Below are 60,948 nucleotides of genomic sequence, written 5' to 3'. Positions count from 1 at the left end.
TTTCGTCAATGTTTCTTTGTCCGAAGCGCTTTCCCAGGTGACCCGTTAAGTGGTAGGTGGGCCACAGTGGTCACGTGGCCTTGTAACGCAATCACAACCTGCTAACCAGGCTGTGAGAAAACTCTCCACCGTGTATGTCAGTTATTACGGCTCCAGATAAGCTGTACTAGAAATACAACCGCATCAACCCTCATCCCAACTAGGTTCGCGGAAATAATCGATAACTCTCTTCTATGTGAGAGAGAAGGAATATACTAATTAATTCCTTAAGATGTGGCATTGGATAAACGGGCAGATATCCAAACTACCGGATGCGTGAACACCATAATGAAGAGAACTACGTGGCAAAGGACATGTGCCATCTAACTGCGGCATACTGGCCAACGAGAGAGCGGATGAAGCGGCCCGCAAAGGCCTACAGCGTTAACTTTAAAGGCATTTTCACAAAATCAGATGCGTCCCAACTCGCCAGACGATATACCCACGATGAAAAGAATGGCCTCTGGAACTTGCCAAATCATCATTGATTCCTCCTCCATTCCATCGACCCACATCTCAAATGAAAACTGCCAATCGAGCTTCCGCGTCACCCAGAAACTGTTTACCATCGCCTTCGTCTTAATGTTGCATTTACGAACAGTCTAAGAGACCGTTTCAAGCAAGCGGACTGTCCGTGTTATGACAACTGCGGCTGAATTGAGACTGTACCTCTTATTCTCTTCAAATGTCCAGCGTACGCCAAAAAACTTTGCATGCATGCATGCAGTTCGTCACCTAATTGCCACTCACAGTCGACTCTATATTAGGTCCTTTAGGCTGGTACAGGCAGCAGCGATGCGCAATGATATTTTTATTTGCCTATTTAGACGCTACTCGTGTTATAGACGAACTCTAAATTGCCCGAACACTTGATCACCCCACTGCACATGCATAGAACTTGACTTTGGTCTCATCCAAAAAAGCCATCATGCAGTCAAGTGCTGCGTTTCAACCTTCTTCAATGACCGCACTCTTTTCTAGCACACTTCCATTTTTCCTCTCCGATTCCCTCTCCTACACAGAGTAGCATTCCAGCGAATGTTCACGCAAGCTAAAATCTCTTGTTTTTTATTAAACAGCGCTCTGTACCCTTCAACTACAGGAAAGGCCGTGTATGCCATCACGAGTATCGTTTGTGTCATACAGAGATGATCTCGCAGAGAAGTAAATGTGGCCTACAACATGTTATCCAAAATAATTCACATGCGTAATCCTGCTTCCTTTCCGCAGACCTCAGTGTTTTTCTCTGCTGCCTACCTATGTAAGGGGGTCTGCATAATTCAGTTTCAGTCGTACGTCAACACCCATGGCTGCGTCTGTTATAGAACTCTTGCCTTGTGTGCGCTATTTTAGAATGTACCAAAACAATTTCGGACAATGCCTTCCCAATGAGGCGTGTCGCAATAACGGTGAAATAAAGACAAAGCGTATTGAAGAAGCGTAGCTTGTTGGGCCAGTTGGTGCATGGTATGTAGAAACCCAGCGAAAAGGACGCATTCACAAGGAGGAGAAGTACACAGGACAACGTTGTCCTGTGTACTTCTCCTCCTTGTGAATGCGTCCTTTTCGCTGGGTTTCTACATAAAGACAAAGCGGTCACACGCGTAAAGATTTTTCACGGCCGGCAGGAAGACGACTTCCCAATGAAACCTTTTCCTCTGAAAGTTTTGGCCATTGTGATGATTGATTGCTTCTGGAAGGAACAGCCTGCTTTCCGATTTCGAACAAGGTACTCGCGTGCTGAACGCCCCTCTACGCTCTTTGACGTTATCATGCTTGCCTGGCACTCCTATGGGAACAAGCCGCTCTCACGTCCAAACCGAATATAACCTAGTGGGCGTTTCACCTTGTTACACTACCGCTCGCTTGAATTTTTTCATTCCAACTATATAATTCGAGTGTAATCACTTGCCAGCAGACGCTGCACTCACCGACGATCTCCAGCATTTTAAGAAAAAGTGCCTGCTTTTCTTGGTCATGACATGTGTGCCCGTCGGTTAGTAATGCCACATGAACTCAGTGTAGCTAATTTGAAGTTTGAATTTTTATTTTGGTTTGTGTTTTTGTTCTCTTTTCTCGTTTATTTTTCTGTGTCTAGCTTTCTATAGAGGCACACAATTGTTGAAATTTGTAATAGTCAGTGCAGTGAGGAATATGTAGTGCTGTGACCCTTGAATGTATTACCCATTTCTTGTCATCTGTGTTATTGTACGTTTTGTTCCACTCCCGTCAATAATGACTGCATGGCCACGAGGGTATTTGAAATAAATTCTCTGAATATAATCATCGATAGGAGCGGACTTTTTTGGACTCGGGTTTCCTGTCCCCTCTCAACAGATCCAGGAAGCTAGAGGGTGCATAGAAAAGGCCTCCAACGACGAGTTCCGCACGCAGGGTGACCCGTGTATCAGTGTGCTGTTTTTGTTTCCTGTGTTCCTTGAAAGAGAGGCTCATGAGAGTGTTCCTCATTGAATGCAAGGAAAATACAAATAACCAGTCAGTGCTAGAATTTTATTTTAAAGGCAGGCAACATCCTGCGTGAATCGAACTCTAATGAATTGCAGAAACCTTATGAAACGACGGGCTGAACAAAGACGTCGGCACCAGGAACCAACAGACAAGTTTACGCTTAAAAAAACATTTACAGGTGTCGTATTTAAGTTTTTGAGTCTTGGCTGTAGTGTGAAGCAAAACTTGAGAAGGACGTCGTGCTAATACTGGTCCCATGCACCTTGGCGCGCTGCGATGTTCGTCGCCGGGGGAGTCAATGCAGCCAAGATGACCTGCTGTGGCAGGTGGTTTGTCCTGCAGACAGCGCTGACGTAGCCAGCGGAAAGGAATGAACAAAGAGGAGCTAGCCCTCTGCATTGTTGTAAGAAACGACAAACAAGTAAATAGATGGCAGCTGTGTGCCTGTGTTTCTTATTATATTCTGTATTTTTGTGCGGTCAAAAATTGGGCTTCTAATCAGTTTATCCGAAGCCCTAAAATGAACAGCCGAAAATCTGGTGTGGTCTATAGACAGTCTATAGCCTTCTTATATAGTCTATTGCTTACCTATAGATTTTTTTTCTTGTGTTGAGAGTCTATAGACTGTCTATAGACAAAAGTCCACTAAAAGTGTATGGCCATTAATCTAAAGATTGCCTATAGACTGTTTATAGCATTTGCACTGCTTATAGACTGTTCCCTAGGATTCGTCTATAGAGAGTCTATAGACTAGAGACAGAGATCTATAGACAGTCTATGGACTCCAAATTTTTTTTAAAGCGCTAGATGCGGCATACAGAGCCACTGCCCTGCTGAGACAGCAGAAGCATGTCATGGTTGTTTCAGATCGTGACAGGCACTACCCCGTATAGCATCGTTGTTGCAAAAACATATGTAAGTCGACCAGCATATGCCATTGACGAAGCCGACAGAGTCACTTTGTGAGGCCCAGCATTTGGGCTGCCAGCGGACGCATCTTCGCCTTTTGCGGCTTGCCGATGGGCGTCCTGGGGACGTTGGTATCGTAGATGAAGTACCGGGGAGTCTTGAACCGAGTCAGCTGCGGAGATGAACAAGAGCAAAAAGTAGTAGTGAGCTCTCTGCACGGTGCCTTTCGTGTGGACACAATTTTCGGTGAACGCGACGATAGCTCGCTATCTTGGGATAGCGTTGCGCACACGAACAAACATACACAGGAAGAGGCAGAAGACAGAAAGAGCACTCTTTCTGTCTTCTCCCTCTTCCTGTGTATGTTTGTTCGTGTGCGAAACGCCATCCCAAGAAAGCTATGCACCAACTCGCCCAGCAAGAAGTTCTTCTACAATAGTTCGCTAATTTATTATAAATTATTTCAAAGCGCGAGTGTCCTTAAAAAAAGCCACATGTTGTATATGATTAGCCAACTGTGGGGGAAATATACCGTGATGCATGATATATTTTATACGCAAGCATGAACTCACAAGCAGTGTTGTTACCATCAGGCTAATGTGCTGAGGCAAAGTATAAATTTAAATGCACCCTAGGCTTGAGAAAGCAAAACAAAACTCCTACTTCCCGCGAACTCATATAGTCCTATACTTATGAATACGCGTCCAAAAGCTTCGCAATGAAGTGTAAATACCCAGAAAGGCTTGGGAATGACTAAGGGAATGTTAGTCGCATTGTTGTGGGGGATCAAAGAATGAAAGAGTGCCTTTCAGAATCAACAAAGAGGATGTCGAAATCATGCATTATCTAAACGTTTGCAGCTGCTTAACCATTTAAGGCGATTTCTACAAAAGGCAGCTCTTTCTGGCAGCGTCTTGCCATTACCAGTGTTTTCTTTGTTTTGAAGTGAATTTATCACCGCTCATGTGGCACATAAGATGGGTTTGTTATGCTACATAGCGAACGAGTACACGATATTTAGCCAAATGGCGATATCGGTAGCAAGTGGGGCCACACTTTTATGCAGTGATTTTTACACCAGTGTTAACATCATTTTTTTTTGTTTCAGATTTCATTCAAAATGTACGTGTTAAAGGGGAATTCATTCCAGTATCTTTAGGGTTTTACTTAACAAAGCCTGGTATTTCGACGCTACTGTTCCCATCAATTCTGTTTGTTTGTAAGGAATAGCAAACATCCGTGCAGAAAAGACAGAAAACAAACCGCTGGTATCTTGGGCTAGAAAACTAAAAACATCATTCTTGAGGCCTGATTATACAGTTAGGGCAAAAAAGTATGTTTTCGCCACCGTCTGGAAGCGTGCTCAAACCAAACTTCCTTTCGGAGCCCACGACTGCCAACATAGTGCGACGTTGCTAAGAGCACAGAAACCCGTACCATGGCTCAGTGCCCACAATAAAGATCGAAGAAACAACGCAAGGCTTCGTCAACCCTTATGATTCATCGAAGGGGCGAACGCGGCGCGCTCTGTTCAGCTGGGAAGCACTTATTTACTCAGCCTTACAGTCTCCGGAAAAGCAAGCATGGCGCACTGAACGTACGTTGCGTTCGTCGCTCCCTACCTAAAAAAACAAAGTGTACTCATAAGAACGGAAGACATGCCAGGCTTTCACGTCTAAGCCTTATTTGAAGAGAATGAAATATTCGCCGACGATTATAATATTTCCTGATACGATATCCTAGCTGAGCGCTTTAGGTGTTTTGATTATGGGCACATTTCTTTGAAGCTACATCAATGGCACGGGCTTACTGATCGCGCAAACGTCCTTCATTACAGTGCACGGCAGCCTCACGCCAGCTCCACACCTCGCCCCACCCCTCCCTAGATAACAAACACGCAACACTCTGGCGCAGACTACAGACACACACTCTCCCCTCACCCCTTAACCTAGCCCACTATCATCCATCCTTTCCCACTCCCGCATATGCCCTATGCCCAGAACCCTTTGCTTCTTCCCTCCACATTCTTTCCCTCTGCCCGGCGGACCCTCCCCCGCGGGACATAGAGAACCTCAATACCTGGGAGGACTGGGAGACCCTGCTGCGCTCGGAGGACCCGGCCGTGCAGACCATCGCCACCGGCCGTGCTGCCAGTGTTATGGACCGCAGGAACATAAACACTTGAGTGCAGTAGGGTCGTGCGGGGACCCTGGGGCGTGCCCCGAATTGCTGTTGAAATAAAGTTTTCTCTCTCTCTCTCTCTTTTTCTTCAGTTCGTGCCAAAGCAGGCTCTCGCACACACATAGTGTCCACATTGCAAGCGCTCTGTCACCCTCTCCCAAGGCTCCTGCTACCTTTGGTCAGGCGAGGAATGAGGTTTCCAGAGGTTTCGAGTTTCTTCTGTCCTACCCGGCTCCTCCACGCGCGCCCGAAGTGGAGAGGGCATCATGCAACACAGAAAAGACTACGCTCTCTCCATCGACTCGCCGCGGTGGCTCAGTGGTTAGTGCGCTCGGCTACTGAGCCGGAGTACCCGGGTTCGAACCCGACTGCGCCGGCAGCGTTTCGATGGAAGCGAAACGCGAAAGGCGCCCGTGTGCTGTGAGATGTCAGCGTACCTCAAAGGTTCCCAGGTGGCCGAAATTATTCCGGAGCGCTCCAGTGATTCCGGAGCTTTCGTTCATCATTATCGTCATCATCAGCAGCAGCCTGACTGCGCCCACTGCAGGGCAAAGGCCTCTCCCATGCCTCCCCAATCAACCCTGTCTTCTGCCTGTTGCGGCCATCGTATCCCCGCAAACTTCTCAATCTCACCCGCATACCTAACTTTCTGCCGCCCCTGCTACGGTTGCCCTCTCTTGGAATCCACTCCGTTAGCCTTAGTCACGAGCGGTTATCTTGCCTTTACATTACGTGCCCTGCTCAAGCCCATTTCTTCCTTTTGATTTCCGCTGGGATGTCATTAAGCCACATTTGTTCTTTCACCCACTGCGCCCGCTTCCGATATCTTAACGTTAGAACTATCATTTTTCTTTCCATAGCTCGCTGCGTTGTCCTTAACTTAAGCTGAACTCTCTTCGTTAGCCTCCACGTTTCTGCCCCATAGGGGAGTGCCGGTAGGATACGGCTGTGGTGTACTTTAGTTTTCTCTTGAGAGATATTGGTAAACTGCCATTCATGATCTCAGAGAACCTGCCATATGTGCTCCGCCCCATTCTTATTCTTTTATTTATTTAGCTCTCTTGATCCGAATCAGCGGTAACTACCCGCCCTGAGTAAACATATTGCTTTACTACTTCCAGCCCCTGGCCACCGATTGCGAACTGCGGTTCTCTTGCTAGATGTTGAACATAAGTTTTCTGCATGGTATTCTTTAGACCTACCCTTCTGCTCTCCCTGTCTAACTCCTTAATCATGCTTTGTAGTTCATGTTTTGAGTCACTTAGCTAATCAGTGTCGTCAACGAATTGCAGATTACTTAGGTATTCTTCATTAAGTCTTATCTCCAGCTGTTCCTGATTCAGGCCTTGGAATACTTCCTGTAAACAGGCGGTGAATAGCATTGGCGATATCGTGTCTCCCTGCCTGAAACCCTTCCTTTTTGGAAATTTATTTCTGACTTTATGGAGGACTATGGCAGCTGTGCAGTCGTTATACATATCTTCCAATATTTGCACATAACATTCTTCTACCCCCTAATTCCGTAATGCCTGCATGACAGCTGAGGTTTCCACTGAGTCAAATGACTTCGCGCAATCAATGTAGGCTATATATAGGGGTCGGTTACATTCTGCTAGTTTCGCTATCACCTGATTGATAGTGTGAATTTGGTCTGTTGCCGAGAATGCTTTACTAAAGCCTGCCTAATCATTTGATTGATTGATGTCTATGCTTGTCCCGAATCTATTAGGTTTGGTTGGTTTATGGTGTTTAACGTCCCAAAGTGACTTAGGCTGTGAGAGACGCCGTAGTGAAGGGCTCTGGAAATTTCGACCACCTGGGGTTCTTTAACATGCATTGTCATCGCAAAGTCACAGGCCTCTACAATTTCGCCTCCATCGAAATTCGATGGAGGCGGGTCAGCAGCCGAGCACCGTAACCACTGAGCCACCGCGGCGGCGGCTGACTCTATTAGCGATTGCCTTACTAAATACCTTGTAGGCTACAGAAGTAAGCTGATCGGACTGTGATTTTTAAAGTCCTTGACGTCTCCCTTCGTATAAATTAAGCTAATGATAGTGTTGTTCCAATCTTCTGGCACGTTTTTTCTTTCTCTTTCATTCCCTCCATTAAACTTCCCTTAAGGAGCCTTTCGGGTGTCCATCGAGATATGTGAGACAGTTACTCTGCCATTCCCGTTCCTAAAGAAAAACAATTTTTGTCCATCGCTGCACGGGTTTCCTCCTTGCTTCTGGGTCTTCGGCGGACAGCGCTACCATGATACATGTTGCTCGGAGTGTAAGATGCTTTAGAGTTACTGTGTAAGTACCTAGAGTTCCCGGTTTGTTTTCCCTGAGCCGCTCGCACCTGTGTTGTCTAAGCGCGATTGCATGGTTGAATTCTATGCACTGCGAAGCAACCAACTCGTTTGCCTAGTTTAGCACTAGACCATTGCTGACAGTCCATCCGTATACTTTCTGTTCTCGTGGTTTGCAGCATTTTGTTTTGTCCGAATGCACATGTTCATTTCAAACGATGTTTTCTTAGCAGTAACACGCAATTTTATCATAAGTGTTCGCCGGTTGTTACAGAGAAAATATTAGTGATATGTGGCATTTACAAGAGATGGTGCCACCCAGCTACCCCATGGCTAATATTCACTCCGTAACTTAATGAGGTCATGAATGGCAGTTTACCAATATCCCTGAAGAGCAAAGTACACAGCAGCTGTACCCTGCCGATACTCACCTACGGGGCAGAAACTTGGAGACTAACAAAGAGGGTTCAGCTTAACTTAAGGACAACGCAGCGAGCTATGGAAAGAAAAATGGTAAGCGTCGGGTGGAGTGGGTGATAGAACAAACGCGGGTTAATAATAACCTAGTCGAAATCAAGAGGAAGAAGTGGGATTGGGAAGGGCAAGTAATGTGAAGGCAAGAGAACCGCTCGTCCTTAAGGGTAACGGGGTGGATTTCAAGAGAAGGCAAGCGTAGCAGGGGGCGGCAGAAAGTTAGTTGGGCGGATGAGATTAAGAAATTTGCGGGAATACGGTGGCCTCAACTTGGGAAGGACAGGGTTAAACGGAGAGACATGGAAGAGGCCTTTGCCCTGCAGTAGGCGTAGTCAGGCTGATGATGATGATGATGAACTTAATGAGATAGACCTTGATACAGCCGACGCATTAGCAAGCTGTGTCATTCAATGCAACGATAATCGCCTAGAATAAAGGAAGTTCGTCAGCCATAATAAAGAGGGTTAAGCCTGCACTTACTCTAACGTGTGCTAACTTCAAAGAGGCCATTACCAATATCTTTTAAACACTGAAAATGCCCTTCTGAAACGTGTATTTGTGACTATTTTAGATCTGAGGAAGATGTATCTCGGAATGCTTTTATATCTGCATGCATGAATTTTAAACATATGTGTGTACGTAAGATGCTCTGTAACCATTTCTTGTACAATTTGCTTTTGCCCTTCCTGCTTGGACCAAAAAGGTCTGCAGTATCATGCAAATAAAAATAAATAACCACTGCGGTAACTGCACCACGCCCGCGTCCTGTATACAAGAGTTGTGTTCTCTCATAATTTGGATGCTTGAGGGAGCGATATGGCGGACCTGCGCACAACTCTTAGATACTGTACTAGCTAAACTATACAATAGATAGTAGTGATACTCTATGCGCCCGCACGCCCGCTTAAGTCTACGGCGAGAGACGACGCTCAAGCCACGAACTGGCCTTAAGAGCTGCGCTCTAAAACACAGAGAACAATCATTCTTAATAGCACCATTTACGGTTTGTGATATCACTCTCCTCACTAATCGTGCTAAGCGCTGGACTAGAAGCGGCCAAGGTAGAAGTCCGTCGGTGTTGAGAGTGTCTTTCATTCCCGCTTCTGGGTTCTAATCTGTGGAGTGGGTGTAGTGGGTGTTCAGCTAAAAGTGTGACGCAGACATTATTCGAAAACTTGCAAGAAACGCCGCGAACCCCTAATATTACTGTGTATGATTTAGCATTACCGGAGATTGCGCTGGTCTACAGGAAAACAAATCCTTTAATATGCAGTGTAGGCTGCGATGTTGCACTTGAGTCCCACTAAACTTTTAAGAAATCATCGCTGACATCCCACGCATGCATAGCTTTTACCGAAAAAGCTCGTCCAAAAGTATGCGGTGATATGCCATACCTTTCCCTCGCAATGCTGTCTCAGCTCCTCGTCTGTGACACTTAGTCCATCCTTGAGCACGACCCAAGCACACAGCTCCTCGCCCATCCGATCGTCGGGAACCCCGATAACCTTTATGGAAGAAAGAAAAACAATGAATGTTATCAACCATGTCAGCTGTTAACTAAAAATGCAGAAATGCTTCGGATGTCTTAAAGTAAGCAATAAATTGCCAGTGGCTTAGCTGTGGTTAAGCCTGGACATACAAGCGAAAAGGTTCAGTTAAGCTTGGTTTGACGTCATGGCTGCCGCAGTTCGCGCACAATGCACTGGGAGAACCACGATAACGGTGGAGGCGTTGGGCCGTCCACACACTGCCTGTACGGAGGCGGAGGAGGAGACGCGCGTGTAGTGAATACGGTGCTGTCTTAGAAGGTTGGTTTAGAGACATGTACTGCGGTGTCCATTCCTTTCGGGTGTACACAAAGATATGAGAGACAGGCATTTCCTTTCCTTAAAACCAATTTTCATTCTTTTTTTCCTCGCACGATAACAGATTGGAACAACTTACCTCTGCCTCTTCTAACCAGCATTGATTCAATTGAAACCTTGAATTGCTCTTGAATATTTTTCTTGTCTGCTTTTTGGTTGCCCAAACTGATCGTGTTTTTGCCTTGCTACAAGTTTGACATTTCATTTTTGCATATTTCATTCATTGACTTACTTCTGTTTGTTTATGTTTGACTGTCCCAAATGAGGAGCTCGGTTTGCATTTCTTTTAGTCCTTGTTTTGCTCATGTTCTATTGCCCAAAGAACAAGTGTTTTGAAATTATTATTTGCTGTCTTCGTTCTGTACACTTATGTCATTTGTATGCCCCTCCTGCTTGGACCGTAAAGGCCTGCAGTATTGAATAAATAAATAACTAAATAAATAACTAAATAAATAAATAAATAAATAAATAAATAAATAAATAAATAAATAAATAAAATTTTCCTTAAGGCCCTTATGGCGCGGTTCGGGTTTCCACCGAGATATGAGAGAGACAGGCGTCTCCTTTTCTTAAAACCAATTTTCTTTTCATTTTCCTGCCCCTACAGGGCTGTTCGGATGTCCACCGAGATATGTGTTTCCTGGCGCATTGTTTGTCCTTTATTTATTTTTTATTTCTGATAATTTATTTCTTTCATTTCTTTGTTATTCTCCTTTCTGTGCTTATTTTTATTCTTTTTTTATTACGAAGTCAGCGGCCACCGACGCTACGCGTGACGTCGCACGGTTTCGCGCATGCGCAGAAGTGGCAAATCTCCCCTCCGCCTCACGCGAAGCGCAGTTTTGACGAGCCTAGTGAAGCTTTTCGCTTTAAAAGTCCTAAGGGGAATACTAGAGGCAATTGCACTGTGTGTTCAACACTGAGACCATAGTAGTTAAAGTCGTGTGGTTTAGCTGTTTGCTGCGCTAATAAAGTGTATACTTTAGAGCACCATGCTTCAGAGCATGATGAAAATTTACCTATAGTGTAAAGCTCGAGGCTACGCACAGAAGGGGTGTAGAAAACAGCCCATTAGTGTGTCAACACCTCGCCGCGATTACCAGCAGAGTTCAGCGGAAAGGAAACAAAGGAAGGAATGCGGCACGGGACGACTGAGACATCTGGCGGTCAAGGGCGCGGCTAACGCAACGGGGGGCTTCCACGAAGGGAGACGGGAAGGGGGCGGTCCCGCGATTCGGCTGCAGGGACGCGCCATATGTAAGCTACCCCATAGGAGCCGCCGTGCCGCCTGGCAAAGGCCGTTGTACGATCGCTTTTGAGCGGATCCGCCAGGCAGGCGGACTGGCGGACCGAACGACCAGACAATAGGCATTCGCCCCGTTCGGCAGGCGAAAGGAAAGTTGGTGAACTTCAACTTTGGGGCGGACGAGCGAACCGCCCGGCGACCGAATTGCAGCGATTGGCTGTTTTTTACGTGACGTAGGCATCCGCTCCTGCCGGGCAAGATGGCCGTCCGTCGACTGAACTGGGGAGCGAGGCATAGGTCGTGGCTGTAGTGGTGGCACCTATGCCGCGAGGCATACTATATTGGCCACATGTTGATATTACGAGTGTTCTGAGCGACTGCGAACTTCTCCGCGTGCAGCAGCGGCGAGCAGCGACAGTTTCCCGAGTTGAAATCGACGCTGATGTAGTTGACAGAGCGCCTCTTCAAACCGACGCAAGACCTACGCGTTGGCGGTGTCACGAAGTGTTTATATGGAGCTGTTTGTGGTTGCTGCAAGCGTTCCTAATTCCTGCAAGGATCATCACGCTCAGCGGCGAACAACAGCTGCTCACGGTGAACTTTTGTGCGTGCATGAGCTGCGTAGCACAGTGACTAGTGTCCGCGTAGTGAAAGTGATTGCGATCGAAGCGAGTGTTTTTACGTCAAGGCAGTGAAATGTGCGCCTTCGAGAGCTCACTACGCACGCCGTGCTTTCCGAATGCTGAAATGAACGTGGCGTTGTGCAGCTAGTCGCATTCGTTTCGATGGTTGCAGTGATCGCGACCGAAGCGTGCACATGACGTTGTTGCTGGCTACGCATTCGTTACCATTTTGTTCGCGATTCGTGTTGGCACTGTGCTTGAGAATTGCCGTGTGTGCGACGTGACGCGACGCGAGCTTGGCTGCACGGCAGTAGGACTGTTTTGCGGCGACAACAGCGATGTCGCCATCCTTCTGCGCTTTGGTGCTCCATTCAGTACGTTTTGTGATGATGGGTGCTCGGTTTACGACTCGCCGGAGAAACTGTGTAACCTGTGTGAAAACATCGGTGCAGTGCAAATGTATCTTCGGGAGCGTCATTTATTTTTATTTCCTGCCGGCTGTGCGCACATTTGCCTGCAATAAACATATCGGCGTGATGAATGGGTGACTGAACGCTTCCGCTAGCCATTTCGGTTTAGGTTGTAACAACATGGTATTTTGCGATTACAAACAAGAATCATTGCCGCTTTTGAATCACAACTGATTGACAGTGTACAAATCTCTAATATGTGCCAACTCATAAGTCTGTTTTTCATGAGCATTTCAATTGATGTAGTGCAGAAAAAAAATAAAAAGTGTGGCAGGAGCTTATGCAATCAAAACTGACCACAGAGCAAGTTGAGCATAACGAGTCTTGATGAAAAAGAAGAAAAAATATTGAGAAAACCTTTGCCATTGCTTTTTTTCTCTTTTTGCTTAGCAGTGTTAAGTCAATATTGACAAATGCTTGGCAGTATTCAGTTTAAGTGGGATGTTGGTTTCCACTGCAATCAGAAAAATACAGTGGTCTTGAAGCACCTCATAGGCAATGACAGTGTCTGTTGTTGATTTTGCTCATGGTCCTTTTCGATACGGGGATCAGTGGTACGAAACTGGATGTGTTCGCAATGCTATTGTTGCAGAGCTGCTCGCGAAATCGGCCTTATTGGTGTTAAGCGGTTGTTCAGCGGCGCTTCCTGGGTCAGCCGCAGCACTTTGTTTAACAAGCCATTCTCGAAGCTTTGAGAAGATCTCGTCAATGCACTTGCATATGTCTGTCTGCTACCACCTTCATTTGCCTGTGACTGCTTGCTACAGACATGACTACTTGCAGACTGCAAAATAAGCCCTGTGGAGCTGGTAAAGCTACGCTAGGAACAAAGACGATGGTAACAACATCACTGCACAGGGTAGCAATTCTTGCTCTGTTGTCGTCCCTTAGCACAGTTTCGACATGCCAACTTGCCACCGGTGCACCCCACAGTACGCTATGATCAAGTTCTGTGAAATTTACAGAAAGCAACAACGGGAGAGGAAGCAGGTTGTATAGGCATATCTAGTGCATACTGTACAGATAGCTTCCTGCCTTATTATAGCCTGGCCCCTCTGTTTTTAATCCTTCATCACCCAGCACCTATGGCCCTATTTGTGTTATTGGCATGTGCTGCAAATCAAACACATTTCATACTCTTGACCCTGCTAGATTGTTTTGGCCCATTAAGTTGTTTGATTCAAATCGGCAAGCTTTTAGAAGACATTTCTGCAATAGCCAACTTTTTCTTGTTCTTCACGACATGCACCTTGACTGCAACATCCCCCTATGATGCTTTTGTTCTTTGCTTTGAAAAAGCATGCGATTCCCCTATTTATGTGAGGCTGGTTTTCTTGTGCTTTAACTTGCATCCAATAGCTCTAAACTGGATCCAAGCTTAAACAGCCAGTCTTCGGCAGATTTCCCTTGCCAATTCTTATGTATCTTGCCTTTTCCTGCAATCTCGGACGTCCGCCAAGACACTCCTTTGGGCCTCAGCTTTTCATTACTTGCATTATTACCGTCTCTTCAGTGTTTTGTCATATGCCTTCACTGACAGCCATATGGGGTGTGCCATATTGCAATCAATACCAGCATTTCAGTTGTTCAAAACAACAATTAGCATGCCCTGGATTGTCCTGTTTGCTAATGTTACTAAGAATGCAGTAATATTGTTTTTTATTGTCAGCATTACATTTTGACAACTTATAAGGACTTCCGATAAAGGTATATTCACTGTATATTGGTTCAAATACCTAATAATCCTCATACACCCACCCACAACCTAGGATATATACACCATGACGTGTTGTTAGTATCACCGTCTTCCAAGTTACTTGCATTCAATTCCCCTGTGTGTCATCAACTTGGGTATTCTAATGGAACATGGCACAAATCTAATTTAACTAGAATCCTTGAATTAGTTCAGTCCTGAGCCGCTTGTTTTATTTTCTCCGGCCATTTTTGAAGGTGCAGTGTGACAGCACTAAAAGTGCATATTTGAATGTCTTCATCGTATGCAGGTTTTTTTTGCTCCTTACCAACACGTCCCCAACTAAGCAGTCCCAACTTGTAGTCTCTTGTGCACTAGGTGCACTAACACTCTTGTGCCTCATTTAGCTCATATGCCACTGAATTTCAAGATTCGTTTTTGTTCGTGCCACAGAAGGCTGTAACGGTCTTGCATCCCACAAGGCTGTGTATCTTACTGTCCTTCGAAGTGGTTACTACAGAAATCATGCTACAAATTACGAACTCACTGAGCTCCTACCTGGCACACCATTTTAAAACTCGCTACTAAACTAACGTCATTTAGGACCACTGAGGTGTGATAAATATGAAAACAAATAGATCTGATATAGTGCTCAGTCACTCGGTCACCTCGGCAAACCAGTACAATGCTCTCTTATGCATAACGTGTTCATTGAGAACTTTGTTCATAATTTATTTCAAACTATATCGGGGCAGATTTACACAATAGTAGCATTTGGGCTAACTTTGCACAAGCTAGCTCTAGCTACCTACATTCGCTCACTGCAAAGCTAAACATGCATTAGTGCATCCACCTGTTGTTGACCAGGCTTCTCTTTGTGCTTGTCTGTTCTGCTCAACTGAGCAACACACTGACTTCATGATGTGGCCCAGCGAGAATTCTACATGTGTATGCTTATGCATTTAACTTGTGTATAGTCACATGTACTAAGGATAGTATTAACTGGGCAATTGGTTGAGCTTAAAAGCTCTCATCATCAGATTGCAACAAAGAGAGAGCAATAAAAGACAAAAGTCATCACTGCCTTTCTGTTTTTCTTCGTCATCCTTCGGCCTGACTTCAATTTGGTTTTTTTCCAACTTCCTTATGACTACTGATGGCTCAGTTAATTCGTTTCCTTGCAACCCAGACTGGCAGTGGAATAAGGATATTTTGCTAAGAAATTGGTAATTAGTAACTAGTACGACATTATTCTATATATAACAAATGCTGCGGATATCGATTAACAAATACAGATTCTCTCTTTTGCTTGCTGCTTTGGGAATCAGAGTTGCCCTTAAAATTTCTCACATTATTTTTTACTGATCAGAAAGGACGTACCTTCAAGATTGCTGTAGAGCTTTACTGGAGAACTTAAGCATCTATGGCCCACACATACTTCAATGGCTTATTTCAATTCATTCTGTCCTGAGACATCATAGCTCTTATTTCTGAAAATTAACTTTTTCGCATTCTGCTTCATATGATTGTGTTTGTTTGAGGTAACTGCAAAATATGAAGCAGTTCCCGTTCCCTTGACTATACAAAGCATTCTATCCTAGTCTCCGCCAATATTTGCTATGTAAACTTTCCAAATCGGTTCTTGCATTTCCTTAACCTCTAGGCCAGTGTACTTACTCCCTTATCTAATTATGTATGGATGAATGAGGATGGCACATGTATACTTTTCTGAAATACGGAGCAACCACTTTGTTTTAAATTCATGGGACAGTTAAGAATGCTTTGTGGTCATACGCACAATACGCCACCTTGTTTCTGTGCATGTCAACATTGATTGGCTCTCAACAGAACTTTCGACACTTGTTTACTATGCTGCATACTGGTTTGCACAATGTTCACTGCAATGTCACCTCAGGAAACACTGGTAAAAGGAAGCGGCCTGCCCACTGTCACTGCAGAACAAAAGCGTGCACTTTAGTACAGTGATGCGCACCATATCCGCTGTGAAGACACTGAGTGGTATTTCTATTTCGATTTTAGTAATGGTGTGAAAAACATGACGAAAAAAAATCAGAAAAGAAATCAGTATTATTGCGTCGTCATTTTTCTGTGATATTGTAAACACCTGCAGTTAACACTGATCTTCCATATTAGTAAAGGTTGGGAACATTGTAATTTCCTCATGTATAGATGCATTCATATCTGATGGTAACATGCTAAAATATGCTGATTTTTTCATGCATGCATAATACACACATACACATACACCTTTTCTTTAATGAGAGACAGTGGCGTGTTTGATGTCATTTGACCACACATACTATGATGTGGATAGAGTTGAAGTGCGGCGGGAGTGAACAGGGACACAAGAAGAATGATATACAGGTGATGCTGGATTTCCCACAGCTGAAGAACCAAGCTGGACAAAAATGATCTGGTTTGGTTTGGTTTGGTTTGGTTAATGGGGTTTAACGTCCCAAAGTGACTAAGGCTATGAGAGACGCCGTAGTGGAGGGCTCCGGAAATTTCGACCACCTGGGGTTCTTTAACGTGCTATGACAGAGCATTGTTAAAGGTTGCGAACAAGCAGTCCACATCAGCAGCAGCAGATGCCCTCTCTACAGATGCAACAACCAATCTTGTCAAGGTCACCTTGACGTCAGAAGCAGTAGCATGGACTAAGCCTCGGTACTATTCCCTTTTATCTAAGAGCACACAGAGGCATCTGCTCTACGTCACCTCTTGTGTAGGACAGTCCAGCTTACACTGTTCGTGATATCGCTTTGGACAGTTGGCAGTATCAGTGAGGTGTTTGTTGCGGGTTGTCTCTTTTTGTTTCATGTTAACTATGCGTATCTATTCCTACAACAAATATTTTTGTTTGCATTGAATTGGCATCTAAGCTCAGCCAACAACCAATGTTCAGTTTTGGTTTTTGGCTGTCAGAACATGTTATCACCGAACACTATAGTCAGATTCAATTTAAGTCTGCAGTGAAGCTCTGCCATCTGGACCGCCGCACAGAATTCTTCCGCGCCAAAAAAAGTAGTCCGCTGTTAAAACTTTTATTGTATACTACCATAAGAAGCTTATTACAAGAAAAAATGATAAGCTCTAGAATTCTGATACCTGGATAGATTAATAAAGTCAAACATCGAACAACTATTTTTTTTACTGTTATTGGTTAGTGGAGTAATACAGGATGCCTCGGGCCATGACCGAGTGCTAACAACTGCTGTTTCTTTTAAGTTTTATCCTACTATACATGAGGTACGCGGTATGTGAACCAGAATCATAAAATTTCAGTCACAGCAATTTCTTCTTGTTCAGATGTTTGATGTGTGTTCCACAAGGTCACCATCCTCAAATCTAGCAAACCATTGTCATGAAATGCACCATTATATTTTTACTTGCAGTTATGTTGTAGGTAGGCAGCCAACGTCTGTGTTAAAGTACTCCACTCAGGATGTCGGTTTGCTTCTGCAAACAATGGAAACTCACTAAAAGCATGTGTTTGATTGCACAGACGGTTACCAGTTGAAAATAATAACAGTCATATTCACCCGACATCACTGCTATCATTCAGCAGCACAGAGAACCCTACGCAACGTCGTATAGGCTTGCGCCTACGCTTACGCTGCTGCTGAATGACTGCGTCGGCAGCGACGAACTGCGCGACTAATGGCCAGTTCACCCTGTTTGTGTTGCCCATGTAAGCAGTCAAAACCTCTACAGCCGAGCTACTCATCTGGTAGCTGACGAGAGCCGCGTACAAGAGCAAGAACTTCAAAAACCACGCCATGGCTATGCCGAAGTTCAGCCTAAGTGCCGGTCGCCGAGGAGCAAAAAAAGACCACGTTTTCGCGCCGTCTAGGTTGCCAACAGGAGCATGCTATTGGACAGGCGGCAATCCCGGGCGCGCCAATCGGAACGCTTTAAACCATCCGCCTCGTCCGCCAGCTCCAAAATGATCGTACAACACCCATTCCGCCCCACGCCCGAGCGAAGGCCGAAAGCGAGCGGTTCGCTCGCTGGCGGATCCGCCCAAAAACGATCGTACAACGGCCTTAAGAACAACTGATGAACGGCCGGACGAGGCGCCCGACTGTCGGAGTGATATCTGTGAAGCGTCGTGCGGCATGGTCGCGTGCGGCATGGTCGCGGGGGCCGGGAACAAAAGTGCTTAATGGGGTCCTGGTGGATGCTCCCGCAGCGGGAAAAGGGACACCGCGACACTTCGAGCGGCCGAGGGGTCTCGAAGACGTAAACAAGTCGTAAATTTAAGGATGTCACGGACAACCGTGGGGCGGAATGCCAGCAGCTTAGCGGCAGCTGAGAGCCCGTGGGTTGCCAATACTTGGAAACGATGACCGCACGTGCTTGCAGAAACAGGCGATGCCGTGGGAACGACTCGGCGCACTTGTATTTGTTTTCGCTTGATTTCAGAAGGGGAGAGAGTTTGGTCAACACTGCAGAAGTTGAGGGCGGGGCATGTAATCCCGTGTACCAATCGGGTTGTGCTCGCTTCCGGGAATGTGGTTTGATTTTAGTAACTCTTGATGCTCCTTTTTCAGTATATGTTTTAGGGAGAGGGTTACAGACATTCGCAAAGCTAGAGAGAGCGAGCTACAAGTACGGTAGCCAATGGTGTAAAGAGTTAGCCGCGATTGGTTAGTGCTGGTTTTGCCGGGATTGGTCAGTGTTGATTGCGGGCCACGCCTCCCAGTGTTTAAAACCCGGGCACTGTAGCCCCAAAGGTCGTTCTTGGCTAGGGTTTAAGCTAATACCAAGTCTCGGCTAAGTATGCCGAGCTAGCCAGTTCCATGTTTTGTTTCATGCCACCTTGCTGTAAAAATTGTATGTATATAAACTTCAGTTAACCTCTTGTCTTTTGATCAAATGTCGTTGTTTAAAGTCTCTCAACACCGTCTTTAACACGGGACCCACCTTCCGGGCAATTGCACCAGTCTCCTCAAGAAGAACGAACCAGCCACATCATCGGCAGCAACATAAAAAGAGTTTTCACTTATAGCTACACAGATTTATAGAGAGCTTGAGATTGTTTCCCAGATAGCTCAAATATTTTCATTCCTTCACTGCCAATGCGTTGAAAGTTAAGCTTGTAGAAATAACTTATTTTAACTGTCCATTCATTCACTCACCAAACTCTCGCGAATGGCGGGATGAGTGTTGAGGACTTCTTCTATTTCGACCGGGAAGATATTTTCTCCACCACGGATTACCATGTCTTTGATTCGGCTCACAATGGTGACGTAGCCGTCTTCATCCATCACGCCCACGTCACTGTAAAAAAGGAAGTCTTTAAAGGTACCGAAGGCTTTATATCACTAATGAATTCATTTCATATATAATGTCACTGGGCTGATTCTGGGAGCCATAAGCGATGCTGGTGGTTGGCAACCTGCATATGGTCCGTATTTTAGCCTCATTGCCGATCGGAAATTCCTGGCGTAAGCCCAAGTCAATATCTGCTTTCACATCTTGCTTCCGATAACGTGTACAAGACGGCACGTAAAAGAAGACCTTCCAGGATGTTTTATACGTGCGCTGAAGGGGGGAAATTTTAAAAATCTTACTTCACTTGTTTCACTCAATCTCGTCATGATTGCTATTGTACGTCGAGTGTTTACCGTCAGTACTATCAAATAAAACCTGCTTCAGTTATTGTCACGGGGCTCTAAAGCTTTGTACTTGCTTCATGCCAGCTTTTCATTAACATCCAAGCATCATCATCGTCATCAGCCTCACTGCACCCACTGCAGGGCAAAGGCATCTCGCATTTCTACGGGGCAGAAACCCTGTCCTTTGTCAGTTGCGGCCACCGTATCCCCGCGAACTTGTTAATCTCATCCGCCGAGCTAACTTTCTGCCGCCCCCTACTATGTTCACCTTCTCTTCGAATCCACTCCGTTGCACTTAAGGACCAGCGGTTACGTTGCCATCGCATTACATGCCCTGCCGAAACCCATTTCTTCCTCTTGATTTCAACTAAGATGTCATTAACCCGCGTTTGTTCCCTCACCCACTCCGCCCACTTCCGATCTCTTAACCTTACACCTATCATTTTTCTTTCCACAGTTCGCTGCGTTGTCCTTAACTTAAGCTCAACCCTCTTTGTTAGCCTCCACGTTTCTGCCCCATAGGTGAGTACCGGTAAGATACAGCTGTTGTATACTTTTCTCTTGAGGCATATTGGTAAACTGCCATTCATGATCTCGCAAGATCATACATACTATACATACATACATATACACACGATACATACTCGCAAGATCTGACAGAACCTGCCATATGCGCTCCATCCCATTCTTATTCTTCTAGTTGCTTCCCTGTCATGATTCGGAGCAGCGGCCACTACCTGCCCTAAGTAGACATATTCTCTTTATGCTTCCAGCACCTCGCTACTGATTGCGAACTGCTGTTCTCTTGCTAGGCTGTTGAACATTACTTTGGTTTTCTGCATGTTAATTTTTAGCCCCACCGTTCTGCTCTGCTTGTCTAACTCATTGATGATGCTTTGCAGTTGATGTCCGGAGGGGCTTAGCAGGGCAAAGTCATCAGCAACCTCCAAGCATCATGCTCTTAATTACTTTGCTATCGTTTCGACACCAGCTATTCTTGCGCTTCCGTACCCTGTCTTGTACCATCCGGCGTCCGTGATGCATTCTCGAGTCCTCTGCTCGTCGTTGTAGTAGCCGAGAAAGATGTGGTGTCCGCGGGCCCACAATTCCCCCGGCGTGTTCACTGGCTGTTCTCGGCCAGTGTCCGGGTCCGCGATTTTCACCTGCACCGAACATCGTCATCTACAGTGAGAGGAATGAATAGACAAAACTATTGCGCCAAAAAATAATGCACCACTAGGGAATTTAATAGAGCGACAGTCACTGGCCACGGTACCGCATTCCCAAGGCCACCTACGCGTTAACGCTAATTATGATTGGACAGCGTAATCAGCCGCTCGTTTAACACTGAGTTTCAAGAACCCATCCCGAGCACTACCTTTCAGAATTCTGCAAGTATTCGTAGCTGGACGGAATATGGCTTTCAGAGGGCTGGAAACTTACGTTTCGTGTGTCCCTGATTCTGCCTGATGCTACGAGGCATGTCACAAGCTTTAAGCCGTTACATGCAAGCTCTTTCAAGTGTATATTAGAAACGCCGTGGAGGCTTTGGCGCTTCGTAGCTGGCAAAAGGGACCATATGTTATTTACGCAGTGGCTACAGCCTTCAAGAGGCACTACGATGCTGATTCATGCAGAATAGGCAGGCAGTAATTGCAAAAGGTAGAAGCCTTAACTGATGGCAGGGTTCTTTGTTAGCGTACGTTGTGTTGGAGAAGACAGAAATAAAGTGCCAACAAATTAAACGCGACCAACGCGCATTCACATCCGAGCAGCAGAAATAAAGTGTCCTATGGCGTCATCCGAACGTTACCCTTAACCAATCGATGTGTGCCTCAATTCAAATTGTTACATAATAAATTACATTTTTGTATTCAAATAAACGATATATTTAAGCAACCGCCAACTCCATTCGAAGAAAATCTGCATTTTATTATTCTAGCATAATTATTCTCAATCTTATTTTTATATAGATTTATATTTAAGTGAAAATAAACAGCTGAAATATTCTTTAGCGTTTGAATAATCCAAGTGCTTAGTCAATTACTGTATTATTTTAGGAGAAAATTTATTGCAATAGCTTTGACCGACAGTTTCAAAGGCTAGTGTCAGGTGGAAAGCAAAAAATTACAAACCACAATATGCGCAACTGAGCAAGTTGAAAAGGGTTAAAGCAGCTATTTTAAGTACCATTTTTTCAGAATTCAAACCCTTTTCTCTATATTATGCTGTATCACAAAAGGGAAAGGTAGTCCAAAATAGGAAATATTTTTCAGTGGATTTACTGTAAAGACATTCTTACTGCAATTCGAGCCTTATATACATGACTTTTAATTGTCAAGCAACTGTTAACTATCGTCCGATAGTGTAATGAACAGAGTGATGGGATTGGCTGAATCATCCGATGCGCAGCAAAATTTTGCTTTTGAAGATTGCACCGCGCTCGCACTGAGTAGTTAAGGCTGCCATTGAAAATTAATGGCCTTCACTTCTTACAGGATATAATACTAGCGTCCCGTAGGGGACCTGCTAATATAGTGATTGTTAGGCTGTAGTCTGAAGATATGCTAAAAACTGCGTTCATAGACTTCTCCCCGTTGAAAATAAGCTTGTCCAGATTTACAGGGTATGATGAACTCAAACAGTAGTGCGCGGCTTCATCAGTTTATTTTACGGAAATCAGATATCTAGGCACTGCAAGGCGTGATGTTAAACATCATATTTAACCAAGGCAAATTCAAAACAAATTTCTATGCCGTTGGTAAAATACGCGGGAGACGAGGGGGGTTCAGTGTAAGGCACACAAAGTCGACGCACAGCGCACACCTGAGGCTGCGTAATTGGGTGTGTAAGGCGCCTTTACTGAACACTCCCCTTTCATGTCCTGAAACCTAAACCTAAATTACTGTTACCTGTTCTCGCTATCTTCCTACTGGCCTTTAGGTGGTGCCAAAGATGTGTCAAAAATGACTGGTACCTGCTTTTCCAGCGTTCTTTCTGGTTGTGGTGGTTAAGTGGTGCCAAAGGTGTGTCAGACAAAATCATTAGTTTCGCTAGCTCTGGCTTCAAGTGGTAAAATGGTTAAGCATTCCAGTTAAGATTGTTCAACTACACGGCTGAAAAATTTCCCTACCCCCGAATCAATGTAGTGGAAGCACTCTGAATACGTAAGTATCTCCTAAATCAAAAAGTGATGCTTGGATTAACTCCCCGCATAGAGTGAGGGCCATCTTGCGATAGTGACGGGCACAGTTAAGTACAGCTGCGGTCATGAACTGGGGCTGTTCATGCTTTCGACGCGTACGCCTGAAAAGGAAGGCAAACGACGGGCGGTTCACCCTTTACGCCCAGAGAAAAATCTTAGACAAGCTTGAGAGTTTCGGCAGTTGACTATAAATATTGTGCTCCTGTTTATCTTATATAGTATTTGCCAAACGCGCGGAGACACAGACCCTGCATGGTGTTGTCGAGGTTGTGCCACTCTTTTTGCCAACGATTAAAGTGGAAGGGAAAAAAATTGAAGCGGACACTTAAGCTCTGTCTTAACAGTATGACGCGATAGCGTAATGAGTTAGACCCCATATATGCAGAAGGTCATTCTATACTTAAAAATCATAGATCCCTGGGAGTCCTCATACCCCTCCAAGCGCGGTGGTGCAGCTGTTAAGTGATGCTCCACTGCCCTGCGATGGCAGGTTCTGCCACCGGCGGGCCTTGTGCCCCCCAGGTTGCTCTTCCCGAGCGACCAATCATTTATTTAACTGCTAGCTGCTAAGATCGGCCCTTTGCTCAATATCCTGTGACGCCGCAAGGTCACATGACTTCGGTGGCCCTTTTGTATCCTAGAGTGCTCTCTGTGGACAACCTGCCAGAGCTATGCTTGTCATTTTTCGCTCACACCGCCGACACCGACAACGCCGACACCAGATTTTATGGAGATCGGGGCCTTAAACGCTATCGCGTGAAAACAGAACAGCATCATATCAGCCACATGCTTCACCTCCAGGTGGGGCATCGGCCGTCCCACGGTGTGTAGCTGTTTGAGCTCCGGATCATCTTCGCTCACAAGCGTGGTTGCTGCGGTCAGCTCCGTGGTTCCGTAGCCAACCTGCAGCAATGCGAGATACATAAGTGCTGCTGGCAAGCTGCAAATATGGGAGAATGAGCTGGAGTTTTTTATTTCAGAGCAGGAGTCTCTAAAAAGGTTGTGATTTCGCAGACTTGGTCATGCAAGACGGTGCAGATATGAACACTGCAGTTGAAGTTCAAATTGATTTATTTGCCCAACACTGAGAGGGAACAGCGAGAGAAAAAAGGTCTAATGAGCTTGACAAGCTCTCGAGCCCCCCCCCCCCAAAAAAAAAAACAAAAAACACCCAGTGCAGTAAGCATGAATGCATGAAACCCATGCAGTAAGCAATGCATGAAACCCATGCAGTAAGCAAGAATTCGAAAACAATGTATATATTAGGGTGGCCTAAGTGAGCTGGAGATAAAAGATGAAAAAAGGGGCGGCAATAATGGTGTGAAAACATCAGCAAAGCGCTAGTTCCGCACATCAGTGTTACTTTTCTTTGCTTAGACGCTGCCCATATGGTGATTTTGATGAAACTGGGATGCTCAGTGGGCGGTGGTGGTTGGAGGAAGGAACTGTTTGTGTGTGTGTGCGTATTTTGGCTTAAATCGAGCGCTGATCAGGGTTGCCAGATGGCTCTGACCTCAGGTAGCCAAATTGGCCTCCGTAGTAGCCCAAACGTAGCCAAAAGCGAAATTTTTGCGTAGCCCAAAAGTAGCCAAAAATATTTGTTTTTGTGACGACATTTCTTAAGCATATTGAATTAATTTTAAAGAGGAATATTTACATATTAGATTTCTTTCCCGCATATGATGTCTGAGGGGGTGCGCACGGCGTGTTCTTTGCGTTGTTACGTTTTGTACCCGTCATGCGCGCTAACCAGTGCGGCTAACCAGGTGCGCTAAACAGGTCCTAAAGATGGGGTCGCAGTTCCACTTTGCAGGCGCGGCAGTAGGCCATATCACCTGAGGCGGGTGACAACAGCCAGTCTGCACAAGGAAAAGAACGGCGGCGCTATATAACGCAATCGCAGCTCTAGTTTAGGAATATTTCACCTTTTAAATGTTCGCGCGCAGATTAGACACATCGACAGTGAAAATACCTTACTGTATACTTACGCAGCCTCACATTTCAATTTTATGCTTTAAGGCAATGCAATTTTATGCTTTAACTTTCACGTAGTGTCCACTCATCGAAAGGCCATGATCCTTGACCGCCTGAAACACGTAGGTTTTCTCGAACACAGCGTTTACAAATTGTTATTTTGTAGGAGACACGCTCAATTTCTTTAACCTGGTATAGCCTGCATTTTGATTCCAGCATGCCTTTTATTTCTGTCACTGTATAATTGTAACAGAGCACATTATAACGAATTTAACTTTTTTTTTCACGCATAAAAAAGATGTAGCCCAAAAGTAGCCACATAGCCAAAACGAAATCTCTGACGCCAACTCGGACAAAAAGTAGCCCAATTTGGCTATTAATAGCCCAATCTGGCAACCCTGGCGCTGATTTCTCTTGCAGATAGCCAATTATAGGCCACCGGGTCAAACGCGGCCCTCAAGCACATTTTCAGGTCAAGTTGAGACCACCATAATTTCTTCCGGAAAGCCGCTCTGTAAGAAAGTTCAAAAAACGTCCCTCTTCCAAGATTACAGTGCACAGGACGGCGCTGCAGGGTTTGAAAATTAAACTGAAGCTTCGAATTACTCCACGCCTGACATAACACCTGCAATATGCCGCCGAAAATACCTTAATATCTGTTATCACATGGAACCAATACGATGTCCTGTATATGCATACAATATGATGAGATCTGGAACATGAACGTCGTCAACCCGTGGTATTTGAAAAACGCCATCGAAAACTATGTGCAGTCGTTCGAACGGTCTATATTTATTCTCTCCAGTCTGCATAGTGTTCCAGACTTTGAAGACGACGAAGAGGTACTGGCGCGGGCGGACCGCTAGAGGTAGGTGTTGGTCTCCCGCGTGCTTTTGATTTGCTTTATTATGTACAGGTGAATAGTAGCCACTGCCTCCGGGTTCTTGTCCGACCCCCCCCCCCCCCCCCCCGTGGGTATGTGCCATCTTTTCAAAAGCTAACAACAACAAATCGTGTCTGTCATGTCGTTCTCTCTTCATCGTCTTGCCGTCAAGAAAGATGTAGCTTCGGTGTACTGCGTCTGCCATGGTCGTCGGCCTGGTGTTCCTGGTCCGCACCGCCTATCTGCGCACCAGGCCGCCTGACCAGAACCGACCTCGTCGTTCACCCCAGCCTCCTCCACGAGACACGATGAACTGATCCTACCGACCAGACCCTACGCGACCCTACTGTTCCTAGACACGTGCGCACACAGCTCCCCTGCCCATGCCATTTGGTGCGGCCATGGACCTCAGCCGTCGGCTCGAGGTGCCCTGTATCCCGGAAGTTTTGTGGACCAGTGCTTATCCGATCATCTCCTCATTTGTTTCATCGTGACGGCAAGACCTATATCTTCCTCTCTTCCGTGTCCATCCCTCCATCGACACGTAATACGTTTCATCGTCACTGCCATTCTATTTTGAGCGATCGGGACGATCACTCGGTGGCCCTAGTGTCACGGACTAGAAGAAAAAGTGGGCAGTGGTGCGGCATGGAACGCTCGTGCTCAGCACATCTCCACTAAATCGTGCCGTAGCCATCCGTCATGTCGTTCTCTCTTCATCGGCTTGCAGTCACGTAACAATACGGCTACCAAGAGACTCAATTTCTACGGATTTCCTTTCACGTTTCTTCGGACTTGTGCAAGCTTTATCTACAGCCGTTGGCACTGCTACAGCAAAGTTTCATGTAAGCAATTCATGTGTGCTGTCTTAATTGCTCGTGGTGTTCCAGTGCACCTGGATTTGATGAAACGTATATGATTACATCTCCCAAAGACTTGCACCTTTTTTCCCCTCGTGACGCAACGTTCTGTTTGCTGTTTCAGGACAATTTTTTTTTGTATCATGACGGACGCCTGAGATGCTGCTGCTTGTCATATAGTGTAGTAAAGGAAAAGCCGCATTGATCTAACCTCTGCTCCTTTAAACCCAAGGAGCATTGGTTCAAGCTGCTAGTGAATAAAATAGTACGAAAGTTTATCCGAAATTTTTCGTTCCGTCTTTACATAGAACGAATACCTCATCGCACTCACCATAACTGGAATGTTGAGCTTTTCCTTGATCAGCTTCCGGACAGAAGGCGTAACAACGTTGCCCCCGGACTCGGCTGCGAAGGTTGTTTTTTTTTTTTGGTCGTTTTTGTGAACTTCCCACGACGGTTTCACGCACTTCAAGTCGTGCACACTGGTGTCAACCGCAGAAATAAAGCAAACTGAAAGACATTGTTTAGGGCTTGGCGCTGTTTTTGCTCTTTTGCTGTTCGAATTGTGTTAAGTTGACGCTCCTCGCTACAAATATATTAAGGAAAAACTCTTCTTGACTAGACACAGAATTGTTCTTGGCTCACTTTTTTGTACTTGCGGCTTTTTACGCTGTTCTCTCGATAGAACCCTTCAGTTCAACAGTTAATAACACTGAACTTTTGTGGCCGAGCGAGGCTGTGTAAGATATTTTGCTCCGGAGAATATTTTAAGCTGGACAGAAGTTTGCGCGTCGCCCGCGGTATTAAACTAAATGTTGTAAGTGTGCTATTAAGTGTAAACGTAAGGTCTAATGGAGGGCCAGTTAAACAGTGTTTTAGTCAAGCTCAGCACAACTAGTTACTTGGAGAACTAAATGCTAAAATCACTTTTTGGGGTCAGTGGGTGAAAAGCAAGTTTTTATACATGGTCTTAGAATTCCAGCCACATTACCCTCGACCTCAGATATGTTGACTCCAGATGTCTCGAAATAGTGGCCACATTGAACACATAGTTCACCTCTTGGAAATCGTTTATAAAATATATGAAAATCGCTCACTATATCGACCTATAATTTCGTAACATATCCGATAAACAGAACGGCACGCCGCGCCCCCGCAAATGGCGCTTCTCCTAACAGCGCTCTGCGATTATTTTTCGCGTGCGGAGACGGGTCCGCTTGGGAACCAGGTAAACGTGGGGTGAGCTTGAGGGTGGCCTTCATTGTTTTGTGCTCACTTTCCACACTACATCTCAGTCATGCGGCGAAGCCAACCTAATGAAAAGCCCTCGTCTGGCGCGCTTAGCTACCAATGGCGTCGTGAAAACCGATTCTACATTTGCTTTAATGAACCATTATTCTATTCATAGTGCACTGGTAAAAGGAATACTCATCTTATGACAGGTTGTGGCTAGTTCCAAAGAACCGCCCACTGAAGCTTCGATGCGAAGCAGGTTAGGCCTAACAACATGTAGCGATCGGTATGCTGCCAAGACACCGGCAGCCGGCATACCGATGCAAGAAGCGCGTCACTAGCGTTCATGCAACGTATTCTTGCTCCTGGCTTACAGGCAATTATCTAGTGCCACTTATATGTATCGAATTATAGCCATTTCGACACTTTCGCGAATCCCTACGAACTCGAAATATCCGGGCTCGAATGCATTCTGAAGTTCACGCAAAGTGATGAATGCATGTAACTGAAACATGGGCAGGAGCACCTCTTCATCGTGGATGCCCACCCCATGTTACCCACAACTCTACATACAGTACAGCCTTGATATTCAACCTCATATGAAGTGTATCATGGTTTAGAGATTTCGTGTATATGTCATGCCAACAAGGCTTATTTTAATATTCGCTGTTTGCATTCGTTTTAGCACGACTACAGGTTCACGAAAAAGTTATACCCTCTAAATTATTGATATTTCTTTGTGCGTGCTAAAGAAGTGGAGTGATGAAATCCCACACCCTACGGTCCCAGTCAGCCTATTTCTTCGATAAATTCATCTAGTTAGGTAGACGACTAAAAAAAAATCCCTAGGACTAAAGGGTTCCTTCAAAACTGCGTTAAAACACGTTCTTCTACGAATGAAGGCAAAGTTCCTTATAGCCTGAGTCGTTTTTGGCCGTTAAGTCCCATAAACCTCTAACCGAATTAAGATGCACCTGTAACAAAATAGCGTTCTTGCTCTCCTACTGAATGATGCAAATGTAGCTGATTCCATATTTTTACTCCCTTTATTAGGCCATCAGTATCAAATTCTGCTGTGCTCGATCTACAGATGAAAGAGTATCGTCTAAACGCTGCTGAAGTTAGCGAAACAAACGCTGTTGTTTGCGTTTTCTACGTCAAAAACTATATCAACCCTAAAAGGTCTTGATGCCTGCTGTAAGGGTGCAAAGCAGTGAACGGGCATTGAACAGTGCGTTGTTACAATATGAAGCTCTGTATCAATATACGGTCATTACAGAATCCACGCACTCTAATGCACTACGAATAATGCAACGATAAAGGAAGAAAGAGTATAACTTGTCAATCTTACGATATCGGTAGTTAGACTTTTGGACTAGAGCCCAACCTTTTAACTCTTCCCTTAAGAACTGGCTATCGTAAATACCAGAAAAGAGAGGCTGGGTACTTAGCCTCGCTGTCAATAAAGTTACGCTCACCAGCTGACCGTTTTGACACCCATTTCAGTTAAAAGGGATATCGTGCCCGTCATTTTCTTCTCGGTGAGTCTGTGCCCAGTCAGCTACAGGGACGTGGCTCACCTCTCTTCAGAGATGATATGTCGTAGTGCTTGAGCAGTGGGCTTCTGATGATGTCCACGTACAAGGTTGGAGATCCGCTGATGTCGGTGCATCTGCACGATGGTGTGGTGCGCAACTGAAGTTAGCGCATCAGCGAAGGTGACACTGCAACAATGGGTGAGGTGAGTTTCCAGGTTCAGCGCAGAAGCTCATGGGCAGGTCGTCTGCCACCGCTACTTTCGGTTCCAAAGTTTCCCCCCTTCTCGCTTGATTCACGGCAGTTGCTGTGTTAATTCGCTTCTTACACTATTTTTTTCCACTGCAACACCGCAGATTGTACTGCATTATCGCAAGACCAACTAGACGACTCTGTTCTGTTTGGTAGCTTGTTTTCGCATGAAGTACAACCAAAATAATGTAAACGGTCGGAGGCTTTCTATGCCTATGCAGTGCGATGTGTTGAGACGCGCTGTGCGCACGGCTGCCAGTATGGATAACCTGCTAGCCCACTGGCAGCTGCTTTTACACGCTTTGAGGCAAATACATCAATCGTTTGATAAACTGTGCAAGCTCAGCCTTCATTGCCTTCGTGGTGCTGCAAAAAAAAAACTAATATATAATGACCAACGCGTTAAACTAGTTCAATCGCGCACACAGCCGAATGCTGTGCATATGCAGAACAGCTAGTCTACGCTGGCAGTATTATAACCACGAGAAAACACTCGTACCTTTCGTAATTGTCATTTTCTGCGCTAAGGACGCGTGCATAAACAGCACGCGCTAATCTTACGGTGTTGCTGTGCAATACGCAATGTTGCAGCACAAATAGGTCAGCGAATAAACGATGCACGAATGCATGGCAACTGCTATGCAGAAGGCAGTGCGTGGGAGAAATTTGGGACCGGAAATAGCTGGCAGACGATTTTATGCGAAGCATACTAAAATAGCCCAACCCAGCTCCTCGAGCGCGGTGATGTCGTTACCATTGACATTTCGTGACCTCCATGTCATACCACGTGATGCGTGACGTCACAGCAGATGAAAAACGGGGGCCCAACTCGCGCCGTCGCGCGAGGCGTCGTGACCAAGGATGACCACGTGGTGCGTGACGTCACAGCAGATGAGAAACGGGGGCCCAGCTCGCGCCGTCGCGCGAGGCGTCGCGACCAAGGAGGACCACGTGATGCGTGACCTAACGACATAGGAGAAACGGGGCTCCAGCTCGCGCCGTCGCGCAAGGCGTCGCGACCAATGTGTTTCCTGCTTCTGCCGCTAGGTGCGCTGTAGTGAACACGTTATGCTGGAGCGACGGTATACAAGAGGGTGCACCTGCCTCTGCTAGGCGTACACGGGATAGAGATGCCTCCTGGAGACAGGGCTGCTCGTTGGAATGAGAAGCAAAAGTTGCGGCGTGCTACAGAGACTGATGAAGAGCGTGAAGAACGTCTAGCCAAGCGGCGTGCTCGATATGCAACTCGCCGACAATATGCTTCGCATCTGGCTAGGCTTAACCTAAGCTAACTCAGCCATTTTTTTTCCATGGTTATTTGCATTCACTTCGAAAACGCACCTCAACTATATGTTATAAAGGTGTAAAACTGATCGCGTGATTTTTTTGCTCTACTTAACGAAAGAAAAATTAGGAAGTACACATGAGTGTACAGTACAAGTACTTTACACGGTATATTGGTGTTCTGGATTGTCTTTTGTTGTTTTTTCTGGGAGGAAAGCGCCTAACCGACGACATTTTTACGGATACGAGTGAAGTGGAAGTTTGTCAGATTTCTCGCGTATTTGAAATTCGCCACGCTGGAACCTTACCAGCAACAGCCTAAAAGAAGTATTTCCTGAGGTAAATGTAGCACGCAGTTTGAATTAGCCTTTTCTTAAGAAAAGAACGGCGAAGTTTTTAAGCACTAGCAATCAATTTGTGCGGTGCTCGCTCACTGTAGATTTCTCCTTCAGGCCTGCTCGCTTTTTTTATGCCATCCGAAACGTTGCTCTCGTGAAGCGTTTGCTGCTTTCGCATTTCATTTCATTTATTCCACGCACTGAAGTCCATGAGGGGGCGAGAGAAAAAAAGCTGCTTTGTGGGCAGCTTGAGAAGCTTTCACCCCCTAACACATAAGGGCGAGACAGACAGTACAAGCGGTACATGAAACAGAACAGCACAATTTGGGAACACAGCTGCCTGAGGAAAAGTCATTTGATATCGACAGACATGACAAGAGTCTGTAAATACGACAATAATATACAAACTTTATGAAGCAAAAATTATGAACATTTATGAGTGAAGCATTGAGCAGCGTGATGCAGCCATTAAATCGAAGTGTATTTAAACGATCCCGGCATAATTTTACATCGATATATCGAGGAATATCGCGAATAGTGGCAAGCGTCCTGTTAGGTTTTTTACTAGTGGGTGCGAGGAGGTTCTTCCTCCAGAGGTTGCTCCAGAGAAGGCACCTCAGGGCGCGGATGATTCTGGTAGGTACCCCGGTCCGCTTCGATTCTCTACTGACACTGAGGGAGAAGGCTTCAGAGACGGAAAAAGACCTGATATAGTCGATGGTTGACGGCTTAACATCTGGCGGCCAGGAATTGTTACGCAAAAAGGCCACATCTTTTTCTCCAAAAGGGGAGTGAACTCATAACGCACTTAAGGACACAACATACAAAGGTCTCTAGCACTTGCATACCTAATGTGGTGATTAAAAAGATGAGCAGGAGTGACCGGAGACCAGAAGCGGGATTACACGCGGCGGCACTGCGGTTCGCGAAAATGCCGGTATCAACAATGTCGGGCCATTCCCACCGACAGCACAGATTTCAAACGCGTGACGGCTGCTAAATGACGCTGAACATTTTGTTGCCAACATTCAGGGTGTCTGCACACATAGAAATCGAAGGCAACGATGGGCCCATAGCAAGGGGCGAGTAGCCATATGCAAGATGCGGAGTGTCATTCAGATGCCACTCAGAGTACCTTTCTTCCTGAATAGACTTGAGCACCGCAGCGACGTCGTAGCTGGGAGCGGGCACAACCGCCTTGACACCAGACACCAGCGTCCGGCCCAGCACAATGTTCTGGCCATACACGTGGAAGAAGGGCAGGGGGACGCAGAGCACCTTGTCCTGAGGGGCGGAAAGGAGACGCACTCACATATAACGGTTTACCATGCGTTGCCAGAGACGTCGCATGACGTCAGAGACGTCACTAGAGGCAGCAGCAAAGTTTCTTCCTCTAGCTTTGACTTGACTGATTTATCTGTTTTGAGCTTGGCTGCGCCAATCAGTGCTTACCTTATTCAGCTTTGCCCTGTGCTCGAAGCAGAATACATTGCTGAGAAAGTTGTGGTGGCTAAGTACGGCAGCTTTTGGAGAGCCTGTTGTCCCCTGCGAGAGAACAGCATCGGGAGTTTAATTAATTGGGTGATCCGGGCGTCTGTGCTGCCCAACAGTGTTGATTTTAACCGCACCAGACACATCTGGAACTTCGAGATTTCTCTGCGCGTCACGTCATACACGTAACGGCTACAGAGAATATGCACGTTGATCCTCTGTCTGCAAGTCCATTGGTTTTCCTCTTTGTGTTATTTGAGGGGAGGCAGTTTTGTCCTTTTCACAATGATGCACAAGGCAGTGAAGCTCATCAAAGCTTTTTTATGTGATGTCCTTTGACTTCTGTTCGAGTGAAATAAAGACTGATCGATAGATATATAAATTGATTGATTGACTAATTGAGCGATTGATTGATATATTGACAGACAGACATATAGATATAAAAACAGACACAGGCATACGGACAGACGGGCAGACGGACAGACGGACAGACAGATAGATAGATTAGATAGACAGACAGGTAGATTGGACAGATAGACAGATAGGTAGGTAGGCAGGTAGGCAGGCAGGCAGGTTGGTATGTAGGTAGGTAGATAAGTAGATAGGTAGGTGGGTGAGTAGGTAGGTAGATGGGTGGGTAAGCACGTATATAGGTGGATGGGTAGGTAGGTAGGTGGATAGGTGGGTAGGGAGGTAGGTAGGTAGGTGGACAGATTTGATTTTGCAGCGTGAGCTGCACTGGCCGAGGTTGAGCAGTTTCGCGTCGCTCCTGAAAAACCTTGCTGCGCATGCGCGAGGAGCAGTGACGTCACACGGCACACAGCTGGCGCGTCTCGTCGTGCGCGCTCGCCTTCCTTTCCTTAAAGTGATCACATTGTAAAACGTTGACAGCGCCAACGCCAATGAAAACAATGAACGCCGACGGCCTATAGCTTCAGCGCCGCTTTTCTGGCACAACCTTGTCAATGCCAGCAGCCCACATCTCTCTCTCGTCATTCCACGCACCTATAAGCACAATTCAGGCTTCTACTGATCCAGGGAGCCATTATGCGCGTGCACTTCCATTCCTTAAAGTTATCGGAATGTAAAACGTTGTGAACGCCAACGCAAATGAACACATATGCCGACGGCCTAAGGCTTCAGCGCCGCGTTTCTGGCACAACGTTGTCAATGCCGACGCATGCAGCGGACACCTGTCACTACCGCCACTTAGCTTAAAGCACGGTTAAGGTGTCCACTGTTCCAAGAGGGCAGTTATGCACCCTCTCTCTGGTTCAGGTGTCCACCGATATGTGGACACCTCACCCTCAGCTCACGCTACCGTATATCCTGGCATAGCAGAGCTAAGCCGCTGCCAATTTTATTGATTCGATATTTTTGTCTTCTCTTTACATCCCGCAGCGGTGTATCGTTTTTGTCACAAGTTATCACACACGCGCGTTTGCTTCTCGGGCGTTAAATGGGGCCCTTAACGCACCCTAAAAGCAAAGGGTTATGACAGGTGAGGATACAGGTTCTGATTACCTACCGCAGATTTAGAGCTTCAAGACTGCCATATCTGTTACTCTAGACGACTAAGACATTAAAGCCATTCAGTGTATTACTTCTGGCAAACACTGTGTATTTTGCCTTTTAGTATGCTGCCCTTGCGTCCGCTGTCTCGAACTTGTGGCGTTTAAATGCTGATACGACTAACTTGGAAATTTAGAGTAATTGATGGTGCAACGAAAGTTGCTTTTAAGTCAAGATAGACACCCCTGCAAAGACATAGAGTTTGTCTACATGAGGTTTACTGGATGCGCTCTGAAGTGACATTTTGGCTTCCGCGACAGCTTCAGTGCACTGGTGGCGCCAATATGCATTTGACGGTAGGTGATGCCTTTTGGTGGGCGACTAATTTTGTCATATAACATTGTGAGTACTCTCAAGCAGAAGTACTTTTCTCGCAACCTCGACGGCTCCGTGACATTTCCTGCCTTCATATCCTGTAGAAAGGGGTTTGTCAAAACTACTGGTGCAGCCTAAGTTTATCGCGTGTTATATGCGTTTTTTCTAATGCGATTGTTCTTATTTTAGGGAAGGAAAGTTTGTCAAGTAACTTCTGGCTCTAAAAAAATATGAATCAACTCTGCAAGCAACGCTAACTTTAGAGTGGAAAGAACACAACAAAAGTTGTGATAACTGCAAATTCACCGGCGCATTACCTCCCCACTGCCCGTTCTATCCTCCACCGTCTCCGGCCTTCTACTCCATGCCAAAACTGCACTTGCCCTGGGCTAACCTAGAACATTGCCAGTTCGCTTGCTCCGTTGCCATTCAATTACCTCACTACTCCTCGAAACTTGCACCAGTTGACGGAGCAGCTCTCTTTGATGACTCTGGCCCATGCTTATCTCGACGCTTAATGCTGCGCCGTAATAAGGTTGTTTCTCTGCCACACATCCGCGACTACAAGCCACAAGATGTACTTGTAGGAAGCAATGAACGGAGACGCAGGCGAGAATAAGAATAGCAGCAAGATTATTAATTTTTCTGCGCACCATAGCCATTTATAGCGATTAACGCAGGCTTAAATACATACAGATGTGAAGACAATGGTGAACGGGTCGTCCATGCAAACTTGGTCTTGAACAGCCTCACCGTCGGCATGACCACCTATCATGAGGTCTCGAAAGGAGATGCAACCCCTGCGATTGAAAAAAAAAAACGCAGTGCAACCACTAACATTGACAGAAGTTTAAAGCAAGGGAATGGCATCCGCGAAAACGATTACGTTTATTCTACTATAGAATGCACCAGCTGGCACAGCGCCACCGTGATGGAAGTGGCCCAACAGGCAAGAAACAAAGGCCTTTCAGAATTCGCGAACACTTATGACGTTAGCGGCGTTAACGGCGCGGCCATTCTTGGCTTCCTGTATGAAATGCGGCTCCTTGTTTTACGAAGGAATCTGTAAGCACCACAATTCGATGCTCGGTCTCCGTCCTGTGTTTCTCGATAACATAAGACCTGAATCGCAGTATCCCTCTGGTCCTCTCATTTACCCTTATGTCCCGTGCTAAAACTTCCGAGGGAGCTATTGTGCCAGGCGGCTCCTTGTTTTACGAAGAAATCTGTAAGCACCACAATTCGATGCTTTCTCTCCGTCCGGTGTTTCTCGATAACATAAGACCTGAATTGCAGTATGCCTCTGGTCCTCTCATTTACCCGCGTGTCCCGTGCTAAAACTCCCGAGGGAGCTATTGTGCCAGGGAGCAAACAACTCCAGGAGAGTACCTAATGTTTGGAGAGCCTCTATGCGGTGGGGTGGAAGTGTAAGCAATGACACGCTTTTAAACGCCATCGAGAGCAACAACCGGAGGAGGCAGAAGCCGAACTCTCGTGCCGTCGTGTCGTAACAGGACGCAGCGCAATCCCTGCTGTGGAACGGACAATGTGTAAAAAATTTCTGATGCGCGAATATGATCGTCGTCTTAACTTTTTCATGGTCGTGCTGCAAAGATATTGTACTCTTCAAAACAAATGGAGTTTCTTTACCGTAACGTCGCTCTTGTGTCCTCACCTGTCCTTTAATCCACGCTGATTTAACTGTTGTTTTACAGCGACTGTTTAGATCAGACACCCACAGTTGTCGCTGCCGTATGAATTTGGCACTTAGCGTATCTTGCATATTGTGTAAATGAGGAATTTCACAATATGAAACCTAGTATCGAATAAAGGCTAACGCACTACTACTATGGTTGGTGAGCACCCAGAATAAGTGATCCTGGTTTTCCTGGTGACCTAAAAATATGAGGGAGAAGAAAGACAACTGGCTAGTAAACCAGGAATACAGCCTCGTAAAAAACGCGGGTACTTTTGTGAAGAATCTGTGGGTGTGATTTTCTGCAGTCATTTCCTGCGAGCGAATCACGTATAGCTACCAGTTTTAATAATGTTCTGAGCCTGGCCTGCCGAGCTGTAAAACGTTAGAAAAAGGAGGAGCAAAACTCTCAGCCAATCGTTCACTTCCATGCTTTTATTTCCAGCCTTTTTGCTATTTTTCTCCGAAAACTCAGAAGGCGCTCAGGTTTCCATTTGTCCAAGGAAACTGGTCAATTATGGCATTTCATTTTCACTGGCTCACAAAGGCACATGCGCTTTTTAGGTGCCACGTGCACTATTGTATGAAAATCTAGCTCCAAGTTTTTCCAGAAACAATGCAGCACTTAGGAGTGCTTTCTGCGTTTCAGGTGAACTAAAAAGAACTTATGCGCCCAGCGGGATAGTTCTAATGCTAGACACCTAAGGCTTTAAACAACAGTTCACTGAGCAGTTAGCTAGGTAGGATGTCAGCCCCAATTTTTGTGCAGGCAGATATAGCCACGGAATTTTTGTTTTTAATTTCGGGCATCATGGTCATCTTCAAAACAGAAAGTGGTTACAACATCCCTCAGTTGAATGCTCGTAATTTGTGGGACGTTTTGTAGATGCTTTTTACAAATTACCTGCCGCTATTCTGCGTTCCAAATGGTTCGAACAGTGTTTCAAACTTCGACTTGATTTCCTTGTGGCTGGGATAGCGTATTTCAGTGGATCAATTTTTGTTCTAAATCCAATAAAAAACGTCCCTAAAAGATCTATGGCTTGCTCTTTGACGTAAGACTTTCCAGGCCAGTCGCTATCAGTAAGCATGCAAATAAAATTATGCTTCTGAGGAGTAAAATCCGTGCTAAGCACTAGGTGTCGGTTTTTCCTGTGAAAGTAATTTAGGTGACAAGAATTTCCATTTTCTGCTCATACTCACGGCGCTTTTTGGTCGCCATCACTAATGACAGCTTTCAGCAGCGGGTACCTGAAAAAAAAAACAAGGTCAGCATTATACCTAAACAGTTAAATATAATAAATAATACCTCATAACTTAGAAAAACCTACATTCAAGTCTTATGCGCAACCCTCTTGCTCAAGCGCCTTGGCTGAAGAATGCTCGCTCAAAAAGTAAACACCAGAGAATATGTTGTAAAATGCAAAACAGCGCAAGCTTTCCGACACTGATACTTTTTAGATTTTGAATCTATCTAAATATGCATTTAGACCACAACTTCTTTAGTCGCAATTTTCGATCCTGACCTCCTGGACTAGCAATTGCACCTAATAACTTAGTGCTCCGCGCTGAAACGCTGGACATTTGTTGACCTCGTAACTTTATTAATCCTTTACCTGAAAGCAGTTCGAAGTGTCCCGCCTGATTGTGACAGTCACTAAACCCTACATTCCTGATAAGCAAATATTCTTATTTAATTTAACGACCAACATACAAAGTTCCAGTAGCTTCATGGGTCCAGGTTTTTCGATAGCAATACTGTCACGCTCCTGCACCAGTGCTTACGAACACAACCAAAAACGTTAGAGGACCACTGGCGCCGTACTTAAGCATTTTATTGAGCCCTCAAATAGAAAAATTGGCTGCGGAGTCAGGAGAATACGCATCCAGCCACTTATCAAGGTCAACGTGCCCATTCTCGGCTCTACTCTTTTTAAAGACCAAAGTGGGCTTTCGAGCGAGCGGGTATCAGTGAATTCAGAGTTTCGCGGGAGTCTCTAAGGGCCTCTTTTTCTGCATGATATGTAAATTCTCTATTGCACGTGAGTGGCTAACGTGTTCTGAGTATCACTGTGCCTTTTGCACACGTGTGCCAATTTCGCGGCAGTCCATAAGCGTGTTCTCAATTCTTTATTTGAACTCTCCGCAGGGAGAGTTCAGGCGTGACTTTATTAAAAGTGTACACATGAATTCAGTGCCCAGCATAGTCTCTGTGTTATATTTCCTGCGCAGCACCTTCAAATCGGATATCTGTTTTGGAACAAAAAATTTTTGAGCACCTACTTTTTTGAGTTTAGTTGTCCAGGCTTGGAATGGCGGAGCTCCGGTATAAGTGAGGAGAGCATCGCATAATAGTCAAACACCTTGAACGGCTCAGCAATGAAGATCCCTTTAAAGTCTACCTGGGAATAGAAACCGCAAAAAATGGGAAAATAAGCATGGAGTCATAACCAAATCAGTGAGATATATTATTTTCGATTTTATAACCGATGTTGGGAGGATAGCACAGCAAGAGAGGGCAGAATGAAGAACAGTCCAAATCCATAATATTAAGACGGCATTAGAAAGCGCCCTTTCTTCACGAACGAATGTGGACCTGATGCAAACACAAACTGCAACATTCATCTAGAAGCAATCATTTCGGAAGACATCTGCTACAGCTTATTAAAAAGTAAAAAAAAAAACGCGACGTTTTGGTACCTACTCGGTTCCAAAACGTCGCGTTATTTCTCGGTTATTTTATCCGGTTTGACGGCGTGCGAATGGAAGCTTGCCCTTCTAAGCGCTTGTAAAGTCATTCGTCGGGTCATTCAACGTAGATCGCAGATGTGCAAGTGTGGAATGTTCCAAGAAAGCGGTTAACATTGCCTCAAGTCTGCTGAATATGCCATAAGTCAAGTAAGAGTCTTCGGAGCGAGCATGGCTCGGTGTCCAGTATAATGGTTCTTTCGAAGTCTATCTTGGGGTCACATGCCTCTCAGCTTTCCGCCACCGCAGTCTGTTGCCTGTTGATTTGTTTGACTTCCGCTGCTTCATTCTTTCGACGAAGTTCTTGGTTTAGCAAAAGTACGACGGCGAACACTTCGAGCAGGGTATTTTGTAAACCGCGCTTTGAGCCCTTTATTTCGGGTGACGGTCTTTTGGGCGGGGAAGAGATGTCTCATGTTGGAAGTTGGTTTGTGTGCCGTTTGTGCTGCTTCTAGAAAGGATGGGGCACAAAGGTTAACAAAGATACAAAAGGGCACGGAGGAAGGGGCACGAAGATACAAAGGTTGAGAAATAAATTCCTTTGCCAACCAGAAAGACCTCTGTCGGATGCTTCACTTTGAATCTACTACAGCTGTTTGGAACAAAGGTTTTCTCTCTGTGGTCGCTTGCCACTGCAGGCGAAAGGGTTTTAGACCAAAGTGGAAGTTGGCGGAATCATACAAGGTGTCACAGCCATTTCAGATGAATTACTTTTGTTTATTGAAAAGTTTTGCAAAGTGAATCTTTTCAACTATACATATGTATACTATACAAGTCTGTCTACCTTCCAACACTTTTTGTGCGTTAACAAACAGCCACTTTAGTGAAACATGCGCTCTTTAGAAATTTGCATGTCAAGCGTTGACCTGGAAACATTTTATTTCACTAATACTCAGTGCACAAACCAATCGCACCAAATGCGTCGCGCACCAGCATAGCCTCAAAAATGGTGCACATGGAACTTGCTCTGATTGCTGCCGATTTACTGACGCATATCACCACTGTGTGGAACGTCGCAATTCCGAAAAGTTTAGTGATTAAGTATGGCAGCCTCTGTTATCACTTTCCGTGGTGCTCGAGCATTAAAATAGGAGCAGTTTTTTTGGAAGTCTAAACACCGAGTGCTATGTTATTAGCATGTTATTAGCAGCACGTTCCGTCTAACATCTTGCGGTTGGCTTCCACTGTTTGATCTCGGTAACCAGCTTGACTTTTAGCGACGCTCTAGACCAGCCTCCCACCTCACAAGTTACAAATGCTGCTCCCCATTGAGGTGCCTGCTAACCTTTCTGCGTGGAATATCGATTTCACAGCTCATGAATGCCAAGTACAAACGCCCCATTTCCATAAACCTTTATTGCTATGATATGCTTTCCCCTGATTACTTTTCGAACTTGTCATTAACACTGTTGTTCTTGCACTCTGAGTAATCATGATCGCGCTGCGTGACTTTAGCTGTGCTACAACGGGCAGCAGTACTGTTGCTCGCTCTCAAGAGTGCTGTACATTTGTATACGTAGCATGGAGCTGTTGGTGAGCAGCGGCACCAGTTTCCGCTTAAACATAAGTCATGAAGGCGCATTGTACGCAACTGTGTACAGTGTGAATTTGAACCTTTTTCTGGGAGAGTGCAAAAGGTAACAGTGATTTCTTTGTTTTAGGCCAACTTAGCGCTTTGTATGCGCTAAATATGCCGCTTTTTTGAGTCAACTAGAGCGAGCAGGAAACAATAATTCAACAAAATTTGAGACTGGTAGTGTGTGCTACGTCGTAGTTCTTTTCACAGGTATTGTCAGCGGAAATAATTAGTTTTCCCCTGCGTTTCAACCACAGTGTCCACCTCAGAAGTAAATATAAAGGGCCCCCTTAACCTTGAAGTACTCAGTAAGTGAACCCTGGTGTTTCGATGTTACAGTTTTCAGCCATTTTGAAACTTTGCGCGATATTTCGTACTATCCGGGACAAAATTTTGCGTTAGGTTAGTTCTTGAAAAAAAAAACATTTATTGTAGCTCCACCTCGCTACCCGGTCGCTTGATATTGTATGAAGGTATTAAAGACCTAAAGGCTTCTTCCTCCGGTAACAATATCAGCGAGTGGGTAGCAAGGTGGAGCTGCAATAAATGTTTTTTTTTTCAAGAACTAGCGTACCGCAGACTTTTGTCCCTGATAGTACATGCCTGTAAAACAACTACCGCCTTTTTTTTTTGCTGCAGACCTTAATAACTTTCTTTGGCGTGGGCAACAGAAACTACGAAATAGAAAAGTAGTAATTTCTGCACAGATATGGCAAGCGGCACCAGAAAAGCCTTCATTTTGAAGTCAGTAGAAATCCTTCACTGGAAGCTGGTTGGTTGGTTGGTTTATGGGGTTTAACGTCCCAAAAGCGACTAAGGCTTTGAGAGACGCCGTAGTGGAGGGCTCCGGAAATATCGACCACCTGGGGTTCTTTAACGTGCACTGACATCGCACAGTACACGGGCCTCTAGAATTTCTCCTCCAAAGAAATTCAACCGCCACGGCCGGGATCGAAACCGCGTCTTTCGGGTCAGCAGCCGAGCACCAGAACCACTTAGCCACCGCGGCGGCCTCACTGGAAGCCTTGTCTTAAGTATCTTTACTTGGCACTAGGAGCGGCTTTTATTATGATTTCTCTCCTTTGGAGCCAAACCACATCTCTGTTAGCGCCTTTTTGAACACCGGTGGCGCTCTTCAGCGCCTATTTGATAGACTTTTTCTGACCTATGTCACTACTTGATTTTGGCTACTCTAGTGAGTAAAACAATGAGTTTCTGACAACGTGCACGTGTAGGCATAATACGTGAAGTAAGATAAGCAGTGAATATAGAAGGCGAGGTAAAAGGCTCTTATCCACGAAGCCTCACACGCTAACGCTAATCAGTATCTTTGAAAACAGGGAGAGCTGCACTGCTGTCACAGCCCGCCACGATGGGCGCAACGCGCCTGCCCCCTTTAGATGGCAACAAAAAACCGACCGTTTGCCTTCTTCTGAAATCCGTAGAAGCGATTGCCGCAAGCATAGCGGCACGTAAAGCAAAAGCAGCTTGCCAAGGAACGTATACTGAAAGCTTAAAGGAATACTGACGCAAAATCTTAAAATTGAGCAAAAACATGGAGAATAGATTCTCGGAATGTAATTACACAGAAATCTAGTCGTCAATGCGCATATTTTTCAGCGGATGGTTTTATTTTAGATGTTTCACGAGCGCACGCCAAGCCCTCCCGGCCGGCACGAGGCGAAGAGCGTGACGTGATGGCACCCCGCTTTCATTCCCGCGGCCACAAATATGGCGGCGCCCTTCGATGCATGAAGCCTCGCTTCGGACTGGATTCGTCGTTCTAACTGCCTCCTTCAGCGTGTTCAGTGGCCATCAATGGGCCACTGGTCTTTCGCTTCGTCTCCTGTCGTCGGTAAGAAAACGTACTAGTAATAAATTTGCGTTATTTTTTATTTAGAGTGACGATTCTGCTCTCTTTAGGCTTGAGGAGCGTCGGTTTGTTTACAACAATGGTTCCCCTCCTAACCACCAGATGGCGCCAGTAGTCTAAACATCGTCGCGCCACTGTTTTAAAAGTGAGAATGTTAGAAATGGCGTAAGGTCCGGAAAAAATAGCTGCATTTATCTTACGTAAGCGTGCATACGGTTATGGTATGTAGACAGCATCGATTAACGTCGACATATCTGTGTACGCCGTGAGCAGACGACAGACAGACGACGGGCGGCCAACACAAAACTAAAAACTCGAAAAGCCGCGAGTAGCGATGGCAGTCGTGCTTTTGGGGGGACGGTGGTCGCGTGGGTGTAATGACATCTAGTCGCAGCTTCCACAGGCGGCCGCCAAGTGCAACGATACGGCAATAAATCGCGAAAAAAAAAACGTGTTATCCGCCTTTTTCGGTAAAATCCTTGTCGGATTTATCAATTTTAGCAGTCAAGCTCTTGTTCACATGTAAAGGAGCAGCTCCAAAAGATTGGTTCAGTATCCCTTTAATGGAACGCTGAGTCAATCGTCTTTAGCTGACCACAGCCCTCCTCAGCGGATAACTTCCATTTTTTTCTTGAGTGTAAATCGATTAATCTGACTGTTTTTGAGATCGGCCTCAAAAGAAGCATTTATTAGAAAAAAAAAATGCATTCATGCTAAGCAAAATATTTCCCGTCACTCGATTACAACTGGCGACATCCCTAAAAATTTAACTCTGCGATTACGTCTCGAATGTGTAAAGCGGTGTATCCAGGCTGTAAGAATGTCCTAGTAAAAATTCGGTCGTTGTACCATTCCAGGTTGTTAGTGAAAAGTGCTGTAGGTAGCGGTACCTGTATTTTATTTCTTTGGTTTCAAGCTCAAAAAAGGTCCGTTGTTCTCAGAAGTAGCCTTTTTGTCAATTAGCTTGTGGTAGACTGTCGATATAGGCAAACTTAATTTTCTCCTCAGCGTGCCTTTCAGATTAATGCTTAAAAATTCTTAAACGAACGCGTTGGCATGTGTAAATGAAAATCGCACTCCAAAAGCAAAGAAAAAAAGAATGAAGAACAGATTTCATGCTAAAAATTCAAAAGTTTAAAATCTTGGCACAGGTCATTGAATTCAAGGAACTTTAGCTGTTTCCACAAAGCAAAACGTGCGTAATGTAGCTCTTCGTCGAAATTAGGGTGGCAATATGGAATCGATTGCAGGCAAAGAGTAGTGCATTCTAGGACAGCTCACAAGTGCTGGTAGCAACACTCGGGTATTGGCCTGATTTACTGGTTACAGACCATATCCAATCTTCGGCCGTGTCTGTTTTGAGTCAAGAGCGAGCTAGCCTGATGCAGCATGTGGTCAAAGTTGTGAACAGTATGAAACAATGCGCAAGGAGAGTCGCCCTTTCAGTGTTTTGCGAACAGATGGGTGCAGAACACCTTCACACGAAGGTGCGTTGGCAGTGGCGCGGAAAAGTGCTGTCTATGGTTCTTGAACTCAGGGAGGAGGTGAGCAGTTTTCCAGCAGAATCCAAGGTGCTTGATGTGCCTTTCAAACACACTTCATTCCTCACTAAGCTATTGTGTTCTTCATTCCTCTCTAAGTAATGTGTCGTCTGGCGACGAGGTCAGGTGAGCACCACTATTCAGTACAGTTCAGTATAGCCAGAATGAAGTCAGGTTAACCAAATTTGCGGCGCATGGACTTGTGAGTGGCAATGCAATGCCATCTCGCTCGGATTTTAGTGTGCGGGTCGGCGAGGGACACTAAGCTGGCGTCACAGTAAGGTGTACTTAGACGATCAGCTACCGCATAAATTTCTAGCATATATAATTCAGCAGAGTTACTAACTGGGTTAGCTGGTGAACACGTATTGTAGGAATTCGTAATCTTACATTCCATTGGTGAAAATGTGCCATAAAAAAAACGCTCCCCTAAGGTTGCCTTATATTCCCCGCCTGTTGGCTCCTTGCATGCCTATGTTCTTAACAGGATTATTCTCCAATACAACAAAAAACGTGTGTGTATAGCAAAGAGTATAGTTGAATCGACAGGTTTCTGGCATCTGCCCAGTGCCACAAGGTGTCGTGGCATCGGCTTCTGCGTCTTCTGAATCCTTTCGAAGCATGTGGACGAGTATAGCCAATAGATGCGCCATCGGCAAGAGGAGCGCCAACGATGAGCTCCGAATATTGCGATAATCATATAATAAAATTTTTGCTGCGTTTAGTGATCACGTCAGAGACACTCCTTTTATACTAACGTCAAAAGGTAGCACTATTTCATGTTAGCCGGTGGGGAGTTCTTGTCATTTTGCTGCAAAGAACTTGAGCTCTACGCACTAACAAAGTCATTTAATGATGTCATGGACGGAGATGTGCTAGGTTGTTTTGTTGACGAGAGCATGCGCTACATACGAAAATGGCTACAAAAATTATACAGAAGAGAAAACATTCTCTAAATTTCTTACGACTTGGTTCGCAGTAGGTCGCTTGAATAGCGCAAAGTTCTTGGAAAACAATTATATGATAAAGAGCAGCAAACACTTATGAAGTGAACAATAGCATGCCCAAGCATGCCTTCTATGTGCTCTGCTTGGACAAAACATAAACTTTGCCTAATGTGTAGAGCGTTGACTAAATACCGTGCCCTCATTGAACTGCATGCATATTCAAGTTACACACATTTTTTAAAACTGAGTAAACAGTTTTGTAGTGTGGACATGCAGTTATGCACTTCATCTGTGGTTGCACCTTTTTGTCATGTTAGCAACATTCAGGCTGTCTCTTCTGAATTATAACAAAATCAAGTGACTGCCCATTTCATTTATTATTTATTTCATTCACTCAAATAACTTCCTATTACTGATAACCTGCTATTCAAGGATCCAGCAAAAACATGAAAATAAGATACTGAAACAAATACAAAGAGTAGTGATGGAATTGCAAATATGTGCAAGGCATAAAAAAACATTTTACTCACAGTATTCAGACACTTCTCAATTTCTGCAGCCGTCAAGGCAAAATGGACACTAGCCTGAAAAATAAATAGGTGCGTATGTTTGACACGCTTTATTCTCTTGATTTATGTACAAAAGAGTTACTAAGGCTGCCTAGGCTTTTAATACACTCGCGTGCTCTGATTAAGTACCAGCACACAAAATGAGTAAAATGAGAAGGATTGCAAGATTACAAAGATGGAATCAGGAACCGTGAGTGCAGCATAAAGAGCACACATTCCTAAACGTTTCTAGGCTGTTATACAACAAGATGAGAACAGGCAGATGTGCATGCGCGCCATCATAGAACGCCCAGCAGGTTGCGGCTCTTTTCGGCGGAAACTGTTTATTTAGCCTACGAACGCTTAATATCAAAAGTCCTACTAATGCGGACTAATTGGATATACACAGCTAATCCTAGAGTGCCAAATGCAAACACAGCACAGCACACTCGTATATCATTCATCGGTCATGTTTATTGCTCTTTCCGCAGTAGAATTAGCCAACGTATTAAAGAACGGATTAGCGCGGTTAGGATTAGCTACAACTTCATGACAAGGGTCAGAGATGTGCTTAGAGTTTTAAATATGTCCCGGATGGGTAGCGAAGGGTCATAAACAAAGAAATAAAGTAGTATCGGCATTCAGGATGAACTCCAGGAGACCTTCCAATACATTCTTTCGTCGCGGTGATCCCCCTTTTGGCGCTCACTAATGTGAGGGCTGTGCGGTGGCCCTGAGACCTTGCACGGTCCAAACTCGCATGCTTAATAAAGTTTTCCATCCATAATAGATGGATGCATACTTATCGGCGCTGGATGGTTGTTTCGCACCAATGCTAGCGGAAATTAGAGACCACACTTAATAAAGGACACGTTAGGTTCCTTTAATCGTTCCGCAGTGGCAGGAATATGTCATAAACATCTGAGCAGAGGATGACTGCTCACAACGAGTTCATATTGCGTGCTACTCGATGACAGCGGTAATGTGTCCTTAGAATGTGCAAGTTTTAATATTTTAATCTAAATGATGCGCTATGTGCCATGCTCTCAATGTTCTTAAAAGGAAAGGAAACAAAAACTGACATCAGAAATTGATGGGGTATATTTAGTCCTTGCAGCCATCGTTTCTTAAAGGACTATAGAATAAAACACCAGGTTGCGCTCTGATAAAATTATTCCGCGCTAAAGAATATATAACCTGTCAGAGCAGTAATATTTGGATATTCCCCTGGAATATTGACTCTAAATACGAGCTCGAGGCAGCAATTCCAAGAAGAGTTCTTATTTTTCACGCCCACGAGTCGGCTACAAAGAACTGCAAGCCGCCGCTCAGGCTCGCAGGTCTCGCTGCACTGAGAGGAGAAAGCTAGACAGAATATAAATGCATGTCATACGCAACGCCAACCACTCACTTTAGCTCTTGTCGAGCTGGATGAACGGTTCGGGTTGCCGCATAGTTTTTCTACGTTGATGACGCGTTTGTGCCCTCGTAACATTTCTTTTAATCGTTATCTTCCACTGTGCAACTTAGGGACGGAAGCCACGTGATTTAGGAAACGCTGACCGTTTAGAAGTTTCAATACTTGGCTTGATTGTGCACGAGTACATGATATGTCTGAAAAAAATAGCTCCAATGCTCTTGTAGCACTGACAAGCCCAACGGAGAGAGACAGGTTTTTCAGAGGTAAGTCAGCTTAAGACTAATGCATATATACAGTAGCGGACACGATAAAATCGACCACGGCTACAGATTGAAACCGCGGATCAACGCAATCTAGTTCCCGCACAACCTGATGTCGAGAGTCCGGCTTGCAAATGCTTGTCCTCTCTTGCGTGCAACCTGCCTAAGCCCTCGCTTCCGCTCAATGCGCTCTTTGATCGCAGTGAGTGGCGTGAGATGGCGCCACTGTACCGGCGCCACGGAGTTCGCGCTGCCGCACACGCTTCCCGCGCGGGCGATCTTGCTCCGCGCTCTGCTCCCGTGGTAACTGGACTGCTGCATCACTATTGCCGGTGGTGTACAATTCTTGAGTATCCATCACTCGCGACATCCATCATGCAGACACAGAGGGAGTGCAAAGAAATTGGCCGCCATCATTGGGGGTCAGTTTTTCTACAAATGGTGCCCGCTACATGCGCGAATAAGCGCCCACGACCTTCCAGCGCGCTATTAGCGACACGTCCTAGGTGAGCTCGTTAAAAAAGTTGGCTAAATCTGAGCCTTGAGCGAAGAACAGCGGGTCACGAACGGATAGCGTGGCGTCGAGCCCTACTTGCCCCCCCCCCCTCCCCCCTCCCCCCCTGTGAAGAAAAGCGGTGAGTTCAATAGGTATAACCTTCTGCGAAAGTAGGCGACAGCTATTTCTCTGCTATTACAAAGTTGCAGTGCTAGAAAGCATGCCGCATGTATAACTAAAGCTGTAAGTGTAACAAATAAACTGTGTCAACATCCCACACAAACCGTCGTTGGCCGGTAATCGCTAGCGTAACAGGCAAGCCGTCCCGTCATTCACGAGTCCAAAGATTGCATACCACCGGCGATAATTACGCAACAGTCCTCAGCTACCGCGGCAGTAGAGCACGGAGCAAGATCGTCCGCGAGTGCAGCGTCTGGGCCAGCGCAAACGCCATGGTATCTGTATAGTGGCGCCATCTCGGGCCACTCACTACGATCAAACAGCGTATTGAGCGGAAGCGAGCGATTAGGCAGGCTGCGCGAAAGAGAAGACGCGCATGGGCAAGCTGCATCTCTCGACACCACGTTGCCCGGCAACTAGATGGCGCTGACCCGCGTTTTGAACCCGGAACCGTGGTCCATTTTATTCTGTCCTCGACTGTACATACATATGTACATTTACGGGCAAAAGTAAGCAGAGCACGCTATTGACTTTTAAAAATTTTCACGAGTTCCGTAATTTAAATTGCCAATGATTGGGTGCTCCGTTTACTTATGCGCGCACCTGTACATACGTATGTAGTACATACATACATACATACATACATACATACATACATACATACATACATACATACATACATACATACATACATACATACATACATACATACATACATACATGCATTAAATACCTAGGCGCTGAAACTCTTCTTGAGAGAACTTTTCAGGCCTTTAAAAACTACAGACATAAGACATGCAAAGCTCTGCGAGTAGAACAGGCCTTAATATTAAACAAACGTAGAGAATATAAAAACCATCCCGCTCATTGATAAGTATGAACCATGTAGCTTTCTTTCTACTATGTGACATGGTAGCAAGGTGAAGTACTCACAGAGATTATTCCAACTTTGGCCATCGCTGCGGCCATGAGCACCCAGTTGAACGTGCTGGGTGACCAGATGACCAGTGTGTCGCCCTTGTGAAATCCAAGAGACTGCAGGCCCCGGGCCAGCTGGTCAACCTGTAATTATGTGAAAGGCGAAATTTAAAGCAAATACACTAGGCGCTGCCCAGCCGCAAAATTCTAAATTGCTCAAAACCACGCATTTGTTGTTCCGCCCTTCGAGAATAAGAGTCGGGTTGCACATCGAATGCTCAGCTCAATCGAAATTCTTTTTCTGGTTTGTGCAAATAGTGGCGTAAATGAAAACACCTGGTTACATGTGCTTGCAGTCATTTATGGTTAACTATGTAATTCTGAAGAAAACATGGAATTTGTGCAGCAATTTCATTTCGTGACAGTTGCTCAGAACACGCCGGACCGTTCTTTCTGCAAATGCGGATTTCCGTTTAATCTGTAGAATATAAACCTCTTCCACTTGTGTGAATCTTTATCCATATTCTCCCTAAAACCGAAAGTCAGATGCAGGAAAACTTTTATGGAACGTAATAATCGCTTTTATGCTGGATATAATTCGAACCTCACAACATTAAAAGTTCACATAGAGAGCGGGAAAGCGGGACCAAGTGGAAATACGTAGGGAGCTCTTAGAACTCTGTATTAGATCTTAGAACTCCAAAACACTGACTTACGCAGGGAAGCAATCATAGCTGTTACTCCTTCCATACAATTTCCACCGACCAGCGCATATGTTAGAACTGATAATCACTTCGAGTTTTTCAGCATATGTATTCAGGGACTCTTGGTCGCACACTCTGGCGAAATTGTTTCATATTGAGTAACAACAAAAAAAATACAGAGAATGTTTACTACATTCGAATCGGAGCGAAAGCACGGATTTGTGCTGCCTAGAAGACGACGATGAGCAGGCAGTGACGCGGTACGGAGCAGATGGAAGTTGAGATAGGGTAGTGATGGTTTTGGTTTGGTTTACGGGGCTTAACATCCCAAAGCGACTCAGGCTATGAGAGATGCCGTAGTGAAGGGCTCCGGAAATTTCGACCGTGAAGTTTAACAAGGGGCATGCTGGCTGCGCCGAATCTCCACGGTCGTCGAAATATTTGTTTCGTAAAAAATGCGCTTTGGTGCGAGGAGTATATGATGCATTTTGTGACGAAGTTAGCGCAAAAAAAAGGACAAGGGACCGAAGAAAGGACACATAAAACATTGACGAGCGCTCGTGAATGTCTTGTGTCCTTTCTTCTGTCTCTTGTCCGTTTTTTGCGCTAACTTCTTCACAAAATGCATACTAGCCCGGCAGCTTAATTGCTCTCCTGAGGTATTTGCTGCCCTGCCAGAGCCGCCTAGCTGGCCCCCTATCTGGATGCATGTATGTGCCCAGATTTTTTATGTTTTGGAAGGTGGGGTCATGCAGAGTGTATGGTTGCTTGGTGTTTTGCGGCGTAAGCAGGCCTAGATTTTTTTTCGGCACTATTTTCATGCAATAAAGAAAACAAAAAAGCGGCGATAGCCTAGTGGTCTCGCTGAGCGGCCCTGAAAGGAGGTCTTTTCGCGCAGCCCTGTGCTCGACTCCCAATCATGGATATTGATTCAGTTTCTTTTTCTCGGTTTGACCTGTAACTCAGACGAAGGTCAAATTTACACGGCCCGCGATGGAAGCTCGAGGTTCCGTAGTGAAGCTTCCGCTTTAAAAGGGATGCGAAAGTGGGCAGTGCGAGCTTACGAATATCTAACAAAAGCACCCTCCTCATACGCCGGTGCTTCTAGCGTCTTCAAACTGTACACTTTCCAATCGTCAAATAACACGCACCCAATGAATGTGTAATACACTGAGAGTAATGTATACTCGTAATGTAGCATGTAATGTATACCTGGTTACATTTATTTGCTTATTATACGTTTCTTTTTAATGTGCTCGTTTTCTTTCAATCTCTGCACTTGCGTCTCCTCCAGCTCTCCTCTGCACGTAGCAGCAATTGTGGCTCAGCTCGAGCCAGTGGGCAGGCCGGTGCAATTTCCTATCCATTCTTTCTTCAATGACAACAACAACAACAACAATCACAGCCCACTGCCTTCGTTTGGTGCCTCTGAAGTGTGTTTACATGATCTGTTCAGTTAATAACAAAAAGTTTGCCTTGCAATAGAAAGGACAGACGCCGTTTATCAGCACAAGCGTACCGTGCTGCATGGCACAACATGAACGCGCTCTCCCACCTGTTCCTTGAACTGGGCGAAGCTGCAGTGTTTCCCTTCCTGCACGAAGGACCAGCCGACGCGGTCTCCCCACTTCTCGGCCGCCGAGTCAATGTGCGCACCCAGGGTCTCTGACGAGAGCGGTACGGAGCACGTCTCGTGCCAGTAGCTGAAGCGCAGCTTCTTTCTGGCTGGTAACGAGCTGCGAAACGCGGTAGTTTTCTCCCACTTAACGCAATACTGAGCCAGCCACAAAACAGGCCCAGAAACATTTGCAGGGGATCGAACCCTGGCACATGCGGAAAATCCTAAATAGCTTTTATATAACGTTACTTTCACAAGACGCCTGAAGGAACATTGGCCGCTAATATTTCGCGCAAGAATGCAGGCATCAGTTTAATTGTGATCTTTGCACAATAGAGATGATTATACCATCAGAATGTTTGTCGTGGTTAGAAAGATATAAAATATTCTTCATAGCAATGAACCTTTACAGCGCAGTTAATTACTGAAGCATTCGCCGGCATTTCTGCATGGTTTCGGCCATAGTCTAGGGCTCAGCAATCTCGTCGCAAATAAAAGAAGAATCACCATCATCACCAGCATATCTACGCTCGCTGTAGGACCAAGGCATCTCTCATATATCTACAATTAACTCTGTCCTGTGCTAGCTGCGGCCAAAAATGAAAATGAAATAAAAGCAGAAAACAGAGTACACCACATGATATTAGTCACAAACGAATGAGTAACGAAAAGAAGTAGACGACAAGGTGTTTCTGAAATTTGTGGGAAAATGGACTATTAGCGGGGAAAACAACAAGCTTGTTTTGGTTAAAGATCTTTGAAGGAAACAAAATAATTCTCCTGGGAGAAGTTTCAATAAGCGAAATAATTTCTAAACATGAACAGACCTTTTAGAACTCCTTAAAGGTTTTTTTTTGCGGTGAGGATTTTACTCTAACTCAAATCGGAACGTAATTTGGCTACAGATGATCTGTAATCTCTGTAGCAATGGGTAGCCCTAAAGTATTAATTACACTTTGGTCAAGTTTTTGCGTGACACAAAACTTCTGAGTACAGGGTACACAAGAACGGAGCGGCTTGCAATAAGATTGAAGGTTTGAAGGTTTATTAAAACGAAATACAAATGAGTTGTAAGTTTCATAAAAAAGTTAGTACAGTAGGAGGTCCCAAAGTGAAAAACTGTCTGGGGGACCTAACATCAGGAATACATAAGGAAAGTGTATAAGTTTGGCAGAGGAGCTTGAATAAAAGTTTACAATCAAGATAAAACCTATTAGTGTAATTTGCGGCAATGAATAAGTTATACAATAGTTAGCGGGCATAATTTAAAAAAAAAAGACATGAAATAGCAAAACATAAGAGGAATAGAAAGAACACAAAAAAATGTCAGATAACAATGGGCATTGAATAAATGCAGAAAATGATTAGATGATTATTATGAAAATGATGAAAATGATTAGAAGATGATTAGCACATTCCGATTACACTGAGGGGGAGGCCGAATGTAAGGCATGGTTCTCGAATTTACTGTTGTATTGGTAGGTTTTATTCAGTACTGCTTTCAAGCGACGGACTGGGAGAAGGCTATATACCATGCGTCAAAGGCTTAGCTTAAGCTTAGAGAAAACCGTTTATCGTTGTGAAGCGCTCGTCTCAGCACAGATGCTGGCAGGCTCGAAATTTTCTCCGAGGAAGGTTTTAACGCGTAAATAAAAATCAGTCACAAAGGAATGATCAAATTATCTGCTTTTATTTGCAACGCAAAAATCTTTTTAAATTCTTCTCTACTGATCATACAACACACTTAGTCCCACGAACTCACGGATAGCGCACAACTTAGTGATGAGTAGGGTTTAATGAAAAATGAACATTCACCCCTGAAGAGTGTAATTATCCAGTGCGCTCCCATTGCATTGATTGCATTTCAACCGAAAAGCTGGTAAAAGTGCTGCTAGCCACGCATAGCAATGTTTACACAGTGTCTTCATGCTTACCTGCTCAGTGGTCGGTGTAGGCATCGTGCTCGAATCTGTGGCGCCTTGAGAAAAGCCTCTGGAAACCGAAGGCCGCTAGCTATCCGCCATGGAGCCATCTCTAGAGCTTCCTTCAAACACGCGACCCAAAGGACGACCGTACGCGCGCACAAACGTGGGCGATCTCAACAGGAGCCCCAAGGGAAAGAAATACTGGAGGAGAGAACTCCCCTTTGCAGGAGCGATTCCATGACTCTTATCTACACGGTTGATTTGAGAGCATTCGGCTGTAAAACTGAAGGGCAGACGGCGCACAGTCGAAGTAAAATTAGCACTAGCACGAATCTCGCTATATAGCGTCAAACGACCGGGTGGCCCTGACGACTGTGTGCCGTGGCAGCAGCTGCGTTTCAAATTAAACCTCCTCGAGCGATCTGTAGTACTGACGGCAGGGCAGCGGGGTTTTTTTTCTTGCTCTTTTGCCACCTCTGCAAGAGCCGTCAAGTAGCGCCAGACAGCCGGACGGGATCGTGTGGCGGAAGGCTGTATACCCCGCGGGGGTTCACTGCCCGGCTCATGATGTCGCGCTTGCTTACGGTGATATGATAGCGTTGCATCCGCCCCCAGAGAAAAGAGACGACTGCGAAGAGGTCCGTTGAAACTGGTTGGTCGCTAATATGCTTGTTTTGTTTTCATCTGCCTCTATTAAAATTAGCGAGCACAGGTTGCGAGGTGAACCAAGTTCTTCGATGTCAGAACAAAAATTCATAGGACTGAACATATTTAATAAACAGATTCACAACAGCGCTACGGAACGAGGACAGAAGGAACACGAAAAACACGAAAAACACAGCGCCCGTCCTGTGTTTTTCGTGCTCCTTCTGTCCTCGTTCCGTAGCGCTGTTGTGAATCTGTTTATTAAGCATGAACCAACTAGCCCACACCAGAATCCTCTTTGAACATGATGTGAACAGTGCGAACTACAAGGGACAAGAAAAGAAGGGACACAGGACAAGCGCTGACTCGCAACAAAAAGATTTATTCACTGAAACCTTCTTATATGAAGTAACAATCAAAGGGAAGAAACAACACAAAAAAAACTAAAAACCATGAAACGCAACATTCGTCAGGTGCTCCCGAGAAAATTCATCTCCCTATCGCAAAGGAAAACAGATGGTTTGCTGACGCAATTCAGTTGATCCCCTGCGATGTGAAAAGCCTCGGCAACTTCTCGAGTTGTCGAGGCTTTTCACATCGCAGGGGATCAACTGAACCCTAGGCCAACAGCGTGTCTACAAACATAGGTGGCACTCGCGAACGCTGAAGCTGGAGGCAGCGGTGGTTTAGGCGTCGTCTCGTCGTCTGCTACATTGCGTGCTTCTCCCGGGTTCACTTGCCAAAGGCGTTCGGGTACTGGTTTTTCACCTCATGCTGTGTCGGCTATATAGTTTTAACAACTGTATAATCTGAGGTAATATAGCGCTCGCGGTTTCATGCCAGACTCAAGGAAAAGCTTTCACGATTCGGAGAAACAAACAGCGGATAGAGCGTTTTTTGTGTTGTGTCATGTTTCACGACACGCGTTTCTCGCGGTGTTTATTGTGATAGCTTTGAAATTACATCGCATACGTTGTAAATCACTGTTGCCAACCGTTAGCGGACAGCCAACTCAATGGGTACTCTCTGAAGCGAGAACATTATTTGGGTAAGGTTTCCAACACGTGTCTCTACGGGTCACGCTCCGATCCTGTACCCCCAGCGGGGGGTGACTCCCGCGCGAACGCATCCTGGTCGGTCTTATCTTTGTATTTAAAAATACGTCACCTTTGAAATGACGTTTCATACTTTAAAACGTTCAGTTCTAGTATGTACTCGGCTTTCCTTCGCGGATGGGCATCACATGTGCACTGTGAAACACGGAAACAGCTTTGAAATCTATCCTTTGCATGCGTTTGTAAGGGCTGTACTACAAGCATTTACACCCGCCGGGCTCCGGCGTGCACGAGCGCCTCCTATGCTTGAATACACGGTGTTGGTCCACAATAGCTGAAACAGTGAAATGAGTGTGCGGCAATGAATGCGCCGCCTAGCGCGATGGAGAAAACAGGCTGAACGCAGTTCCATGTAAAGCACCTATACACCTTTCTCCATTTGCCTCTCTGGGCGTAGACATATTTCCACAGTGTTGCGCCTGCAGCATTCTGATTGATAGAATTAATACAGGCATCTACTGCGCATGCGCAGCAGAGTACGACAAACGCGTGCCCTCAGTCAAGCCCTAAACAGTGAAAGCCCTATAGAAGTAATTAACGCCTGGCATTCTCGAGCTGGAACAGAAACGGCTAATAGCTGTGGCTTCTCGAGACGATCGGGGAACTGGTGGAGGCCCACCGACAGGCCCAATACATCAGGCTCACAAAAACTTCCACAGGTCGGTATATCCTGGACTCCCTGGGAATCAAAATACCGGCCAACGACCCAACCCTTCTCGCCATCCCACGATCCCTTCACCGAGAGCTTCTCATCAGGCCGCTCCCGAGGAATACGCACCCGTCCCACCATGAGCAGCGCCGCAGAGCCCGTGCGAAGGCACTCCATCGAGCGTACGGCCCCCAGCCGGACGCCGTATGGGTGGACGCTGCCTGCACGGGTGATGAAGCGACAGCAGCTGCGGTGGACTCCTCTTCATCCACCCTCCTCACACTACCTCTTCCTCCAGATACGTCCCCAGAGGCTGCAGAGGAAGCCGCCATTGCACTTGCTATAACCCGCACGGAAGCCCGGTATATTTTAACTGACTCTAAAACTGCGATTCTAAATTTTGCTCGAGGCCGAGTTCATGTCCCTGCTTTTGGCATACTGGACTCGCCCGATGCACCCCCGCCCCGCCAAGTGGAGCTGATATGGGTGCCTGCGCACTCCGGGAATCCCGGAAACGAGGCCGCCAACCTTTTAGCCCGAGGTTCTTTAAACCGGGCTCAGGTGGCCTCGGATCGGGGATTCACGAAGGATCGCATGCACTCATTCAGTGAGCTGACCCAGGCATACAAAGCCTCTCGCCAGCTCTACCCCCCGCCCCACCCCTCCCTAGATAACAGACACGCAACACTCTGGCGCAGATTACAAACACATACTCTCCCCTCGCCCCTTACCCTAACCCACTATCATCCCTCCTTCCCCACTCCTGCTTGCGCCCTATGCCCAGAACCCTTCGCTTCTTCCCTCCACATCCTTTCCCTCTGCCCGGCGGACCCTCCCCCGCGGGACCTAGAGAACCTCAAGACCTGGGAGGACTGGGAGACCCTGCTGCATTCGGAGGACCCGGCCGTGCAGACCATCGCCACCGGCCGTGACCTGTTGAAAATTGAGGACATTGATAAGAGTTGGGTTTTCACGGCAGGGATTAATGAATGGTTCACGATGGATATCAAACGATGTCTAAACAAAAAGAAGCCCTGTTAGCGAAAGCTATGTGCATTCAAGCGCACGTAGACTGGAGTGCATACCTGAACTTTGCGGAGTCGTGCAAGCAATAAATTGAAGCCGCCAAAGATAATTGTTTTAAATTTTTCATTACGAAACTTATGAAAAAGAACCCCACATATCTTGCGAAGTAATGTTTTCTGCGCCAATAATGGGTCTCATTTTCTGAAGATTTTTTAAGGAATGAAGCCTTTGTCTACTCTTGAACCGGCATGTCCATCGCGGTGGCTCAGTGGTTATGGCGCTCGGCTGCTTATTTGAAAGACGCGGGTTCGATCCCGGCCACGGCAGTCGAATTACGACGGAGGCGAAATTCTAGAGGCCCGTGTCCTGGGCGATGCTAGGACACGTTAAAGAACCTGTGGTGGTCGAAACTTCCGGAGCCCTTCACTACGGCGTTCCTCATAGTCAGAGTCGCTATGGAACGTTAAACCTTCATAAATCATAAACCTTCTTGTTTTAGCCGTCATATACAGCTCAAACGTCGCCTAATCTAGAATTTCCTTTTGCCAATTGAGCATTTTCTTAGGATTGTAATTTTTGCTTCAACGTTGTGTTAGTTACTATCGGCCTCTCCCGTTTGACATTGGTATTTATTAGCAAGCCATCAAGTTCTCAGCCGCCATGTAGGATTGATAATGCATCGGTATAAACACCTGAGAAATTTTGCCACCCCTCGGTTTTCATTCATATGCCTCAACCTTCCTTCATACGGCAGCTTACGTTTTCCCTCACGGGCTTCGAATGTTAACCACAAAATGTCACCTTAAGCTGTTTCATTAGTAGTGCTGCCATATTTACAAAGGCAACCCTACCGACTGTCGTGTGCTTTATTTCAAGTGCCGCATTTGTAGCAAGATCCCAATTACACGTCATGGTTTGCAAACGTAAAGCGCGGCACATTTACGCCTTTCCAGATTTCTCGGATAATTACATATTTTTATATCCGCATAGCGCTGGATTTATCTTGGCAGATGCGTTTCTTTTTGCTTTCTTTGTAATTTGTTCTCTTTGGTCTCGTACTTACTCTCTGCTATCATTTACTCACATAACAACACACTTATACGTCTTAACTATAGGCAACTAAGTTTTGCAGCGTGATCGTAACAGGTTCATCATTATAAACAATAAGTGCCGATTTTATGCGCTAAATCTCAGTCCTAGAGCCTCCACCTCTTTTCCCCAAACGTCTGCCAAGCCATGAAGCTCTCGCTCCGTCTGCTAGAAGAACGATGTCATCCGCGTATATCAATGCCGGTATGCGACTTGTTTCCAGTTGGACCCTTCACCGCCATGACAAAGTAAAGCCTAATCCGCTCGGTTCTATTTTCCGTGCAATCGCCCTGATGTAGGGCATAAATATGTCTTTGAAGTCTAAAAACGACACCTATCGTGGTATTTATTCAAATGCACCAGTTTATATGCATTGAGCGACTGCGAATAATAATAATAATAATAATAATAATAATAATAATAATAATAATAATAATAATAATAATAATAATAATAATAATAATAATAATAATAATAATAATTTTATTGCCACAACACATGGTGATACGTACAAACTCGGGCCTGTCAAAGCCAAGGGAGGCTTGCAGGACTAGGCCCGGCAAAATCGGCGAGCGAAAAGTAAAGGCAATAAAATATCAGGGTTAGTTCGCAAACACTGAAATACAAATACTAAGGAAGATACATTGTATAAAAGAGATGAAAAAAATCACATTGGAATTTGCATCAATTAAGAATTAAAACTTCACAGATTTAAGCATTTGCTTTACGGTGGCTTTGGATGTAGCCGTCAACACCTGATCAGGAAGCGTATTGAAGATTGTAGGGACATATACACATCGTCTTGCTTTGCCATATCTGGTTGCGTATCTGGCGACCGTGTAGCGTTGACAATTCCGCAGTGCTCTAGCAGAAACTGCTCTCGTCTTGAAAGCAGGAATCCAAAAGTGCCGAAGAATAACAGTGTGCTTATATAAAGTTTCAAAGGACGGAAGACCAAGAAAATTAAACAAGTTTACATGAGGGGGAAATGAATGTTCACAGGCGGTACTTTTCAACATATATTTTAGAAGAGCGTCTACCCGATCATGCCACCTTTGCGAAGAGTGTGCAAAAAGTGTGATGCCATATCTAATAACACTGTATGCAAGTGCATGCATGATTGTCTTTTTTACCGATAAAGGTAGGAAAGATTTAACTGTGAACAGTAGCCATGCCGTTCTACGCAATCTGCCACAAACGTAAGCCATGTGACTATGCCATGAGAGGTCGCTATCAAAGTAAATCCCCAGATATTTTATGCAATCAGCCTTTTCAACAGGAGTACAATGGCAGTCTTTATCATTGTGGGAGTGCAAAAAAACCGATTCACTCAGTACTGTTGTCTTCAATGGGTTTCTAAAACAAACCAGTTTTGTTTTTTGTTGGTTTACCAAAAGACCATTCATGGAAAACCAGTTCATTGCGATACAGATATTTTCTTGCAGTAAAGCAACAGCACTTTTGTAGGAAATATGCTTCGTAAGTAAGACCGTATCATCGGCGTACTGAAAGACCAAGACATTTGTTACTGCTGAGGCGAAGTCATTGATGAATAAATTGAAAAGCAATGGTGATAAGATAGATCCTTGAGGAACCCCAGCCCCCAACATCTGACGGCTGCTAACGGCTGTGGTGTAATCAAGGGCTACGACTTGTGAGCGATCTTCTAAATAACTTCTCAATAGGTCATGAAACGGGCCCCTAAATCCAAGCAGGTATAATTTTTGCAACACAATTTTATGATTTACAGTGTCAAATGCCTTGGCGATATCTAGAAACAAGCCACATGCAAACAGATTATGATCAAAAGTTGCATACAATTCATCTGCAAATTCTTCGAGAAGTGAAAGCGTTCCACGACCTTCGATGAAACCAAACTGACGGTCAGACAGAATAGAAAATTTTTTCACAAAAGAAGTCATGCACTCTAAAATAAATTTTTCCATAATTTGGGATAGTACTGGCAAAACGGATATTGGTCTATAATTTTCAAGGTTCTCTCTCTTGCCACCTTTGTGTATTGGTCTCACAATCGCTGTTTTTAACATCTTGGGTATTGTGGCAGTCTCTAAGAATCCGTTCAGGATAAAAAGAAGGATATTTTCAAGACTTGCATAATTTCTCTGAAGTAGAGACGCTGCAATGCCATCAAGACCAGGTGGTTTGTTACGTTTGAAGCTGAAGATTATGCGCGCCAGGTCTACTGCTGACAGTTTAGGTAAAAAGGCGGACGCAGCTATGGTACGTGTCAATGAACATCTATCTTGTGGCAAGGATGAATTGGGCTGAGATACACTCGCGAAGTGCTTGTTGAATAATTCAGCTGTTTTTTGAGGACTACCTGAAAAAATATCATTAATAGACGACTCATTTCTGTCTACGCCCCTTAAATTGTTAATCAGTGACCAGGTTTTGGCGGGGTTTTTGGCAGCTAGTTTAAATTGCTCACGGTAATAATGCCGTTTAGCGGAACGAATAAGCGCAACAGCTCTATTTCTTGCGGCTCTATAGTCGCTGCGCAGTTCATGATTTTTAGGGGCGCGTTTACACCGCTTCCATAGCCAATCCCTGTATAAAATTGCCTTCATAATTGCTGCATTAAACCAGCTATGATTACGTCTTTGGTTTTTGCGGATGACCCGCTTCGAAGCTTGTTCAAACATCTTTAATTGTTGGCAGAATAAAGAATAAGCTAAATCGGGGGGATTAGACCTACATAATGCCGACCAGTCAAAGTTTCTAATTAGATTGTCTAATTTGTGTTGATCGACTATAGCTACGCGCAAGTCGTTTTGAGCGACGTTAGAAGATGACGTCCCTAGAGTCTTGCAATTAGTACGGTCAAGGAATCGGCAAACGGTAAAGTAATGATCGGCTAGACGTTGAGTAATGACCGCTGAAGAAAGATTGCAGTTTGGAGCACGTATGTCTATGTGATCGAGACAAGACTGAACTAATCTACCGCCAAGCACTTCCTCGCGAGACGGTGCGACGATAACATTTTCTATGCCGCAAGCTGAAAGAATGGCTAGGTAATCTACCACAACGGTTTTCGTGGGACATAATGTATCAATGTTCAAGTCACCTGCTATGCAAAATTGATCTACTGTACTATTGTCCTGCA

At 45.3% G+C, this 60,948-nt stretch overlaps 1 protein-coding gene across 1 annotated transcript; it reads right to left on the bottom strand.

Moving 5' to 3' along the window:
- Nucleotides 1-2,825: 2,825 nt before the first annotated feature.
- Nucleotides 2,826-53,437, bottom strand: LOC149334161 (medium-chain acyl-CoA ligase ACSF2, mitochondrial-like). The gene is made up of 16 exons (XM_089556207.1): nt 53,310-53,437; nt 51,313-51,493; nt 49,069-49,197; nt 45,758-45,815; nt 38,830-38,944; nt 37,750-37,797; nt 35,545-35,650; nt 32,925-33,017; nt 32,608-32,756; nt 29,643-29,734; nt 27,161-27,234; nt 23,908-24,015; nt 20,919-21,070; nt 19,428-19,569; nt 9,763-9,873; nt 2,826-3,589 (listed from the first exon to the last, which is right to left on the bottom strand). Exons 1-16 carry the CDS (start codon nt 53,405-53,407, stop codon nt 3,464-3,466), a joined length of 1,782 nt encoding a protein of 593 aa, XP_089412333.1. The 5' UTR covers nt 53,408-53,437; the 3' UTR covers nt 2,826-3,463.
- Between the last annotated feature and the right edge of the window lie 7,511 nt (nt 53,438-60,948).

This window comes from Amblyomma mixtum, chromosome 8, assembly GCF_055824585.1.
Source record: "Amblyomma mixtum isolate Tamu chromosome 8, ASM5582458v1, whole genome shotgun sequence".
In the NCBI taxonomy this organism is placed as follows: domain Eukaryota; kingdom Metazoa; phylum Arthropoda; class Arachnida; order Ixodida; family Ixodidae; genus Amblyomma; species Amblyomma mixtum.
Note: the sequence above shows the minus strand (reverse complement) of the source record. Positions and strands in the feature narration are given on the sequence as shown.

Excerpts from the sequence above, each read along its gene's own strand:
- LOC149334161 (XM_089556207.1), bottom strand. The coding sequence starts at position 53,407 with ATGGCTCCATGGCGGATAGCTAGCGGCCTTCGGTTTCCAGAGGCTTTT. Across the intron at positions 45,816-49,068 it reads CCAAAGTTGGAATAATCTCT|GCTAGTGTCCATTTTGCCTT; the intron begins GTGAGTACTTCA and ends TTTATTTTTCAG. Across the intron at positions 29,735-32,607 it reads AAGTCTATTCAGGAAGAAAG|ATGCACCGACATCAGCGGAT; the intron begins GTACTCTGAGTG and ends ACCATCGTGCAG.